General features: G+C 36.4%; 1 protein-coding gene across 2 annotated transcripts; it reads right to left on the bottom strand.

The window, feature by feature from the left end:
- Window positions 1-18,636: 18,636 nt before the first annotated feature.
- On the bottom strand, window positions 18,637-58,822 carry LOC149541293 (Ribosomal protein L12/ ATP-dependent Clp protease adaptor protein ClpS family protein). 2 transcript variants are annotated; one of them, XM_089796588.1, is made up of 5 exons: window positions 58,608-58,822; window positions 58,378-58,446; window positions 21,228-21,378; window positions 20,729-20,992; window positions 18,637-18,971 (listed from the first exon to the last, which is right to left on the bottom strand). In XM_089796588.1, exons 1-4 carry the CDS (start codon window positions 58,654-58,656, stop codon window positions 20,731-20,733), a joined length of 531 nt encoding a protein of 176 aa, XP_089652714.1. In that variant the 5' UTR covers window positions 58,657-58,822; the 3' UTR covers window positions 18,637-18,971; window positions 20,729-20,730. The 2 variants fall into 2 exon arrangements, with proteins under 2 accessions (XP_089652714.1, XP_089652713.1); XM_089796587.1 differs by lacking the exon at window positions 18,637-18,971 and adding an exon at window positions 20,165-20,567 and having other exon boundaries at window positions 58,608-58,787.
- Between the last annotated feature and the right edge of the window lie 13,267 nt (window positions 58,823-72,089).

The following is a 72,089-nucleotide window of genomic DNA, read 5'->3' as shown; positions in this document are numbered from 1 at the left end:
ATAGTGATCAATACAAATTTGAAACAATTCGGGACTCAGAAGAGCTAGGGGAAAAGATATGGCTTCAACTAGACCACTAGTCAGAATTTCCATACACCCATTTGATTCATCAGCATGTTCAAGAAAATTTGTTTGCAATTTCTCCAACTTAACACCCTCTATGTTGGTATCACCTATGACATGCCTTTTACATTCTAAGCTTGAAGTATCACCAAAGAAATGTAACACAAATTTCATCTTTAAATCAAATACAACAAGGCTTCAAACTGATTATCTTGGAAAACACAGAGATTGCAAAACAAAAACAAGAATGTCTATGTTCCTCACCTATGATCTACCGAAAAACAACGATTTTCCCTTTCTTTCCTCCTTAACAACTTCCTCAAATTCTTAATTCTTCACACGACAAACAAAAAGGGAAAGCCGAGCTCATTTTAAGAAGGAAAGAGTACTTACGTGTAGAAGTATAGCCTCATTATGAGGCATTCATGACAAATCACTTACATTAAGGTTCACATGTTCAAAGGCCTTCTGACATAGCCATCTTATTTAATGACTCCCTCTGCGGCTATATCAATAATGATTAGCCTCATCATAATATCCAATCCCCTTTTCAGCGAAAGATTTTCCACTTTTAATCATAATGATGATTCTTCACATTGGGAAATAAAACACCTTTTTAATTATTATTCCCTGACACTGCAATCAATTCCTTGTGAGATGACAACTCATTTGTACAACATGATCCACTTTCACCAAGAAGCTTTTATCGTTGAACGACTTTGAACTACTTTGAACCAAGGTTCAAAGTGATTCAAAAGATAACCCATTGTTTTAATGCGTGTTTCCTGTAAGAAAATTGTTAGAGCAAAAATCCTTTGATTGAACTACATTGAACTGCTTTGAATCGAAGTTGAAAGTGGTTCAAAGTGGTTCAAATGAAAAGACAATGACGGGAAGTGTTCGAGAACTTTGTACAACACTTCAAATGATATCACATACATGGAGTGACAAAAGAAGGACTTCGGCAGCTGGATGGGAAAAAATTTAAGGAAAGATTTTTAAATATGACGACTCATTGGATAACTAATAGGACTTTAACAAACTCAAGAATGATTGTCTTCAAGAAGATTCAAGAAAACTAAAGAAAGTGGGAAAACCAAAAGTAGAAGATGAAGAACTTCACATTCTTAATGCAAACTCCTATAAAAGCAAGAAAAAGCACTTCAAGAAGAAAAGGGGAAATCAGAAGAATGGAAAGCCCAAGAAAGATCTATCCAAAATAAAATGTTAAAAATGTGAAAAATTTGGACACTATAAATCTAATAGTCTGGAAAATTCCAAACAACAGGCAAATTGTACAAATGTCATTAGAGAAGAAGAGACTTATGATCCAAAGAACTGTGTTTTGTATTCCTCTCTATCAAATGAAATCTCAAATAAGGCATGGGTAATTGATAGTGGATCTTCCAAACATATAACATGATACAAAGAAACTTTAGATTCCTTATTAGAGAAAGTTAATGGTGATGTTACTATTGGTGATAACTTTGCACACTCAGTTGAAGGAATTGGAAGCTGCAATTTGAAACTAAAAATAGGAAATAATCTTCATCTTAAGGTGTACTCTATGTACCAGGGATTAAAAGAAACCTAATCTCAATAACAACACTTGAAGATGATGGACACAATGTTGCATTCGTGGATGGAAAAGTATTAACTTGGGCTAAGAACTCTTCCATCGAGAAATCTAAATTAATTGGTCAAAGAAAGGGATATTTGTATGAATTGAATACATAATCCAGTCGATCCATTCAAGCCCTAGTTCACGAAGCTAAAGATTCAAACGAAATATGGCATAGAAGATTAGGGCATCTAAACTTTAAAACCTTATCAACTATGGAAAAGATGGTTACTGGATTACCAAAATTAAATAAAGATCATCCTAGTATTTGCAAAGGGTGTGCTCTGGGTAAAAGTACTATAAGTCTTTTTCATTATAGTGCTAGAAAAACAAATAATGTACTAGAATTAATTCATTCATATTTATGTGGACCTATGTCTATTCCCTCTCTTAGAAGATTCTGGTATTATATCTTGTTCATAGATGACTTCTCTAAGAAAACATGGATTTATTTTTTTAAATGCAAGGAATCAAAAGAAATCCTACAAAGATTTAAAGAATTCAAAGCATTAACTGAAAAAAATTTAGGACATAAAATTAAAACCCTTAGAATAGATAACGGAGGAGAATATACCTTAGACTTGTTTAAAAGGTTTTGTAAAGAATCAGGGATCAAGAGAGAGTACAATGTTCCTTATAACCCAGAACAAAATGGGGTAGCTAAAAGAAAGAATAGGACAATTATAGAAGCTGCTAGGGCTATGATTTTTGACCAAAATCTAGAATACTATCTTTGGGCAGAATCCTCTTGTACTGATGTATATATTCAAAAGACAAGCCCTCACTCCTATCTTAAAGATAAGACCCCTGAAGAAGTATTTACTAAAGTAAAACCCAATATAAGTCATCTCAGAATTTTTGGATGTCCTATATACATTCATGTTCCAAAAGAAAAGAGAACCAAATTAGAACCATCTGGGAGGAAAGGGATCTTTGTAGGGTATAGTGAAACTTCTAAAGCATATAGAATTTTCATACCTGGATAGAAAACTATTGAACTTAGCAAAGATGTAGTCTTTGAGGAAGATCTTGCATTCAAAAGAGCCATAAGTTCTAATGAACCTTCTCTTTTATCAAGTTCTGAAAGAATTAGTGAATCTAAATTCCAGAGGGAGAACCTAGTGTATATGAGCAATGTTAGTATGCTAATAGAAACCAAATTTAAATAAAGCTTCTACAAACTAAACAAAATTCATAAACTTCAAGATAGACTAAGATGAGCTCTCAATTGAGAATATGAGCCATTAATGGGCTCTCTCAATAAGAAGCTCTCTTCTTGAGTGGCTTTGTCTAAATAGATAGGATGTATGCTCAAGCTTATGCTTCAAAAAGGGCTTCAAATGGAGTTGGAATTTGGGTGTGAGTGTATGGTTTTGATGTAAAATGGCTTCTCAAAATGGCATTATGACTTTATTTCATGGATTGTGTTATTTTGCAAAGGGGAAGGATCCAATTTATAGGCAAGTGGCTTGAGGGATTAAGGGCTAAGATGCAAAGATGGGAAAAAGCTCATGGAGGGCTCAGATTGCATGAGAGGAGAGCACATGGATTGTGCTTCCTTACAGCCAATCAGGGAGTGACACATGTCACATGGTGAGAGGATGGAGGAAAGGGGAAGGATGAGTCAACAAAGGAGGCTCAAGGGATAAAATCTTCATAAAGACCCTCATAATGGCTTGTAAGAGCAATAAAAGGGCTTGGAAGAGTCATTTATGGCCTAGTGGACTTCATAAAGTTTTATGGTTGAGATATTTTGAGGGAGATGAGAGAAATTTCGACTTGGGCTTGATTAGGAGGGTTTTAAGCTTGCTTAGGCTTGTGCAAATGATTAGAGGATGGATTAGGATGGTTTAGGATTAGCTTAGGGATAGGCAAGTGGATGGCATTTAATGAGGGTGGGTGAAGGAGGAGATATTTGTTAACTTTGGCTTGGGTTAGTAAGTCTTAACCCATTTTTAAGGAATGTGACAAGGTTAGGAGGGGATTAGGATTAGGTTTAAAGACATCTTCTAGAAGAGTCTAGACTTTGGATGAGGATAAAGACTTTCTAGAATAGTCTAGAATTTCCTAGGATGAGGACGAAGACTTTCTAGAAGAGTCTAGAACTTCTTAGGATGAGGATAAATTAGATTTTTAGGAAATAAATAAAGTTTTATTTATTTCAAGGGTTTGGGTTGAGGAGATATTTATTAAAACTTTTTTAATAAACATGAGGATTAATATTTAATCTTAATTAAATATTTTGAGTTGGGATTAGGGGTAGGAAATGATGGGATTAGCCTTTAATCAAAATTAAAGAAGGATTAGAAGATTTTGGAAATTGGCCAAGTTTTGGGCAAAAAATAATTTTTTTATTTATTTTGGATTTTTTGTTCAATTTATTAATTAAATAATTAATAAATAAGGAAATAATGTTTAAATAAGATTTAAACATTTTTGGGAGGGATTCCTTAATTAAATATTTTTAATTAAGATAAAAGGATTTAATGGCATAAAAATAAATAAATTAATTAAATAAATAATTAATTAATAAATGATGATGTCATCAGAAATTTTTCAGAAAATAAAAATACTTTATTTTCTAAAGGTTTTTAGGTGTCTACACCTAGAAGAGGTCGAAAATGAAAATATGAATCTTGAGGAAAATTCAAAGAAAATACCACTTTGGGCCATAAAAATAGTTGAAGTAGCTCAAGACTTTGCTGCACCTTTAGGATCAGTTAGAGAAAGTAAAAGACATAAAAGATTCTTTGATTATACAACAAATATGATTGATTTATCCAAAACAGAGCCAACCAATCCTTTTGATGCTATTAAACATCCAGCCTGGAAAGAAGCTATGACAGAAGAATATCAATCAATTATGAAAATTGATGTTTGGGAAATAGTTCCAAGACCAAAAGGAAAATCTGTTGTTTCTTCCAAATGGATATTCAAAATAAAGCATGTTGCTCATGGGAGTATTGAGAAATATAAAGCCATATTTGTAGCCAAAGGTTTTCCTCAGAAAGAAGGGATTGATTATGAAGAAACCTTTGCTCCTGTTGCCAAATATACTTTCATACGAGCTGTCTTAGCAATTGTCACATCTAAGGGATGGACGGTAAATCAAATGGATGTAAAGACAACATTTCTAAATGGAAAGATTTCAAAAGAAGTCTATCTAGAGAAACTAGAAGGATTTGAAACCCATGATCCTAGCGCCTTTGTTTGTAGGCTCAAGAAAGCTCTTTATGGGCTTAAACAGGCTCCCAGAGCCTGGTATGAAAGGATTGATAAATATCTCACCGGCTTAGGATTCTCTAAGAATGAAGCCAATCCAAACTTATATTATAAAAGAGATAAAGATGGTATGGTAATATTGATATTGTATGTTGATGATTTATTAATCACAAGTGATGATCATCTTATAGATCAGTGCAAGAAAGATCTAACTGGAGAATTCAAGATGAAAGACTTGGGGCTTCTCCATTACTTCCTAGGATTGGAAGTACAATAGAATTCTGATAGTATCATACTGAATCAAGGAAAGTATACTTCAGATATCTTGAAGAAATTTGGAATGTGGAATTGCAAGACTATGTCTTCTCCAATGGAGACCAATTTGCATAAACTTAAAAAACAGCAGCAAAATCACCTCCAATAGATTCTACTCTCTATAGATAGATGATTGGGTCCCTGATGTAACTAGTAAATACAAGACCTGATATTTGCTATGTTGTTCATGCCTTAAGTAAGTTTATGTGTGAACCTAAGGATATTCACCTAGTTGTTGTTAAACACATTATGAGATACTTACAAGGCACTCTTAATTATGGACTCAAATATGAGAATTTGCTTTAAATTTGCATGGATTCACCGATTCAGATTGGGGTGGAAGTGTTAAAGACAAGAAAAACACTTCGGGATGTTGTTTCAATTTAGGATCAGCTATGATTTCATGGATATGGAGAAAGCAATCTTCAATAGCTCAGAGCTTCATAGAAGCCGAATACATTGCAGCAGCGATGGCCTCTCGAGAAGCAGTATGGCTGAAGAAGTTACTTGTGGGATTATTTGGGCAAGCCATGAATTCTACGATTATTCATTGTGATAATCAGAGTTCATCAAGCTCTCAGTGAATCCAGTTTTCCATGACAGATCCAAGCATATTGAAATTCCTTATCATTATATAAGAGATATGGTAGATAGGAATTCTATAATATTGGAATACATTTGTACTACAGATTAGACAACAGACATACTCACCAAACTTCTATCTGGAGTAAAGATAGAACATTTTAGAAAGAGACTTGGTATGGTTGAGTTGTAATTCATTTGTACTCTTTTGATCATTAATAAAATAATAATTTTATTTTTTGTCAAGCTATTGACTGTTATGAGCTCCACCATGTGTAATCATTATTTAAAGAGGTGATGATCTCTGAAATAATGAATACTTGTGTAAAAGGCATTATGAGAGATGATGATCTCTTGGATAATGTACTAAATAGTAGATTTTACTGTAAGATACAGATGAGTTTTAGATCATCTTGTGACATTGACATTGCTATGTTCATGGGTCACAAATTGGATAAAGGAAGAATCTTAGAATTCTTTAGGCTTATCCTGTATTCTGGTAGATCTCAAACTCAGGATCTTGTTGTGATATAGAAATACCAATTTCTACGAGTCACAACTTGGATAAATGAAGAAATTAAATTACTCTTTAGATTTATCTATAACTTATCACTATTAGCAGTAATTTGTCATATCACAGATTGAGTAATATGACATTGTGTTATGTGTTCTATGATATCACATACTAAGAAGATTCAGACAGATATTGAGTATTAATTCTTGCTTATTCATCAGTATTTGATGTTGCTAGATATAATATCTCTCTATGAGATTATCAAGTTAAGAGGGAGTGTTAAGAATGTAACATGATAATCTCTAGGTCTATAATTACAGGTCGCACTTATTCTTCTGAGTCTAGATGTCTTCAAATGGCTATAAATGCTCTTAGTATTTCCTTTCTAAGGTGGTGATTTTTCAAACTTGCTTGTATTAATGCTAAACTAATAGTATATGTTAGTTAGTGTTTAATCTTAAATTAGGTCTTATAAAGTCACCAATTTTGAGAAGGTTATGATAGATGACCAAGTATAGGGACATGTCCTTTGAGGATTAAGTCTCTTGGTTTGGGTATTTAGATGGGTGCTGATGTAGTTTGAAGGACACACAAAAAACTTAAGTCTGCTTCTTCAAGTATACTCATCCAACAAATTATAATTCAGTATTACTCCTCTTTAATCAAGATTGATTTTAGAAGTACTGGATCTGCATTAAACAAGGTGTTTACTTTCTCAAACAATTCATAATATTCAGAATATTAAGATATCATTCTCAGCAATCAAAGTTTGATTCAAAGTCTAATCCAAGGTATGATTCAAAGTCTGATCCAAAGTCTGGTCCAAATTTAAAGAATCTGCAGAAACTTCACAAAAACCCAAGTAACATTCAGCAAGCCACAAACCTTTTTCCCTTAATCTTCTAGTATAAGAACAATGAATAGTCAAATGATTAATTGATTCATCAGCATTCTTATAGAGATAACATCTATTAACGATGTTGAACCCTCTCTTCAATAAGTTATCCATTGCCAAAATTTTATCCTGCAGAAGAATCCAAAAAAATATGTTAACTTTGAGAATCATACCTTTAAACCAAGCTTTAGCCCAGCAAGGCTCATGATGCTCTTCAAAAGCATTAGCAGACACTGAGGACACAAAAAATAATCCATTAGGATTACATTTCCATATCAAAGCATCCTCCTCATGGCTTAAAAAGATAGCATTTAAAATCTTGTTGAGATCATTAAGGTTTTTATCCACTCTATTGAGGTCCAACCAATTATTCTCCTCCAAATAGTCTTCTACAAAAATCCCGAAGAGATTCTTACACTGCTCCATAAGACCATTCCAACTTTGGTCAACACTAAGGGGGTGATCAAGAATCCAAACATCATCCTAAAAAAGAATAGTTCTCCCATTTCCTAGCTTCCATCTGACCCCTTTCTTAATAATTTGTTTATTTTTATGTGCATGTTTCCAAATCATTGAACCCCCTTGAAAAGTCTCATTGTTAAGAAAGTGTTTAAGCTATTGATTCTCTCTATTGTACTTATCATTCCTAATATCTCACCATTCTCCTTCCTCTTGGTGCCATCTCCACAACAACTTGGCAAGCAAAAAATCATTCATAGTGACAACTCTTCTAAGGCCAAGGCCACCTTTATTGCAAGGCATGCAAACTTTCTCCCATGTAATCAATGCCAATTTTTTCTTTTTTTCCATACCTGTCCATAAGAAAAGCTTCTGAATTTTTTCAAATACCAAGGCAAACTTTCTAGGGATCTTAAAAACACTCAAGGCATATAGCGCAACATTCTATAATATGGATTTCAGAACAATAACCTTACCGACCTTGCTAAGGAGAGATCCTTTCCACCCTACTAACTTCAAATGAATTTTATCAATTAGCAAACTCCAAAAAATCTCCAGTGGGTCCATACAAAGGGGTAATCCCAGATAAGAACCCGATAAGGTGCCAATCTCACAACTAGTAATTCTTTTCATTTTATTCCGCCTATTATCATTAATATTGATGAAATATATCACACTTTTGTTCCAATTAATAATTTCACCAAAACCTTGCCCATAATCCTCCAAAGCATTCCTTATATTTCTAGCATTTCTAACTAAAGCTTCTCCCATCGCTATAGAATCATCCACAAATTGTTGATGAGAACAAATCAACTCTTTAGAGGAGGGTTTGAGTCCAACAAAATCCCCAATGGACACCATTATTTCCACAAATCTTCCCAAGCATTCAACCATTAAAATGAAGAGGATAGGTGAAAGTGAATCCCCTTGCTTCAAACCATGAGAAGGCCAGAAAAAAGGAGTTGGAGATCCATTCACCAGCATCGAGAAAGTGGCAGAAGTAACTAGCATAAGGACCAACTCTCTAAATCTCTTATTAAAACCAAAAGCTTCCAACCCTCTTTGTTAAAAAGCCCAATCCAACCTGTCATAAGCTTTAGATAGATCGAGTTTAAGGAGGAACCTCTCTTTCTTGGATAAGGTAAGGGAGTGAATTTTCTCATGCATTGAGATGATAGATTCCAATATCTGCCTACTAGGAACAAAACCATTTTGTTGCCTGGAAATCAAATTAGGGAGAAAAGACAAAATTCTGAGAGTTAGCACTTTAGATATAACTTTGTAAAAAGAATTACAAAGACTGATTGGTTGAACTAGTCCATGCTATTAGCATCTTGCTTTTTTGGAATCAAAGCAAGGAAGGTACCATTCAACTCTTTGAGCATTGTTCTAGATCCAAAGAACTCATTAACCCCCTTACAAACATCTTTATGGATGATATACCAATACTTATGAAAGAATAGGAAAGGAAACCGATTTGGCTTTGGTGCCTTGTCTCCATCAAAAGAGAATACAGCCTTTGTAATTTCTTCATTAGATGGAATAGCAGTGAAGAATTTATTCTAATCCTTTGATATACAGTTTGGGATACAGTCCAGAAACTTATTCTGCTTCTCCTTGGCTAGATTGGGATCACCTTGCAATAAATTACTGAAAAATCCATGGCTTCCCTTTTTATAATCTCCTCATCCTCTGTAGGACCCCTTTAGCATTGAGTCTGGATATTCTATTAGCCATTCTATGCTTCAAAGTAGTCATGTGGAAGTACTTAGTTTTCTGATCCCCTTCCTTCAAAAAAACTTTTCTAGGTCGTTGCCTCTAGAACATCTCCTCCTTAGTTATAATACCATGCACCTCAGTCAATTTCACACTCTCCTCTTCCCTGGAGACAGTCCCATATCCATCAACCTGAATAATGTCTTGAATCTCTTTAAGCTCCTCAAAAACCTTCTTTTTATTGTCAAAAATGTTCCCAAAAGTATCCTTATTCCATCTTTTAATATTCTTTTAAACATTTTTCAACTTACTTGCAACTTTGAACATGGCAGTACCCTCCACTTGAATGCTCCACCAGTCTTTAACAAGGTTTTCTAGTCCCGGATGGAAAGTTCACATTTTTTCAAACCTAAAGGGATAATTCTTTTTTAAAGGTTAACACATCAACCACAAAAAAAATGGGGTAGTCATCTAAGCCAACATGAACCTAAGCAGAAAGAGAGCATTTATATTTTAAAAACCAATCACTACTAATAAGAACTCTATCCACCCTGACTTGAATGAAGTCCTTCCCAGCTCTTTTATTGGTCCAAGTATAATCAATCCCATGCAAATCCATATCATGCAAGAGATGATTGTCAATAAAATCCATTAAATTCAATCTATTATCCAAATTAGTCTAACTTCCTCCAATCTTATCATTTTCTTCCAATGGAGTATTAAAATAACTTTTTTTGGTTGACTACTCATTCTGAGGCCAAAATAGTTGTTTTGAAATGTTTTCCATGTAACCATCAAGATGAAAATTAATTGTGTTAGTGGAGTTTCTAATGAGAGTCATGTTAATCAAAGTGAACTAATTAATTTTTAATTGTTTGTCTTACTGATATTTTTGTTTGTTTGTAGGAAATAAGACATAAAAAATCGTGTTGGAGATTAACTTTTTAATCTACATCTATATTGATTAAAATTTGTATAGAGGAACAAAGTATTTCTTCGCAATTGCTAAACAAGTTAGATGTAAAATGATTATATCAACTTGAATAATTGGAGAAAGATTAGGCATGTGCCTTATTTCACAAAGTAGGGATCAATTCTTGTTAATTATTCAAAATATTATGATAGAATATAGTAATTAAATTATGGTTATGAATTTCTAGTAGTATCAAGTATTTATTTTGAATTAAGTTGCATTACATTATTTAATTCTAGATAAAGTTTTTTAATACAAGATTTCAATTTAGATAGTGTGGCATGGCTCACCAATATCACAATCTTAAAAAATATTTTCACCTTTGTTCAAATATATGTTTTACAAAGTTCAATCATGCTTAGAAGCATGGGATTCACTTTGAGATAATTTAGAAAGATAATTAACCTGATTTAATAAGCCAAATTTTTGTTAAAGAAATAAAATATCACATACTTTCTAAGCACAATATGTGCATCTTAATACCTCTTCACAAATCAATTAGAATCTCTTAAAAACAAAGACATCTCCCTATTAGCATTCGAGTACAACAAAAGAGTAAACAGTTCTTTTAGAAATACATTCAATCATAAATAGAAAAAAACTGGTAAATAATGATGAATTTTGAAACTCTTGATTCTACAAATTTTTCTAAACCAAATCTCCTCCTCTTTCTCTTTCCAAATCCACTATCTTTGTACATTTTTCTCCTTTTCTTCCATTCCAATTTATTTCTTTATAATCAATTTTCCAACTCCTTGTGGCAGGTTTCCATGCTCCTATATTAGCCTATAAGCGGAAGTTCATTTATAGTTTAACTTATTGTCTTAAACTCCCAATCTCATATACATAAATATCTATTTTGTATTTATATTTGATGAAGGGTGCTCCCCTTAATACCATAAACACATAACAAAAACAAAGAAACAACACCAATTGTGAGAACAAAATATGGGCTTCTTATTATCACCACAAATGCGGAATTATAGAATTCAAAAGTACAATATGCTAACTCACATGGGCGCCTTCATTACAGTAATCTGCAAAACAAAGTTGCAAACTATCACCCAGAGTTCTCCTAGACAATTTTTGGGCCTTTGTTAGGCAATTTTATGCCACCCGGGAAGGTTCTAAACACTCAAACTTGATACCTAGGGCCGACAAATCATAACAATACATATGGAGTCAGCGAAATACACTTTTCACATTTATTTTAGAAGTTTCAAGTAGCCCAACTTTGGAAGACCATAACTCTCGAACCGTTACTTTGATTGGCTATTATAACCACTTTTTGAAAACCTCAATTGCTGATCTACAAACTCATATCGACGCAAATGCCCATCCATCGAATTTTCAAGCCTCATCTGGTGCCTCTAAGACCTTCAATGCTGAGTCTAAAGTTTTTATTCCAAAATTACACACTAAAAATCTGTAATAACTTTACAAATACATATAATTAGGCTATGAAACTCCACTGGCAAATTGATATAACTAAAATAAGCCTTCACCACTGAAATTAGAACATTCTAAGCTCATATGATTGACTTACTAAGTAGCAAGCCTCCATAGACAACAACTTTGCATTAATACCACCCTTATTGAAACAACTAAAATGAAATATTTTTGGGTGATGCAAGGTTATTCTTACACCTCGAATGCTCCTGCATCAATATTTCTCTATTTGTTATCTTAGTGCTCTTTAATTTAAGTCATGAAACAATTTTACATTAAGCACAAGATTATAGTATCATTTAATTTCAAAATCTTATAAATAGTTAAAATGATTTCACACATACCTTTTACTTAAAATAAAACAAGGACACTATATAGATAACTTCTTACTTATACTAGAGGAATAAATTAAATTTTAAATTAACAATCTCATATTATAAATGCAATTCTCAATTTGCACATTGTTTAGAAAAAAACATCTAAGTTATGAACAAAATAATTTGAACTACATAGTGTGTGCTTGCAACCAAACTATTCCAAACTACCCTTACTAAGGACCTCAACCACTCTCCCACTTTCTCCCACTTTCAATTTGCAAGCCACTTTAAATATCATCAAACTTAATTTACATCAAATTCTTGCATAAGGTTTTTAAAGCTTTGGTTACAAATAGGATGGAGAAGTAACATTTTTTATGCCCAATTTTGTGAATTGATTGTTCATCATAACCCATTGCTAGTGTTAATGGCTAGAGTGAATCTTAGCAATCATCTAGAGTGTTGATATTGTGAAGGCCAACAGTCAAGTCCTTTTTCCCTCTGATAATCGAGGCTCTTGGTTTCCAAAGACTCTTCATTTGTAATATTATTGGAGCCCTTTTATATGCTGCTCCTGCTCATTTGTAATCAACTTTTACACATTAATCTAATACTCTGCAGTCTAGACGTAGCCACTATTGTGGTGAACCAGGATAAATTCAGTGTTGTGTATTTCTTCTTATTGCGACATTTTCATTCTCTGTTTAATCCTTTCAATTGGTATCAGAGCACGAGGTGTGCAGATTGGGAAATCGGTGTTGAATTTTCCGAAAAGATGGAGGATTTGAAAATAGAGAAATTTACAGGCAAGAATTACAGCCTGTGGAAAGTGCAGATGCGCTCCTTGTTGGTTAAGCAAGACTTGGCTCTCGCAATTGAAGGAAAGTCTAAAAAACCGTCTACAACCACTGATGAAGATTGGCAAAAGATGGATGAGAAGGCGATGGCATCCATTTTTCTCTCACTAGCGAAAAACGTCTTGTTCAATGTCTCAAATGAGACGTCCACGAAAGATGTTTGGGACAAACTTCAGAATATGTATCAAACGGCGTCGGCTGCAAACAAAATCTTCATTATGAAGAAACTCTACAAACTAAAAATGAAGGAAGGGACTGCAATGTCAAATCATATAAATGATTTGAATACCCTACTATGCCAAGCAAGCTTGGTTGGTATGACTCAAGATGACGAATCCAAAGCCATCATCTTGTTATGTTCTTTACCTGACAGTTGGGATCCCATAGTTACAGCTGTAAGTACTTCAAACTCTACGAAATCAAAGCTGGCCTACGATGAAGTTGTTGCCACTTTATTAAGTGAAGACATGAGGAGTAACAAAGACTCCTCATCTGGTGATGCTCTCACTATGGTTAGCATTGAGAGAAGAGGAAGAAGCCATCATAGAGGAAATAATAATTACTATCAGCGAAGATCAAAGTCACCCAATCGTTCAAGGTCAAGAGGTAGGAATGGAGAATGTTGGTTTTGTGGTAAGCTTGGCCACACAAAGAGAAATTGTTGGGCTTACAAGAAAGCACAAGAAAATGTGAGAAACATGGAAGCAAATACAACCTATGAGAAAGAAGAAAGTGCTTTAATTCTTTCTACAAGTGACACAAAATCCGATTCTTGGGTGATAGATTCCGGAGCTTCTTTCCATGCTACTTCATGTACGGATTGTTTCACAAACTACCATGGTGGTCAATTTGGAGAGGTATTTCTTGGAGACAACAAATCCTACGAAATAGTTGGCAAAGGTAACATTTTGTTACCGCTGGAAGATGGAGGTAAATGGTTGTTAAAAGATGTTTGCCATGTTCCCAAATTAAAGCGAAATCTGATTTCTGTCAGTCAGCTCTTTGCACAAGGATATTATCCATTCTTATATCTGAATACTTGGAAAGTTACCAAGGGTTCGAGAATAATTGCCAAGGGAAACAAAGTTGGTAATCTTTATCTTCTTGAGAAGCCTACTGAAATAGGGGCTGCTATGACAGTCATGGGCAGCGATGCAACACTTTGGCATCAAAGATTAGGCCAAATGAGCAAAAAAGGCCTTGAGATAATGCTCAAAAGGGATCAACTACCGGGTCTCCAATCAACAAATTTAGAATTTTGTGAACATTGCCTTTACGGGAAACAAAAGTGGGTCAGCTTCTTGAAAGATGGACATGATCTCAAGGAGAAACCATTGGAACTTGTACACTCGGATGTCTTCGGTCCGGTTGAGGTAAGCTCTTTAGAAGGTTCAAAAAATTTTGTTACTTTCCTTGATGACTGTACTAGGAAAGTATGGATATATATGATGGCAAATAAATCTAAAGTCTTTTCTAAGTTTAAAGTTTTCAAAGCTCTTGTTGAAAACCAAAGGGGCCATAAGATCAAATGTTTAAAAACGAATAATGGAGGTGAGTTTTATTCGCTGGAGTTCGACAATTATTGTGCAGATAATGGTATTCATAGGGTGAAAGTTGTACCCTACACCCCTCAAGAAAATGGGGCAGCGGAAAGACTCAACAGGACAATAATGGAGAAAGCTCGGTGTATGCTTTCAAATGGAGGATTGGGCAAAGAATTCTGGGCTGAGGCATGTAATACAACCATATATCTCATTAATCAAAGTCCTTCTTCAAGGTTGAACTTCGGAATTCCGGAAGAGGAATGGCAAGGTAGAAGAATTTCTTACTCTCATCTTAAAGTTTTTGGTTGTCAGGGTTTTGCACATGTGCCCAAAGAAAAGAGAAGCAAGCTGGATCCTAAATCCGAGCCTTGCATATTTGTTGGATACGAAGAAGATCAGTTTGGCTTCAGGCTTTGGAGTTTAACTGATAAGAAAATTATTAGAAGCAAAGACGTTGTCTTCAATGAGAAAACATTTCCAGCATTACATTCTCAGGAAATGTTTGAAAAATAATTTGTGCCAATCGCTACACAAAGGAATGTTGGATTGAATCCACAAACAGTTCCTAACACTATCTCACATAGTCCCACCTCTGTACTATTTCCAAATTTATCATCTTCTTCCACTCCTGGGAACACAGGACATGATGATAGTTCTACACAAGAGTTTTATGATATCTCGTCTCAAAACAGGAATTTGTCTCTGCATTATGACCAAGTCTGTAACCAAAGATCTCATAATACAGAACACAGTCCACTTGATATAGAGCACGAGCAACAAGAATGTGATGCGTGTGCAGTAACAACCATTGGTAATAACAAAACTTTGCATCATCGTGGTGTTAGCAACCAAGACTGTTCATATCTATCGTCCTCTGTTACTCCCAAAGAAACGCACCCAAACAATGAATGGGATGCACACCATAGTGCAGACAATGAAGACTACATTTTTGGGAGAAGACAACTTAACAACCCGCAGTGTAGTGTTGGCAAGGAATACATTTCCAAATTTAATACAAATCCACAGATGCAGGGTGTAGAAGTCAATTCGCAGGGTGTGCAAATTGATTTGCAGGACATTAATGTGTAGAGTAATCACAGTGAACATGTGTCACGCTTTCCCTTTGAGTACGGTGGGAGCACAGACCAGCTTCTTGGTAATTCACGGGAGCAGTTTCATGCAGAGGAGACAGTTTCACAGCAATTTCATGGCAATCAAAGTCCCTCTCACCGTGTAGGTAATATGGCAGGTAGAGGTATGTCTCCAAACCAACATAGTTTACATACCGGTTTTGAGGCACTCAACACAAATATATTACAGGGACATTTAGCATCGCAGGGAGAAGGCACACTTCAAAATAATCATCAAGTGTTTGATCACACATACCCTCATGATATTGGAAACAAATCTCACAGTTCCAATACACAACAAAGACAATACGTTGTCTCAAAAGGAAGCCCTCATGAGTTATGTGATATGACCATTTCAGGATCTAATAAAAATCAAAGTGGTGTCTATCCTAAAAGGACTGCTATTCAAAATAGAGAAGAACAAGAAAATACTCAAGGCTTGAGAAAGACCACTAGAGAACAGAGAATGCCGGCTAAATTCTCTGATTATGAATTATTGTACGCTGAAGAAGCAGAGCCTTCAATTCTAGTTTCAAAATTTTCAGAACCGTCTACATTCAAAGCAGCTCTCAAAGATGTCAATAGTGATAAATGGCAAATAGCGATGCATGAAGAAATGGATTCTTTACTCAAGAATCGAACCTGGGATTTAGTATCTCTTCCGCTAATCGAAGACCACTTAAGAACAAGTGGATATATCGTGTGAAAGATGAAGCGGAAGGCAATAAACGCTTCAAAGCCAGATTGGTGGTAAAGGGATTTGATCAAGAAAAAGGGATAGATTTCAATGAAATCTTCTCACCGATTGTCAAGATGACAACTATCTGAACTGTTTTGAGATTAGTAGCAATGTGGGATCTTGAGTTAGAACAACTTGATGTGAAAACCGCATTCCTACATGGTGATGTAGACGAGGAACTTTACATGGAGCAGCCTCAAGGGTTCGTAAAGAAGGGACATGAACATCTCTATTGCAAATTGAATCGAAGCTTGTATGGCCTTAAACAAGCACCAAGACAGTGGTATGTAAAATTTGATCGCTTCATGGCTGAGCATAATTTCACAAGATGTGAATCAAACCCATGTGTCTACTTCAAGAAACTTCCGAGTGGTGAGTTTGTCATCCTTCTTCTTTATGTTGATGATATGTTAGTAGCTGGCACAAACAAAAGAATCGTTAATGAGTTGAAGAAAAAATTGGCAAACAAATTTGCAATGAAAGACTTAGGGGCGGCTAAAAAGATTCTTGGCATGACAATCACAAGGGATAGGAAAAAGAGGGAAATCACTTTGTCTCAAAAACAATACATTGACAAAGTTGTTGAAAGATTTGGCATGGTTGATGCAAAAGTAACTCCTATTCCTCTTGCTGGTCACTTTCGATTAAGTTCCGAATTATGTCCTAAAACACAAGAAAAAAAATTTATGGAGAAAATTCCCTATAAATCAGCCATTGGTAGCATTATGTATGCTATGGTTTCTACTCGCCCCGACATTGCTCATGCGGTGGGAGTTGTGAGCAGATTCATGAGCAATCCCGGAAAAGCTCATTGGGAAGCCGTCAAATGGATACTAAGGTATCTAAAAGGTACTTCAGATTATGTTTTATGTTTTGGCGGAAACAAAGTTCAGCTACAAGGTTACACTGATTCTGATCTTGCTGGAGACTTGGACAAACGAAAGTCTACCACTGGTTACACCTTCACATTTGTTGGAGCTGCGATCAGCTGGGCTTCACGGTTGCAACATTGCATTGCTCTTTCTTCAGCTGAAGCTGAATACTTAGCTCTTTCTGAAGGTGCAAGGGAAATGATTTGGCTTCAGCGGTTACTTGGTGACTTGAAAGTTCATCAAAATGAATATAATCTATTTTGTGACAGCCGTAGTGCGATCTTCTGGCACATAATCAGTCATCACAACGTCGCTCCAAGCATGTTGATGCACATGCTCACTTTGTTCGTCATGCAGTTGAAGAGGGCAAGCTGAATGTTGTCAAGATTGACACCAAGATCAATCCGGCTGATATATTCACGAAGGTTGTTGCCAAAGAGAAGTTCGAATGTGCTAGAACTTCTCTTGGGCTTGTGAAGAAAAGATAGATCATTCTTTGAGCAGGGTATTGGGTGATCAATTGCAGCATTGGTTGTCCTTCAGGTGGGAGTTTGTTGATATTGTGAAGGCCAACAGTCAAGTCCTTTTTCCCTCCGATAATCGAGTCTCTTGATTTCCAAAGACTCTTCATTTGTAATATTATTGGAGCCTTTTTATATGCTGCTCCTGCTCATTTGTAATCAACTTTTACACATTAATCTAATACTCTGCAGTCTGGACGTAGCCACTGTTGTGGTGAACCAGGATAAATTCGGTGTTGTGTATTTCTTCTTATTGCGATATTTTCATTCTCTGTTTAATCCTTTCATAAGGAGCTAAGCACGTGTCCTACTAAAGTGAAAACAAAGTGTATGATTGAATGGTAAAAGAGCGGCTCGTATAGGAGATAAGTTGTTCCTAAGAGTGACAGCAAAACAGTTCTTAGGAATAGCTAGATTCCTACAAGGGGGATTTATTATACTATTCCCTACAAGTATTTGACTAACTACTAGTCGCATGAGGTTGGTTGAGTATCAATTTTATGTTGACCCTTAAAATATATAAAGTATGAACATGCTTCCCCTGTTTCTTTCTTCCTCCTTTCTTCTAACATTCGAACGTTAGCAATGTGTAGATTTGAACTACTAATCAGTTGTTCATTTGACCCGCTATGGTTTTACTTCACATTTGCAACATACCGTTTAAATTATAACATAGATTGTGTGCTAATTCAAGAAATATTGTGTGTACACATCAAAAAGTAATGGAGACTTTTGTAGACACGTTATGCTTGTGTTCACAAAGGGAAAGCTTTCGGACAAAAAATGTCTCCGTATGCCGCAATTGTTTCTTTTTTGTCTATCAAATTTCTTGATCATACCAAATTGATACCTATAAGGTTCACCACTTCAACATGTCATAATTATTTTTTTTTAAAGATTTGAACACTTCTGTCCATGGCGAAGAGGGAAGATGTCCATTGCTTTAAATAAAGAAAGATAACCCAAATGCTAAGTTGTTGCACATATAATACATGACAATAAGTATTCTTCTTCTTTAAATGAAGAACGTTAATGTAATATATAAATTGAGGGACAAGAAATTTTATAGGCTTTGATTTCAATTATTCTGAAACAGTTGCTCCTCAATCATTAAATTTGAGAATTTTCCTTTCATCAGATGCTATGCCCAAAGCTTTGTTTCATGGGTGTATGCTCCTTTAACTGTATTAAATAGAGAACGGCTAATAAGATTTCTCAATATTAAAGGACACTTTTAATCTCGATTTGCAATGCTGCAAAGCATTGTATATCTATTTCAACACAAAGCATATTGTGACAATTCAAAATTTTCACCATAGACAGAGAGCACACTAATCAATCATGAGAGACTAACAAATATTTACTAAAACAATTCTCCGAGAAGTGACATTAATGGACAAGAAAAGCATGTCTACCAAACAGAATGTCTTAAATACCAAATTACAACCAATAACTATGTTACCAGAAAAGAGAAACACAACTGCAACGGCAACATAACGAGAAACAAGATATTAAAAGGTTGCATATAAGAAATTCATATACATATATATTTATTTAATTTATTAAAAGAATACATATTTATATTGACTAAATTACAAAACTATTTCAAGGGAATAATATATGTCCAAAAATAATTTAACAGTCTGAAACCTTAAAATTCTTAAATTAATAAAATAAAGTAAAATTATAAAACAAATAAAAAAGGAAATAAGATGAACGAACAGTTGGCTGTTTGTAGCGATTGAGAAATCCCTTTATCTACAACATATTATTAGCAGATTTATTAATGAACAAATTTGACAACTAGAAAACTCAAGTTGTCTATTTTTTATTTGCAAGAAATCCGTTTTTTATCTCAAAATTAGATTTGCCATAAAATCAGCAACCAATATGCTTGGCGATATGAAAATATATATGCTGAAAGTTCTGCGTGGCCTTGGAAAGAATCAAATCGTTGAGAAACGGTTATTGGCAACAGAGAAATACATTTCAGGGGTTGAAAGTTGAAACATGAAACGCCTTTCTCCCATCACGTTTGTGATAACAGAGAGCAATAAAGAGAATTCTCAATTAGAACTTATAGATTGACCTCTTCAATTGATTGAAACAATGGTTTGCATTAATTTTATGAAGCAATGTCAGTATGGGGAGTGTTTATTATCATTTCATATGGTGCGCATGCTTATGCTTACAGACAGTAAATTAGTTGAAATGAGAGAATTTTCATTGAGCCTGGGGGATTAGTCCCAACATCGTATCGTCTGACTTCAGAATTTTATGTGAAGTATTTTGTGAAATTTTGTAAAATTGCAAAGAAACTCTCAAGACATCAGCTATATTAGTTCAGCAAATGCAGCATGTATAATCAAACCAAGTTATCACAACTAGAAAAGTTCTCCCACATGCATTATAATGTGATATGCCTCCCTCACCTACAAATCCTTTCAGTTTTAGTTCACACTTCAACCTTGTTGCAGGTGCAGGCCAAGAAAGAAACAACAGTATTGCTTGGATACAAAGGTGGCTTCTTTCACAGGCATTTCGTCAAAATAAAATACAGGAGAGAGAATGGTATTGCAGCAAGTGACAAGCAGAGAAATTGCATTTTCCATGGACGGGATAGAACGAGTAAATAATAGTACAAAATATATTGACTACAGAAAGTATCTTGAAAGCAGCATAATAGCTAGCCATTATTTGGAATTATTCTCATGTATTCATACACTATTGCCAAGTACCGGATGCTTTTTCTTCAGTTCTCTCCATGGACATATAGAACTACAGAAGTATATTCACAGTTAGCTCTCGCAAGTGCATATCAGATGACTCCACTCTAAGATTCATCAAGTCCATCCTGCAGAGTTTACTGAAATTGACATGTACACCTGCTACTGCTAAACCAAAATACAGAGCCCTTACGAAATCAATATTAATTATACCTTTAACAACCACCACTAGCAGGCTCTATGGAACTAAGCAACCCATTTCCTCTGAGCTTCATACAGTGTTCTTCTGCATCAACTTGAGCACAAATAATCACAACTGCAATGTCATTTGTGTGGGCTTCTTGCATGATATTAACTGCTATATCAAGTGTCATTCCAGGGATAACCTTCATCAAAACTTGCACAACATATTCCCGTTTGTTATAATTGTCATTGTGCAATAATACACGATATGGTGGAGACATCTTCCTTGATTTCCTTTTGTAGCAGCCACAACAAAAATGAAATTAGAAAACAATAGCAAAATGTTTGACAATGAAACATATGTTTTAATGGCAGAAAAGCCAAAGGTCAAGACAATCCAAACTCGTGAATTCTGATATCGATGTCCAAAACTATTTTCAAGGAAATATATATCTTAGAGCATAAAACAATACGAACAAACACACAAACCATTAATTATGTGTAGTTCCATCAGCTAGTGGTTAGTTACCGTAAGTCGAACTCAGAATCACGGCCTGGTGTAGTTTTTTCTATTGTTGGTCTATCGAGCACTCCGCCACCTTTTCCCCCTGCTGAAGCTACACCTGTAGCAGACAACACTCGGTTCACATGTGTTCCTTTTTGCTGCAATATTTTATCACCTGCCAGTCATTATCAGTGAGTGAAAGCAATATAATTATATAAGAATTCTTAAACAGTACAGATTTACAGGTAAAAAATCTACCGCAAGCTTCCTTAATTTTTTTTATTAAACCAACCCATTTTTCTGAGCTCAACTTCGGTAAAGTTTACAAATTCCTGCCAAATCATGAATCTTAACAAGATGCATCATAATCAAGCAACGGGAAATTTCAACTTCGATAAAATAAGACAATGATATTCCACACTTTAACTTTGATGACGTCACTAATGACACTCTACCAAAGATATAAAACATGGTGGTGGTGGAATAATTACTTAACCTTGGATATATTACTCTCCTAATTATCACATTGCACCTATTTAATAACTTAGGATATTATGAACAAATACTCTTACACAAGTAGCTAACAATGACACGTGTACACCTCAAACCGAGTTACAAAAGTGCACTGCTACCTCCTCTACCTTAGTTAACTCATACCTCTTGGACTTGTCATAACCTTGATTCATGCAGCCAAGAGAACTCTCTCTCTCTCTCTCTCTCTCTATATATATATATATATATATCATAGTTCCAAAAATCGCCATTAATCGCGTGAATCACGATAAGATTCAGCCAAAACGAATTTTTTTGCATCGTGAATCGCAGTTGGCGATTTTTTGGCATAAATCGCCCAGTTGAATCGCCTGCAGCAACTAGAAAGTTGCATTGAAAAGTTAAAAAAACGCTTGTTTTATTTCATTTATTTTTTGTCTTTCCTCTTTCTTATAACCCTAAAGGGCCTTTTAATTGTTTAGCATGAGTAGAAGAGAGGAAGAGTGAGAGAGAAGAAGAGAAAAAAAAACCATAGGTTTCCAACCGGCAAAAAGGAAGAGCACCAAAGATATCAGAAGTCCATCTAGGGAGCTCATAAATTGCATTAGGAACATTAATGAGTCAATATCAACACTCCTCAACTCATTTGCAAGAGGTAAGTGCTGGTTTTTTTTTTTGTATGTTAGTGTATTATGCATTTTTTGTTAAATTTTTATAGTTTTCATTTGCAAATCTTGAATATTTTTTATTTTTACTAAATTGCAAACTAGGGTTTGTTGTTTTGTAACTTTTGTTTATTAGTTTCAAGCTTTGATATTTTACATGAATTTTTTTATTGCAGCAGCCCTTTGCTTTCATTTTCTACAATAGGTAAAAAAGATGAATGTTGAAAATATAACAAAGAGTTTCCTAGAAGAACCAAATTTCAAACAAAATGTATATTTTGTAACGAAAAAATAAATTCTAGAGGTATTTATAGATTGAAATACCACATTGCTGCTATACCAGGACATGATGTCACAATTTGCACTCAACAAATTGCTGAGGCAAAATGCACTTGTTTAGTGGCATTAGAAAAATTAAACAAGAGAAATTGAATAAGAAAATGCAACTTGAAGGGTTATGAGGTATTGGCTCCCATGCTCCCGCATCCGCAGCCGCATCTATATCTGCATCTGTATCAGCTTCCGCATCCGTAGGTTGTGTTGAAGAGGGTTCTTCCAGGCCTCCTTTTCGTCCTAGTTCTAGTGCTCATGTGAGTGCTAGTAGCAGTTAGTCTTATACTGAGACAGAGTCCAACACCAACCTATTGTGGCTTAGAGTGCGGAAAAACAAAATGGATAGTTACTTTGTGCCTCGCATTACTCCTGGCTCCCAACCCACGCTTGAGGGCATGGGTTTGAACAAGGACATTCATGATGCTGCTAGAAAAGAGATTTGCAAATTTTGGTACTTTTGCAACATTCCATTTATTGCAGCCAGGTAATTGATTTTTTTTCTTTGTTTTCTTTAAAGTAAAATTTAAAAGTAAAAGTAAAACTTTAATTATATCCACTTGTTTTATGTTTTGAGTTTTTGACATCTAAATTTCTAATCAATATCATTATATATTTGTGACAGGGCTCCTTATTGGTAGAACATGATAGATGCAGTTGTTATTTGTGGTCCGGGGTTTAAAGCCCCAACTGAGGCTGAGTTGAGTGGATACCTCTTGGATGAAATGGTAGAGGATATGAGGGTTGAGCTTGAGGAGAACCAAAAGGAGTGGATCGAAAAGGGTTGCACTATGATGACTGATGGTTGGATAGATAGGAGTGGAAAAACACTCCTCAATTTTTTCGTATCCTGTGGAGGTGATTGATCATTCTACTTTCCTACATACATAATTTTGAATCGTGATCGACTATTTCAAATTTTGATTTGTTGATTGCTAATTTGTTGATGATCCATTTAACATTATAATTCGTTGTTTTGTTACTTGTAGGATATACCATGTTCCTCAAATCCATTGATGCTTCTGCACATGTAAAAAACATCACATACTTATGTGAGGTTATTGAGGAAGTCATAGCAGAGGTGAGGAAACAACATGTGGTGCAAGTGGTGACGAATAATGCAGCAAGTTATGTTGCTATAGGTAAACTTTTAACTTTTCTAGTTTTGAAGATACATTTATTTGAATTTTGAACTTTTTCTAATTCTAACTTAGAATTTCTAAGTTTCCTAAGTTCTAACATGTTTGAAATTTGAATTTCTAAATTCTAATTAACTTAAATTGTTGTTGGTAAACTTTTGATGGAGAGGCACCCCACCATATTTTGGTCCCTTTGTGCGGCACACTACATTGACCTCATGTTGGAGGAAATTGGCAAACTTGAGTGGGTCAAGTCATGTGTGGAAAGGGCAAAAAACATATGCAAGTTTATTTATAATTATTCATTTGTCCTTAGCGCAATGAGAAAGTACACAGGAGGCAAGGAGTTAGCTCGTCCAGGGATCACGAGGTTTGCCTCAAATTTCATCACCTTGCAGTCCTTCTTGACATCAAGGGATGATTTGAGAAGCATGTTTGTTGGGCGGGAGTGGATTTCATCTTCCTATGTTACGACCACTGCAAGGATAGATGTGGTGGATTGCATATTTGATGATGATGGTTTTTGGAAACCTGCTAGAGAAATCCTTAAGGTAAATTTATTGCAATTTAACATTTAGTATTTTATAGTTTACTATGCTAATTGTTTAATGATTTAGTTTTACCTTAAGTTATATTATTCTATATTTAAGTTTTGACTCAAATTTTTGTTTTACTTTATATGTAGGCCACTGAGCCCCTTGTATCTCTCCTACGAACTACTGATGGGGAGAAGCCCTCTATGGGCTACATATATGAGGGCATGGATAGGGCCAGGGAGGCCATTAGAGCACAGTATGTAGGAGTGTAGGAGAAGTATGCCCCTATTTGGGATATCATTGATAGGAGATGGCAATATCAGCTCCACAGACCCATCCATGCAGCAGCTTACTTTTTGAATCCGGCATTTCGTTTCCATCTTGACTTCAAGGTGGATGAGGAGGTTCTCACCGGATTATATACATTGATCCAAAGGTTGAGTAGTGATGAGGATAGCACTGCTGCAATTATTGAGCTTGATAAGTTCAATAATAAAAAAGGGCCACTTTTCTCTAGTAGGATGGCCATAGATGCTCGGGCAACAATACAACCAAGTAAAAATTAAATAATATATTCAATGTTCATGAATTTAGATTCTAAACTTAAAGTTGATTATGTAATTTTAGAGTTGTAATTTGTAAATGAGACTAATTGTTTTTATTTTCCCTTATTTGAGATAGATGGTGGCAAATGTTTGGGGCCACAATCCCCAAACTTCAAAAAATTGCCATCTGTATTCTGAGTCAGCCAAGCAGCACTTCTGGATGTGCGCGCAATTGGTCCATGTTCGAGCACATCCACTCGAAGAGGAGAAATACGTTGACAGTGCAGAGGTTGAATGATCTTGTCTTTGTTCATTACAACCTCCGTCTTAGGATCAAACAGATTTTGGGCATTGACTCCTCTCCGATCATTCTGGAGGAGATTGATTCAGAATCAGAGTGGCTCACAGAGGTTGTGGATCTAGTCTTCACTGAAGAAAACCATGCGTGGGTTGACCAGGTGGATATAGAGGCTGAGGCAGCTAGAACACATTCTTCAGGCATTGGTAGATGCACACGTGCACGCATAGACACAGGCCCAAACGACATTGTTCGTGAGCCCATCTTACATGCGGGGGATATGGCTCGACGGTCCTCTAGGACCTACATTAGACGCCTTTCTAGTAGGCAGACTGGATCCTCAGAGGCTGAGGCTGAGGCTGCAGCCGAGCTTGAGGGTGATGTTGAGGATGATGATGACTATGAGCTCGAGGCTTGAGCTAGAGCCTTGTTTTTATATTTTGTTTACAGATATTGATACTAAATCATTAATAAACATACATTTCAAACTTTCATGGATCTTCATCTTAGATTCTTACATACATTTATGATTTGATGTCTTATGGATCTTCATCTTACATACATTCTATGATTTGAATCATTATGATCATTTGATTTCTATTTCCTTCAGCTAGCCTACATATTTACATTTTAGATAACATAGTTACGTATGTGATGGATTTTATGTTCCAAACTTCCATGTTTATGTATGTTAAGTTTTAACTTCTATTTGATGATGTTATAGTGTGTTCAAGTTATATTCAATAAAGGGTGCATGAAATAAGTTTTAAATTGTTAAAATCTCTAAATTTAAAGGGTTTTTTCAAATTTGCCGATTCATGGGTGATTCATTGCCGATTCCAATTCTCGTTACTTTGATATATATATATATATATATATATATACCTACTAACTCTTGTGATAAGTTTCCATATTATTGAATATAGAAATTATTTGTTCATTTTCCCAGTTTTGTGATTAGCTTATAGGCATTTAAAGTCTTTGGTAGATATGTTGTTCATATCAACTATAACAACACAAAACCCTAAGAAATGGAATTGAATCCAGTCAAAAGGTTTCTTTTGGACTAGGATAATTTGGTGGTTCTCCTTGGGGACTCACATTCTTTTTAGCAGCTATCCTCTTTCTGATTGGTCTGCAAGAATTGCAACCAACAGAGGAAGCATTGCAAAGTGCAAACATATTGCTTTACTAGATAGTTTTATTTAAAACATGGCTTTACTTGATTATTTATTACTTGATACAATTCTTTCGATAATTTTGTTTTTTAAAATTTAGACTAAATTTATGTTATTTTATTTAAAGTAATTTAGGTTGAATTTAAGCTACTTGTTTAAAAATTAACATTTTGTGTACTTAATTTCACTTTGTACTTATAGGATACTTGTAAATGCAATTGATATGGATAGAGAAGTGTATAAATTTGCCTCAGGCTCTAATAACATGTAAGAATTTTCCTAAGGCAAGAATGAAAATACCAAGATCTAGAAGCTCAAGATATAGCACAAGAGAGATAGGCAAAATAATGATCAATTGATTAAGTCAATAATGATCAAGAGTACAATAATCATGCCTTGATTTACAATGTAGATGTGCCTGAATATGCAGGGCAATGCCGATAACTACGAGTCATGCAAGTGATAAGCATAACAACTAAGCACATGTCCACCAAAAGTAGATTATCCTTCATTGTGCATTAAAGTATGTGCAACAATGAGAGGATAAGAACACAAAGGTGTATCACACAAAGAGGTGTGAGACATGTGCTCAAATAAAGTAAAAACTCATATATGTCTTCATAACAACTAATATGAATAAAGTGTAATTAGTAATATTTAATTACACCAACACCCCCCTGTATGTGCAACTTAGGGGAATACGCTTAAGCTCACAAAAGCTACATAACAAGGCGTGATGGGTCCCGGCTACTAGGTCATGTTAGGTGCCCATGTACAAAATGCAAGAGTAAAAGATATGCAATACAATCTCCCATAAAGTGGAGGAGGGTAAATCTCATGAGAAAAACCCTTTGAGCCCAAAAAGAGAGGTGAAAATGAAAAGCAAGATGCATGCATGGATGGAGTAATCAAGACCCCCCTATCCATATAAATCATGCATATACAATAAAGTGTTAATAATTGGTAGCTTTAGTTAGGATAAACTATAGTGCAAATATATTATATTTATATATATAAATATATATATATTATATATATTATATATAAGTGTGAGATATAATATATATATTTAATATATTAAATATATTAGATATTTATTTGCCATTAGAGTAATTACATTCTAATGAATAGACATGTCCCGTAAAGAGACATGTCTATCCATACTTCATCCTATATTAAAGAGATGGCTGCCATTTGGAAAGTATTTACCAAATACAATGGCAATGCTATTACATTTGTAGCAGATCCAGAAAACTCAACTATTACATTTGCAGCAGATCCAAAAAACTCAACATGGTATCAAAGCCTAGTTGTAAATGTAAAATGAAATAAAAAATCTGTATCTTCATTAATGAAATACATGGATGTTCTAATATTGAAATTAAAAAAAAAATTAGAAACATAAAGACAATGAGTGGGTAAAACTTGCTGCAGACATTGCCACAGAAATGAAGGTCAACAATCTCTACACTATTCATTTCTTCTGTCAGAATCTGCAGACAATATTTCATTTATTGACCATGGAAAGTGTGTTGTTTTCTACTAGCATTTGGAAACACGTAGTGTTTTTTAAAGAAAATATGAATTTCAAACAACAAAGTGATTTTTGCCAAACAAATACAGATAAAGGACTCAATAAAATTTAGAGAGGATGTAGATGGATTCTCAATTTCTCCCACTAATGAGGCTTCAAGCGTAATCTCTATAGTAATGGACACAAATTATTTTGCAGCTCAAGAAGTGTGATTTCATTAGGACTGTGGTAGTCGGGTAGGCATATAATAAAGTTGTTGACAAGTTTATAAATCTTCATCGAGTTCAACTTAAAGTCAAGGCATATAACACTGGTTGAGACATTAACCCCTGGAGTACAAAGAAACGTGTTTTTTTCATGGAATGAGATGCTTATGCGGCTATGCATAAAATATGGTTGATCAAATTCCTCGAGAGACATTGAAGAAAATATGGGGATTACTTAGACGTAATAAATGAATAATAGTAGGCCGAAATTTATCTTCTCATTATCGCTGATGTTTTCAACCGCTTGAATTGGTGATTTAAAAGTGACTATACAAACTATTTATGTCGTGTCCTTGATTGCGGAATGGACCAATTATTATATTCACCTGGATTTGAGTGGGTTTGATGAGCTTGGAAATTCTCTAATTTACAGCTAATTAAGGACATAGCTCTCACAAATGGACCTGACTTATTAATGCTTGACGAGAATATAGGATCAAGCAAGCAAAGCAAATTGAAATAATATCAGTTTGCAGGAAAATGAGGACAAATTTGAATTACCCTGTGAAAAAGAGTATCACTGATAGAAGGAATACATCAAAAGGAGAGGCTGACCAAGCATTATTTGCATAAAGCATGAGCAAAAGAAAGATAGCATTGGAATGAAACAAACATCAGGGAGGAGACAAGACATTAATAGACCCACTGAGCAAATTGTGGGGATATCAATTGCTGACAAGGTAATTGGGATAATCAGACCTGATGTCGATAAAAGAATATTATTAGAGGTTAAGTGAAGTGGTCAACACATAAGCAAATTCTAGAGGGCACATGGTCAGCAATGTGGCCCAAGGCTAACACAAGAGTGCTCTTCCTTTATTGTGGCATAAGAACCCTTGACTTCTATCAGGTAAAGGATTAAGTCTTGTGAATCTCCAAATTCGTTGCTGCATAGATAGTCTGGATATCAAGAGAGATGTGTTACAGAGCATCAACCTTGTCAGTAATCTTGATGGCTTGCAAGAAAGATGTGTTCGTGGTCTGATTGAATTGTGTAACTACTTGGTGTCTCACCAATGTGGGTTGAAGTTGGATTCACTGTTGCGATGGCCAATTGGGAAAAGACATCCGAGGATGTTGGAAGTGATGAACAAAAGTAACATGGCAAGTTGAGACTCATGACGCTATTTCATTTATGATACTATGAAGTTGTGGCTGCCGCTATACAAAGTCACCTTTCAATATTTTTCTCTTTCGTATCTGGTCAGGGTACAAAGAGGGGTGATTAAATATTTATTGAAGGATGAAAATTGATTCATGCGTTATATTTCCTATATGGGCTCACCTTATGAAAGGATATATTTGAAACACAAGGACGCAAGCATATGGAATTCAGATTTAGAGGGAGATTCAAAGAGAGTTTGACATCTTCAAAGAGGTCTAAATGTTGATGAACTCGAGCTTCAGAGGGAGCGGTTGGGTTCAATCAACTTGTGACGATCCTGATCATAGTGATTAAGAGGGAGTTTCAATGTTGAAAGTGAAACACTTATGAGGTAAACTTGATTTAATTGATTATTATACTAATGAGATAATTTAATGCCTTGTGGGCCCTATGTAAATCATGAGAAAGTGACAACTTCCAAATGTTTATTACTTGTATTTGTTGATATTATTAGAAGATGAAAATCTTACAATAACTTAGTCTTCTATCATGATAAGACATCATGTGATGACGGAAACAAATCATGATAGATGATTTCTAGCGTGATGGATTCAGTTCCTTAAACAGATCATGACCTTCTAGATTGTGATAGACATCGTGTGATGGCTGAAACAATCACAATGGATTATGAATGTTCCTATGATAAGTTCACATTACCTTTGAACAATTGTAAGTTATGGTGAATATCATGTGACTTGATATTCTTGGTCAGACCATATCTCTAATATCATATTGAGATGATATGTAAAACTAGGTATTACAGGTTAGGTGATTCCTCGTATCACGTGTTAGATGATATGTAAAACTAGGTATTACATGTTGGGTGATTCCTTCATATCACGAGTTAGGTGATATGTAAAACTAGGTATCACGTGTTAGGTGATTCCTCATGTCACGTGTTAGGTGATATGTAAAACTAGGTATCACATGTTAGGTGATTCCTCATATCACGTGTTAGATGTTATGTAAAACAAGGTATCACATGTTGGGTGATTCCTCATATCACATGTTAGATGATATGTAAAACAAGGTATCACATGTTGAGTGATTCCTCATATCATGAGTTAAGTGACATGTAAAACTATGTATTATATGTTATATGATACTTTATATCATGCGTTATGTGATCACAAGATATGTAATATAAGGGGGAGTGTTGATGTTTATAGCATCGATTTGATGTCATATGAGTTGACATTCTAGAAACCATTATTTGTGTTGAGGTAATATGTTATTCAGAGTGTATGAATCTTTTTTATCCTCTCTAAGCTAAGAGGGAGTGTTAATAATTAGTAGCTCTAGTTAGGATAAACTATAGTGCAAATATATTATATTTATATATATAAGTGTGATATAATATATATTTGATATATTAAATATATTAGATATTTATTTTCCATTATAGTAATTACATTCTAACGAATAGACATGTCCCATGAAGAGACATGTCTATCCATACTTCATCCTGTATTAGAGAGATGGCTGCCATTTGGAAAGTACATATCAAATACAATGGCAGTGCTATTACATTTGTAGCAGATCCAGAAAACTCAACTATTACATTTGCAGCAGATCCATAAAACTCAACATAAAAAATCCCTCCATAGGAAGGAAAAAAGGAGAAATAGTATCCCCCCATAGTGAATAATCTCTTGCAGTTATGGTGAGTACTTGAAGACAAAAGATAATCCAATGTCTACAAATGACATTTCTTCCCTTAGGAAGAAGATACAACAAGTACAAGTGCAAGAATGCTTCCCATTGTGGATAGGAAGAAGGAAGGGGAATCCATATGAAGTATGAAGTCTCTAAAGTCTAATGATGTGTTGCCATGTCCTTAAATGATGAAGATGTCATAAACCAATCAGGATCAAGCCCAATAGAAAAAGGTGAGAAACAAAGAAAAAATGGTAACTGATCCATGTAAGAATATGGTGCAAACTCCAAAAAAAAAAGATGTCTCCTCAAAAGATGAAGTAGGAAGAGAAGCCAAAAAGCACCCCCTCAGTGTAAAATCTACACCCATGATAGATGCTCCTGAACCAAAGTAGAAGTTGCACCAAGAATACTGAATAATGTTCCTCCCTTTAAGAAGGAATGGTGTCATAGGTGTATCAAAGAATCCTCCCCATTCAATAGGTAGAACCCTCAGAATGTATGATGTCTCAAGAAACTGAATACGAATCTCCAACACGAGTATGATCATCCATGCAATGTGACATCTCAAGTGAAGTTTGAGACTCATGAAAAGCAATCTCAAAAGACTCATTTGACTTCTCTAAAGTGAAAAAGACCTCCAACTGTTGAATCAAAGGATCCACAATCATGTCAAACCCAAAAGAATGATCAAGTGGAGAATGAAGATGAGGGTCAAAGTGTTCCTCGCAACAATTGAAGAAGGATCATCCTCAAGAAAGAGAAGATGAATATCATCAATGATGTCTCTCGAATCCTTAATATAGGACTCCATAAACAAACCTACAATATTTGTCAAGAAATCATCCAAAGGAGCTATAACTGGAAGACAAGGTATGTCCTGCTGCACTGAAACACCTAAATCCATGGTTGTGTAAAAGCAAGCATCTTCAAGAACAAAAATAGATGTGATCTCAACTGGAGAAGTAAGAGTTGTAACTAGAGGCTTTAAATCATCAAGACTCTCTTCACATGCAATCTGCAATAGGATCGACTGGTACTAGAGGAATATCTAGATCTCCAAAATGTTTACACATATGATTCCAAACTAGGAGGGGTATCAATATCCATGGTAGTACGATAGACTATATGATATCTAAAGGAATGGAGACTTCTACAAATTATAACACAAATATGTTCATTTTTACTCCACCAAGCTGATTGCTTACAATATGTCTTGGCTTAGGTGTGAGTCCATAAAGATTGGGCAAGATATTAAGCCATCTACAACGTGCGATGATTCCTTTTTCCCATAATGCGTAATTATCCCTAGTCAACTATGTGACGGAAAGATGAAGTTCCATGGTTACATCAATAGTGTGCCCCCAACAATGCAATGAATGAAAGAGACGCCCCCTAAATATATGACCTTGGCACTTTATATGTCGTGCGAGTATAGTTGCCATTTGCTCAATTGCCCATAGTGGACTTTTGATTTTGATTATTACAACAAAGAATATGAAGCAACAACAAACTCAATACAATTACGACACAAGACCTCTAAGGATCCACAAAGTACAAGTACCCAAAGGCCAAAATAGACCAAATGTTGAAAGTGAAATTTATCCAAAGAAGACTATCCTATGATAGGAAATCTAGATTGCTCTCTAAAAAATATGCACTTAAAAAAAAATGACACCTGAAAAATGTGTTCATATGACCTTAAACGAACCTCTGAAGTTGCAAAATCAAGGATTGGACAAGTACAATTGCCAAAATCTGCAAACTCTAGAAAATCTATCCACCAAAATTACAAACTAGATATACCATTGAAAAGTTAAGGAAATTTAGGCCAAAATAATAACATTGTATCTAATTTGGAGTCCGTATGACCAAATTATGGTCCTCCAAAGTTAGACTACCAAATCGAAAGTGCAAATGGTGAGGGCTGGAAAAGTCAAACTAGTGATAACGTTAGCAATCTGTGAAATCAAATTTGACTGTTGTATGGCTGTCACAGGAAAAAGAGCCTCCTACCCTAGTTTGATGTCTTGATGGGCATCAATTTTCGGATAGGTTGGAACTCATAGCAAAAAAGTTCTAGTTGACTGGATTGCAAACTGGGTGCAAAGCTGATTGGACAGAGATAATGTCACTGGGGATATAGTAGGAACTTGGTCAGTCCCCGTTTTGCCAAGAAAAGGTCGAGTGACTTAATGAAAAAACTCCAAATCCACTTGGAATGTCAATGTTTGATGTATGCAACTCCGCACAATGTCGTGTTTGATCTCTGCAAAGTGCAAGTCACTCGAGAATGCATGCAGACTCAAATTTGATCAATGTTGTGAATGTACGATTCATTCAATCTTCATTGCATGTTGGGTGCCAGCCAATACAATAATAGTGTTGAAATTGCAAACACCACGCATGCTAGGATCTCAAAATGTTGATAAACAGATGTAAAATGTGATGATGACTACAGAGTTGGATTGTTGCAGATGGTGTGCAAGATATCAAAATGCTCAGATTGTCAATTCTCTAAATGGGGCCAATGTCAATGAGGAGTTTTAGTTAGTGTCATGTCATGGACCAAATCTCTATGCCTATAGAATCAAATAGAGTATCGAGTAGGAGTGGGGGCTCAAGCATGGTTCTCATTTAAGTTGGCAAGATGTGAGGTTCAACCCACCCAAATCAGATCGATCAATCGGGTTGTGAACAATGCGAGCTCGGAAATAATCGGTTGTGGGATGTGGGCTAATGTTGGAGTAGTTCCTATTAGATGTTGTAGTCAATACGGACAATGTTCTCTGTACGAGATGACACAAGGAGGAGGCCGATTTGGCTCAATACAATTTTTCCAAGGAATAAAATGATGGAAAAAAGTCATCCAAATAAAAAAATTGATAGATATTTTTTTGAATAAAAAACTTCGGATTTCATACCATCAATTTGTGGATCAGATTGCCCAAGCTCCATTTGCAAAAAAAAAAAAAAAAAAGTTGCCTCAAATTTGACTTTTCGCCTAATATAGCAAATTTATAGTGAAAATTCACCAAAATGACCACCCGAATGCAATGGTGAGGTCCAATCTTGCTCTAGTCTCTCAAACAAAAACGCTAATTCCGGATCTGAATCGTGGCCCTCCAAAATATGAAGAGAAATGCTCTCCAATGGCTATGCAACGAGATGCTCCTTTGGCTCTAACACCATGTAAGAATTTGCCTAAGGCAAGAATGAAAATGCCAAGCTCTAGAAGCTCAAAAAATAGCACAAGAGAGATGGGCAAAATAATGATCAACTGAAAAAGTAAATAATGATCAAGAGTACATTGCTCATACCTTGATTTACAATGTAGATGTGCCTAAATATATAGGCAATGCAAATAACTAGGAGTCATGCAAGTGATAAGCATAACAACTAAGCACATGTACACCAAAGGTGGATTATCCTCCATTGTGCATTAAAGTATGTGCAACAATGAGAGGATAAAAACACAAAGGTGTATCACATAAAGAGAGGTGTGAGACAACATGTGCTCAAACAAAGTGCAAACTCCTACATGTCTACATGACAACTAGTATACAAATGTATTATCCTAAGTAATTAGGTAAAGTGTAATTAGTAATATTTAATTACACCAACAAGTAGTGTTAGAGCAAAAAAAGGGGAATAGACAAAATATGGTTGCAGTATTCTTGTTGATAGGTGGGCAGATGGGGAAAACTGCTCGATCATTAATTTTTTGGTTGCTTGCAAAAATAATGTGGTTTTAATTAATTTGGTTGCAACACAATGAAAAATGCAGAAAAATTGGCTTTAATTTTGGAGCAAGTTGTCATGGAGGTGAGAATTGAAAATGTGGTGCAAGAATAATTGATAAACCAACAGCATGTGGCAGCTGGTAGAATCCTACAACAACTTTTTTGGGCACCTTGTGCAGCGCATGTCCTTAACCTTCTTTAGGAAGGCCTAGGCAAACTAGATTCAGTGACACCAATTATAGAAGATGCAAGGAGGGTCACAAAATATGTCCGCAATCACCCTAGGCTTCTTCACTTTACGATGGAACACACCAAACAGAAAGAGTTGGTAACATCAAGTGTCCCAAGGTTTTAACAATTTCCTTAACATTACAAAGCATTCTTGGTTCATTGATAGCAATGAATTTTTATGAGTTAAGCATGTCTAAACTCACATTATTGGAAAAAGCACATAGGAGACGATATTGCATGCAATCTTTGACAACCTATATGCACCAAGGTTTGTGAAGATTACAAAAATAATTTTTGAATTTTGAATTTAAATTCAAATTGAAAAAAATGTTATTTTCAAGTCTTCCATTACAATTTATATCTTTAATGATTGACCTTTTTGTATTTTTGAAAATTAGGTGTTAATTGTTAATGTTTTGCATAAAAAAATAAAGATAAACAACAATAAAAGGTAGAAAAAAATGCACAAAAGGCACGAGATTATGTTGGGAAAACCCTTCCACTTGAAGGGAAAAACCATGCCACACCAGAAAATCTTTCTTTTATTGATAATAAAGTCTTGGAATACAATGCTTTCATTTGATACCAAAATTGTTGTATCTACACACAAAGTAATCACATATATATGTAGAATTGAGACACTCTTCACAGCACAACCAAAGGTCTCTTCAATTTCCAAGCGCATGCGTCTTCTTATGACACATCTGTACATATAATATTGTCTCAAATATTATCATAAATATCTTCTAGAGCTGAAGATGACGATAACAGTCATATTCCAATTTCATAAAATCAGAAATAAAGATCTCTATCATAGCTACAATCTTGAATACTTCCTCTTAGCAAGAGAGATCTTCAGTATGGCAAACACACATAGCTACAACCAAAGGTGTCAACCACATAAAACATGTTATCTCAGCATAACATAATTTACCATAGTTATTTCATAAGCACATAAAATTGAAGTCATGTAGTCAAACACACGACTTCCACCATGCCTACTCGTAGAGGGTGGTCCACCATACCTACTTATAGAGGGTGGAGCGAAGGCTTTCACCTCAAACTTCTCTAAGAGAAGAATACATTTCCACCATGCATACTCGCAGAGGATGATCCACCATACCTACTCACAGAGCATGGAATGAGAGCTTTCACCTCAGATTTACCCCAGAGAAGAATACAAGAACGATTGAGATTTTTTCTCTACAAAGACTCCCACTCAATAGGCATAGCTTTGATCACCATAATAAGATAGTTGATGGAACCTCCCTCTAAAATTAAAACATCTCCCTATGAATATGCATCATCAAAGCAACATCCTCATCTTATTGCTTGTTGCAATCTGCAACAATAGAGATAAAATAAACATATGACGAGATATATAGTGATTAATGCTCAAAGTAAATACTACCCCCAGTGTTGTAACAGAAATTCAAAAAACTGAAAAATTCAATCACAGGATACTTATCTCTTTGAATTCTCTTCATTGTTGTCAGCAACCTCCTTTAGTTACTTTTCCTAATCTGAATCTTCTTGTCCATGTTAGCATTATGGACCAAAAACTTGCAAAGCATACAAACCTTCTTGCCAAAACAATAGAAAATGATATTGAAGATATATGACTAATACAAACTTCTTACACAGCCCTGCACACCTTCAATAACAATAATATTAATAAAAATTAACAACAATTTATTCGAAGAGACATGAGCATACCACCCTTGTTGGTTAAAATAGTCTCAATGAAATCTGAAGCGGCTTCCTTTCCTTCAAAACAAAATCAAATTTTGTGCACTCTCTTGAACATTGAATTCCCTTTCTCTATTGGTTTAACCTCCTCCCTCTCGCCTAAAATCAAAGCCATCCCTCATGACCTACACCAGACCCGTACACTTTCTTGTAGATGACTTCCAAACGGATTGGCCTCTCCATCAGGCGTTAATTACATTTTCCATCTACAAATCCGACCAGTGCCCAAATCAATTGTAGAAAGGGAGGAAGCGTTGAATGTATAAAGCCATGTGATGAAGAAAGATACCCTGTACATCAACACATGCGAAATGAATTTCAATCAATTGCTCGACCCACTAGAGTTAGAGAAGCTCCAATACAAACCGTATAAACTATAATCTGGGTTAAATGTAATCCATGTGTCTTCCTCTCGAGACAACACCTCCATAGACCACATGTAGTTTTTGGTTGCGACATTTGCCATCACCTTTGCGCAAGTTCACCACTTCACACGACATGATTCATGGTAAAAATTTAAAAACAAACTCCTTCAACTCCAATCGCTTTGAAAAATAGGGAACTCATCCATTAATGAACCAAGAAGCTTGCAAACACCAAAGTTAGTTGAACCACTTGAATATTTGGTTCTTTCGACAAAACAACAACTCAGGAAGTGATAAAAACTACAAAAAAAAGTCTTTGAAGGCTTCATCCTCTACTAAAAAGAATTTTGTTGAACCAAGAGGTTTTCAAACTGTCCAATTTGCCAATGAAACCTTTTTCATTTTCTCTTGTCACTAAAACATCCTTTTGGCCAACTAAATTCACAAATTTGATATGTCACAAAGAAATCATTAAAGTTGCCTTCAACAAGATTATATTCAAAAACGATCTTCGGTTGCAATGCCTTCTCAATACCCCCAAACTCGTGTTGAAGTTGCATGGTGCATTATCAAAGAGGTGCTGGCAGGTGGCGACAATGAAATGATACTCAACAGACAAAAAAAACTTGATGGTATCGAATAATAATCACACCAGGAGAAGAAAAAACATGTCACAGTGAATTCATTAGGTGCATAATTAACAAATAGGAGTGTAGCCAATGACAGTAAGAAACACATAACTAATAACATAAGCACAACTCATGTTTTAAAAGAGAAAGAGTGTTACTCACTTGTCCCAGTGCATGACCATAACCATCATCCAAATATTTGTGGGCATGAGAATAATGGTAGACAACAAGCAATAAGTGACAGTCTCTAAACCCACGAGCACACATATTGTTTTTGGAGTCGCAAGATTTCAATGAACCAGAATCATAGAAGTCTGAAACTTGTAGAGCTTTGCAATTTCAGCCTTGTTGCAATCCATATTAGTGAGAGCCACCATGGTTCGATGCAAGTGGAATTTCTCATCCTTGAGACTACTCTTTATATGAGAATTCCTTCTCAAGAAAGCGTTCAAACATGTTTGCAATGCTCCCTTCTTTGTTGTCAAGGGGAATTGTCAATGCATTGATCCCCTTTGCAAGCTACTCCCTGATTTCCTTGCCAAAATTCTCCAACACAATTCTCCCTTCACAATATGTTGGACATTGCCACCAAAGCCAACCATAAGATCATTCTCATCTTCATTTTCTACAATCATGTCAAAAGGAGATTGGGCTTTAGCTTTGAAACCATGCCCACGTGTCTTTGGTTAACAATCAATAACTGTGTCTGCAAACCTGCATGCTCTACTTGGTGCAGAAACCAAATATACAAGGCTCGATGTATTTGTGTTGTCACAACACTATATCTACCAGCCTCGCTTATTAAATCACTCCAAATCATGAGCCCCTCGAGGCAATTTCACCATCCTATGCATTCTCACCAAAACAAAACTTCAATTCATATCCAGTCTTTCAGTACTGTATTAAGCATATCCCTAGAAAGTTGTTATCTAGCTTGGCTTTGATACCATGTTAAAGTTTTGCCCAGAAAAATAAAGATAAACAACAATAAAGGGTACAATAAAAATGCACAAAAGACACAAGAGATTATCCTAGGAATATTTCTTATATTGATAATTGTTGGCTTTAATAGGATCGCTGTAGATGTAACTGAATTGCCTTCTTGGTATGTTCTTTCCAAAGACAATGATGTTATATTTATAATAGAGAAAGGATCAATAGTAGACATGTTCCATAAAGGGACATGTCCATTCATTAACATAATGATAATTATATATGTCATTGTGTATTAAATTCTCTAACAATATATAATTTCTCACATAATAATATATATAGATATATCTCACATAAACTTGTATCTCAAATATAAAAATATATATAAAAATTATATCTCATATATAATTATATATATATTCATAGGCTTGTTCAACTGGAGTTGCCAAACATCAACACTCCCTCTTAGCTAGGAAGGATAAACACAAGACGTTACACCATCAATAAAATTAGGCATGAAATATTTTAAGGATATCTTTAATCAGAAGATATCCACCATTTTGATATCACATTTGATATCACAAGTATTGGCCTTCAGAATATATGATATTCATCGAATACTCTGAGTAATGATCTTCAGAATATCAACACTTGATACTCACCATGTACTCAATAAGGTAATGGTCTACAAAATATCAACATATGATTTTCACCATTTTGATATCACATTTCAGTATTGGTCTACAAATATCAACATATGTTATTCACCAAATACTATTTGAGTAATGGTCACCAAATGAGATGCAAGATGTTCACCAAATACTGTGAGTAATGGCCTCTAGAACATCAAGTTGTATGATATTCGCCACGTACTTTGTGGAATGGCCTCTAGAACATTAATTTGCATAACATTCATTGTGTATTCAAAAAATGTTTATAAGGTATGTGTACACGCATTCTCATAATGCTTACCATATAAACATCTACCATGCAAAGTACAATCTATTATGATCTACATAGACATCATAAGATATCCATCATAATAGAAAATTAAGTTATTGAAAGATCGTCATCTTTCAATAACTTTTGCAAATACAAGTGACATCATTTACACAGAGGGTAGGCCCATTAAAATCTCATAGTCACGAGGTATATTCATGAAGCACAGTCCTCTTGACTGCTACAATTAATCACTGGAGAATCCATCTCGACATGATTTACTCCCTCTGAATCAATATGACCGAGATCATCGAAGGTTGACTGAATCATATCCTCCATGTGCTCCCTCTCTTTCAAGGTTGCCTCTAATGAAATGTCAAGACTCCTTATTAATATCAATCTCCTTCCTCCTACAAGAACATCCTCAAAGAGAAAAGATCAATGCACATAGCTCTCTTAATATAAATAAGAATATTATTTTGATCGCATAAAATATCAATCATATTTTGAATAAAAAATTGTTTCTATATAACTTATCTAATCTTACGAAATTCACAATCTTCTACATATGTGCATTCATATATTATTGAATATATATGATTTGTTATTATTATTTCTAATGTTATCTATATCTCATAATAACATTAGAATTTGTAACTCAATATAAAATATTTTATCAATATTCAAATCATTTTTCTAACTATATAATAAATTTCATATATACCTTCATACTTTTCCGATATAGTGACATACGTTACTATACATATTGGTGAGCTTGGTCGATGAAATACGATGCCCATATCAATTATATTTAATATGCCAAGGTGGTCCAATCATGAAGTGGGCAAGGCACTCTTCCTATTATGTTATGTCGTGTCATACTCCACGTAGAATGACAACTTTGGCTTTATTGCCACCTTTGCAGTTCGAGCCCGATTGGTATGGCATACGTGGATGCATAAATGTCTAGTCACCTTTTCCATATATGTGTGTGTGATTGTAAATCTGCTCACCACCTTTTGGTCAATGTGTAATGTGAAAGGCGTTGATGGCTTCCAGATAACTACCCCTATGCATGATAGGAATAAGAGAATGACAAAGCTAATATTTGAATATAGAGTCACACCCAATGAAAGTTGTAGATTGGAAGTCTCGTGCCACCGTATTCTTTCACCTCCAGAAAATATAAATTGCAGTCTTTGATTGGTTTCCAATTACTTTCCCACAAGAATGTTACAACACTCTCTCTCTCTCTCTCTCTCTCTCTCTCTCTCTCTCTCTCTCTCTCTCGCTCTATTCAAAGACATTTACGGTGATGCCTCGACCCTCCTTATTGAAACAACATATGATATGAATACGATTGTTATAAGTCTAACTCAAGCTGGCTGCAATTCTTCCCAGGTCATTGGTGTTTTCTATTCTGCTTTGTTTGGAAGTAGAGTGCTAGGTGTTTTTGACTAGATTGCACCCACAATACCTGGTTCGAATGTTGCACTGCAAAAGCTTAGTGATCGTCGATCTTAGAGTGGGCGGTAAGATCCACACAATATCCACTTTGAACAATTGATTGTTGGCTTTAAGGAGATCCAAGTCTTTGTGCAGGTGTCATCATGCACAAGGCAAATTTTACAAGTTAGTCTAAACTATGCTCTGAGATGATGTTTTTTTCTATGATCGATGCTTGGTTTCAAAATAAAGACTTTGTTGAGAGACTTGCAAACTATATTTTTATCATATTTGATGAGACATCTTTTGATTGTGTGTCATGAGGGGTTGTTCAAAAATGTCGTTGTTTGTTCCTCTACAAGCAAGGAATACTTGTGCAACCATATCTCGAGACCAACAAGCTTAAGTCGATGACAACTCATAGCATGCATGAAATGTCGTTTTCCATCTAAAAGCCGAGCACCTTTTCTCAGTTAATACTAATGGATTCTGCCCTAAGTATGAATGCACCATTGATAGAGACACAAGCAATCAAATTGATTCCTTTAGCATGCAGTTCATATGCCTTCTTGACGAACCCAAGAAGATGTTCTTGCGAGTAGGTAGGCAAGGAATTTTCCCACACTAAAAATAACACTTTAATTACAAAATAGTTGCATCTAGGACTTTGACACCGAATTGATTAGATTCTGTGTTGCCTGTAATCACAAATATTTGTTTTCTTCCAATATGAAAACGACTGCTAATTCATACTTGCGGTCTTACAAAAATTGCCAATTCCTTCATCATTGGTGTCGTTTGAGATTCTTTAATCTGAATAGTATTTCTGTGATATATCCTTTTCCCCACAATTGTCCAACAATTACTATCAATTGCCAGTGATTCCATTAATCAATATTTCATCACATACGTAGTCTAGCTCTGATACCATTTTGGCTTTAACAAGATCGCTGCAAATGTAATTGAATTGCCTTTTTGGTATGTTCTTTCCAAAGACAACGATCTTATATTTATAATAGAGAAAGGATCAAGAGTAGACATGTCCCATGAAGGGACATGTCCATTCATTAACATAATGATAATTATACATATATATATATATATACACACACACACACACACAATTGTATATTAAATTCTCTAACAATATATAATTTCTCACATTATATATATGTCTCACATAAACTCATATCTCAAATATAAAAAAGAATATACAAAAATTATATCTCATATATAATTATACAAATATTCATTATCCGGCTAAAGCTACCAAACATCAACAATAATAATAACTTTGAAAACAATGCTTTCACTTAATACAAAAATTGTTGTATCTACGCACAAAGTAACCACACATATATAAAGAATTGAGACTCTTCACATCACAATCGAAGGTCTCTTCAATTTCCAAAAACAAGTTTTTTCATATTTCTAAATGCACGCGTCTTTGCATGACACATCTCTAGATATAATATTGTCTTGAATGTTATCATAAATATTTTCTTCAGCTGAAGATGACCATAATGATCATATTTCAATTTCATAATCAGAGATAAAGATCTCTATTGCACTACAATCTTCAACATTAGAGCCCTCGGTTCAAGTTCTCCCCTTTGTAGATTGAGAACAAACACCAATAGTTTAATTTTTTGAGTCCATGGATAGGGCCAATGAGTCTATCAAAAATTACTGCAAGGAAGACTGCCTCAAATTTATCCCATATGAAAGATTATTGATCGGGGGTGGAACAATCAGCTACACCAACCCATTCAAGTAGTAAGATTCTTCCTCAACCCTTTTTTTCTTCTCGAATTCCTGCTTAGATCCCAATGGATAGTTTATAAAGAACTTAACTACATGAATCCAAAGGATGACACCAAGGTTGAGGTGAGAGACCTCAATGTGACTGAATTGAAAAATTACAGAGAATTGAATAGTAAGCTATTCTCTTCAGGGTTCTGATAATTTAATAACATATGTTTTCACTTTGCTTTCAAACTCTTCAATATTTTATTTTTGTCGAGCCCTGATGGAGAAATTGAGGTGAAAATAGTAAATACTCCAAATCTCTGAAGAATTGTCCTTCACATCTTATGCTAACCTTGTAGTTCATCTAGCTTTGAGCACAATTGGAGCTTGTTCGAGGCTATTCATTTGAAGAAGAAGAATAAGCTAGCTCAAAAATATCCCACTGACCCTATATTTGTGCAATATAATCTTCAACTATGCACAAGGAAGGCACCAGAAATTATGCATCAAATAGAGTGCAATAGCAGCTTTATTACAGTTTTAGGATCCTTGTTTTGCGAGTTGAACCTGAGTTGAGGGCACCAAGTTGCATCAACGATTGGTTGCAATTGGGCACTGAAATTTAGACAAGAATTTGAAATTGTAAAATAAAAGAATTGGAAAGCACTTGAAAGGAATTAATAGAATAAGGGGGTAAAGATTAATACCATTGCAAAGACTTAACCCTAAGACTACGCATGAAAAATATAGCCATGAGCCTATAGTCATGTGAAAAATCACTACATATAGTTTGAAAAGTCCAAACATTAATCATAGGATCACCCTTACCATTATAAGTCTCAAGCTGATGTATCTCAACATGTTGCAGAATAAAAAAACAAAGGATGTTCAAGGAAAAGGGATTAAAAGATTCAAAGAGTGGCAATGACGGTGAATGTTCTATCACATAGAAAGCAAATGGAGTAAATATATCCTTTTTGAGCTCTATCACTTGCTTCCTATATGTTACTTCATTGTGTATAACATTGCCATTGTGGGAAATCGAATATATGTCATACTGTCTTGCCTTGAAACTCAGACATTCAGGTTTTTTAAAACTACAGAGGATCTTGGATGTTTCATTGTTATTTTGTTTATTTGTACTAAAGAATATGTCAAACATGACATAATATTTTGTAAATAATCGTAATCATCAATTTATGTATAGTTACTTAGTGTCCATATTGTTTTGCAATTTTTTTGAGAGGATACAGTACATTACAACCCCTGCTATCCCTATGCCATTCTTTGAAATTCATCAGGTATCTCTAGCACTGTCCCCAGCCTTCCCCCTTCCCCCCCTTCTTTGAAATTCATCAGGTATCTCTAGCACTGTCCCCAGCCTTCCCCCTTCCCCCCCTTCCAAATCCCTGTTTATCCCTGTTTGAAAAGAAATGCTAGAACCCAGATTTTATAATTTATTTTAAAGGACATCTTACCCATTAGAAGAATTTATGACTAGTAAAAATAGTAATGCATAATGAGATTTTCTTGACTTCAGCCAAGGTGTCCTACAGCACGCTATAAATAGAGGTTATTGTAATCTTTGCTTATCCTTGACATTTCTTGGAAAAGAACAAAGTCAGTTAATAAAGAATTGGAACAATTTGATCAGTGGCAGATGAATAAAATTTAGAAGCAGCTCCATATTCTGCAAAAGAATACAAAACATCCTATTATATAATCTGGTTGCATTTCCACAATTGAGTTATTCAAATTTGTTCAAATCTAAGCATTGATTATTTATTTGACAAACGTATGGATAAGAGCCCACTTTTCCCTCTCTCATGACATACAGAGAGTTGACTACTAATTGTTTGAAGAATTTTATCAAGGTGTGTTTACCGAGAATGAGTGATTGGTTGCAGTCAATTCAGGTGAATGTAGAAGCCTTCAAAAATATCAGGCTCTGGGCCACCATCATGTGGTATAAACTGTTGAATATTTTATCATTGATGTCAAAGGGTGATGATCACAATTGTATAAATTTCAGAAGATTACTCTAAGTAACAGGGAATTGGATTGAGCTTCCTGCTTGAGCTACATGATTTATTAGTTGAGCTACTTTGTTGCCGGTTCAGCTACTTGGTTGTGTGCTTGAGCTGCTTGGTTGCCTGGTTAAGCTGGTTGGTTGTCTGGTTGAGCTACCTGACTGTCTACTTGAGCTGCCTGCTTGTCTTCTTCAGCAACTTAGTCAGGTCATATGACATGTGAGCATTTAAATATTCCAAGGATCAATCTCTTTGATTCTGTTTATGGCTAAGTCAAATATGCTAGGTGTGAAAAAGGCCATGCATGTTTTTTAGTGTTGTGAATATATAGAGTGTTGAAGATTTCTTTTGGCAGTGTCGTGAAATTCCTTGCTAGAATTTACTGATAAAGCTCTTTTCATGCAACCATGGGGCAATAAATGTTCCTCGAATTATTGGGTGGAACTTCATCAGTAGAAAGTGTTTTTAATGCTAAAGGGATGAAAACATTAAAGAAATGGGTTGGCTCTTTTTATGTGTTTTACAGTCTCAATTTATCTCAGGATGTCATCATTCAAGTCATTGGCAATCTTTGCAAAGATTTATTATTGCATAAAAACAGAGATTGCTAAGCTACAGATTTAAATAGAATTTTGCACACTATCAAAAGGACTCGGGATAGCATAGAGATGTTTTATTTAACAGAATCATGCAATGACTATTATTATTGACTGGGCTGAGAAATGTTGAAAATAAAAAAGGTTTGATGTGTATGAAGGGAGCTGAGCAAGAAAGAAGGGCAATTTTGTGACAAAGTATAAGGTTTATTAAGGAGTGAGGATGTGTCAATCTGCTTGCATCATTCTTGTATTCCAAAGTAAACATTTACAGCTACAATCTCGTGTTTGTTTGGTTTTGAAAATGGAGAGTCAGCGTTGACTTCATGATTCATTGAATCATTACTATTGCCATTCTGGGCAGTGTGTTTTCTGTTCAGATTAGCAGTATTCTGAGAAAATGATAAAACAGAGACATTGTGATAAGAGCATGTTTTATTGAGTCAAACATATTACTGTAGTTAAACATGTCATTGAAGGCTACCATATTATTTGGGTATGGAATGTTATTGATGTTGTCGGCAAAATTCTAAACACAGCTGACGGGATTAGTTAGTGTCCGAAAGGTTGCATGACAGTTGTGTCATCCCTTAGGGATATATATGTACATCGTCCGAATTGAAATATGAATCATCACTGTACTCGTGATTGTATACTCTGCTTATATGAATAAAATACTATCTTGTTTTGTGTCATACTCTAGTATCTGAATGAAATAACTATCTGTTTACCCTGTACCTTAAACATTTGGTGTCATTGCCTATCGAACCTAGTACCAAAGATGTGTTATGAAGATTAATGCCGAACTTGCTCAATAAAGATCAAAATAAAATAAAATAAAAGGATGATGTGCGCATAGCACGGGAAGCATTAATCCTCACGCAACAAGCAGAACGAAGGTAGAAATTTCAACAACTCACCAACAGGCACCGAGGTGGCATCAATGAAGGAGCACTGACCGACGGAGTGCATTCGCCTAACCGATCGAGAAGTACCAAGGACTTGCTCGAGGAGACGCAGTAAAGATTGAATTTGGTTGAAGAAACGAGGGAGGAGTTGTTAAATTTGTATACACCAAGGGTAGAGGATCCGGACAGAAGAAAAGGAACCAGCACGGCTCGAGGTGCTGAAGGAGCACAAGCATGGGGTGAACTCTTCGTCCCCGATACACCAAACGAACGAATACAACTTGATAATCAAACAACCTTGCTTCTAGAAGAACTCTTCACACCATAGAGTAATGCGGTTGTCCGGAGTAGCGCGGTTGTGCAAAACAACGCAAGCGCACAACAAGCACAAACGCACCAAACAAGACAAAAGTTAACAATGGCAAGGCCAAAGGAAAAACTACCTAAATTTAATGGCGACGGGGCAGTTGATCTAGTTTGACACTATAAAATGTGTGAAACAATATGTATTGTGAATGGCGTAACAAACATAGATGAGTGAATTCGACAATTTCCAGCTACCCTACAAGGTGTAGCAATTGATTGGTTTTCAAACATCGACCAGAAGAAGCTAGTCACATAGGCGGATATCAACAAAGAATTTACAGCAGAATTCTGACTACTCAAGGATGACAACGAGATCGTAGCGAAAATTTACAGTACAAAGCAAGGGAAGAATAAAACAGCCCGTGTATACACGAGGAGACTAAAGGAGCTGGTAGGCAAGATGGAAAGCCCACCAATGGATGGGTCGAAGAAAAGATGGTTTTTCGAAGGGCTACGAGTAACATTGCGGAAAAAGATGAAAATAGTATAACCGTGCAATGGACTTAGAGAGCGAACATAAAACCGGGAAAAAGAAGAAAGACAGAGCTTTGGATTCGGAAGACTCATCCTCTGAAAGCAACGATGAGGAATCAAATAAAAAGGTCCAAGCATTACAGAAAGATATGCTACGTATGATGAAAGAATTTAAAAACATGAAATAGAACCCTAGCCAAAATAGAGAAGGGGAACTATGGTGTACAGACAACAAGGAGGAGAGCCACACAAAGGGCTCTTGCCCTAAGAACCAATTTTGCGATATCTGACAAATTGCGGGACATTCCACTAAAGAATGTTTGTTCAATATGAAAACAATTGGACACCAACAAGTCCTATTGACGCAAGAAGTGTCCACCTCGGGAGCCACGAGAACAAATAATGACGCGGCAACTTCAGAAGGGTATCGAAACAACAACTGATGCAAAAGAGGAGGTAACAACAATAACGGAGGTCGTAGCTGGATACAATATGATCCAATCGGACGGCTAATGATACAATGTCGTGCGTTTACCCTCTGGGGCCACTTCACCAAAGATTGTACTACGAAGGGAACACCACAACTATTGTGTAGATGGTGTGATCTTGGAGACCACAATTACTCAAAATACCCTAAGCCCGGGGTGACCCTGTTGACTATAGAAAGATGTGAGGAATAAACATTAGCAATTACTTGTGCACAAGTGCAAAAGGCAACATACCCAGATGTGGAAGAGGAAAAGAAAAGGATGCAACAAGCAAAAATAGAAATAAAAAAAAGAGATGGAGGCCAAAAGAACGCAAATGCGAATACCTCAAGGAGGAACTAGGCAGAAAAAATAAATTATACAGTAGGTAATGCAAGCTAAGGTTCCTATGAAATTAAACGACCTTCTCCTTGCAATGCCTCAGTTACAGACAACAATCTTAAACATGACACCACCTACAAAGGCCAAAAACGAGCTAGGGAAGAATACCCATGGTGGAAGCGAGGCTGCACGGTGGAAGTGAGGACCCAATGCTACTCATGTTGAACACAGGAAGGCACCCTGCAATAGTTGAGATGGGTATTCTCAAAACCATCCTAACGAATACCATCATAGACGAAGGATCGGGCGTAAATGTATTACATTAGGAAACGTGGAAGAATTTGGGACAACCGACTCTATGGCAGCCTACATTCCAGCTGCTTAGCACCGACCAACACGAAATCAAACCCCTTGGGACTTTAATGGCGCAGACTGTAACGATCGAGACACAACCCTTCCTACTCGACTTTATGGTCATTCCGCTGAAAAGGAAACGTTACGATGCCATCCTAGGAAGGGGCTAGCTGGTACAGGCAAAGGTAAAACATGACTGGTAAAGGAACACTCTTTTCATGGAAAGAGGAGGTCGCAGGTTCAAATTGACCTACACACCCAAATGGTGGGAGATGATGTAGCATCATCAGACTCTAAAGGCGAAGGAGATGACAAAGGGAAGAAAATGATGGAACCCAACGAAGAAGGGATCTTGAAACTAGGAGGATCTGACGATGACAACTTGGACTCGATGAATGGCCTACTCCATTGGCAAATGGAGTACTATGAACTCTTTCTGAGTTGTCACATGTTAGGGGTAGAAAAAGGAAGTTGGGGAGATGAAAAGAACGAATTTCCGACAAAATACAGAGAAGTCAAGGAAGGGGAAGCACTAATAGATGAAACGCCTACGCACATTCAATGAAGACAAACCTAATAAATATAAAGAACCCACAGTGAAGACTATGAACTTAGGAGATGAGGCCAACCCTGAAAACATTTTTGTGAGAGATGACTAGAATGCAGTACTAAAGGCAGCAACATTTAAGATATTCATGGAGTACAAGGATGTTTTCGCGTAGACATACAAAGACCTGAAAGGGGTGCCGCCAAAATTGTGTGTCCATCGCATCCCACTAATACAAGGAGCAGTACCCGTATGGAACCAACCATACCGCATGAATAAAAACTACACCACATGGGTCACAGACGAGATTAACCAAATGCTTGATGCAAGCATTATTTTTAAGTACAGACAAGTGAGTGGGTGTCTCCAATTGTGATATCAATGAAAAAGGATATCACTCAAATAAGAATATGCATGGATTTTCGCTATTTGAACGCAATAACAATTAAGGATCCATTCCCAATACCATTTACTGATAGCATTTTGAAGGAAGTTGTCGGGCATGAAATATATTCATTCATGGATGGATTTTCTGGCTACAATCAGATATCTATTGCTAAGGAAGATAAGTTGAAAACAACCTTTGTGGTGGAAGATGGAGTCTACGCCTACAACCAAAAGCCATTCGGTCTATGCAACGCCCCAGTAATGTTTCAAAGAATCATCCTGCACATCTTCCACAAGATGTCAGTAGGAAACTTCAAAGCTTTCTTGGATGATCGATCCATTTTCAGCGTGGAGGACAGGCACTTGACCGCACTCAAGGAGAGTATGGAAAGATGCAGACGAGCACGACTAGCACTAAACCCTTAGTGCAGATTTATGGTGCCTCAGGGAAAACTGTTGGGACACATCATGTGCAAGGTAGGCTTGAAGACAGACCCAGATAAGGTCTAGGTGATTCTGGAAATGCCACCATCAACAAATGTGACCAAAGTAAAATCATTCCAAGGACACACAAGGTACTACCGAAGGTTTATTAAAAACTTCGCCAAAATATGTTACCCTCTCGACAAACTAACTTGCAAAGGAGAACCCTACAAATGGGAAACAGAATAGGATGAAGCATTTTAGGGGTTAAAAACATGACTATAGCCACAACACCTATTTTGGCTTACCCCAACTGGGACAAGGAGTTCCACGTACATGGTGATGCATCAAATTTCGCAATCAGAGCAACACTAGCATAGAAAGGTAATCATGGATTAGACCACCCGATGTACTTTGCAAGTAGACTCTTGTCGAAAGCATAAAAGAACTACAACACAACTGAGAGGGAAGCTCTAGGAATGGTATATGTTGTGCAGAAATTTAGGCACTACCTACTAGCAACCTCATTCGTGTTTTATGTAAACCTTTGCTATATTTGGTGAATAAACGAATCATTCAGGGATGGATAAGTAGATGGTTACTTCTTCTGCAGGAATTCACATTTAAGATTGTAGTATGGCCCAAGAAAAGCCATGTGAGCGCATACCACCTCTCTAGAATCAAGTCAGGGGACCACCTGAGGGAGTCAATGATGACTTTCCGAACGCACAGTCAAATCACCATACTACCATCATGGTACGCAAGTATTGGATAGTATCTTTCAATGGGTCAATTCCCAAGCGAAATGCAACCAAACAAAAGACGGAAACTCATACTAAGAAGTCAAACATTCCAATTGATCAACAGGTTACTATACAAGATGGGACCTGACCAAATCCTTCAGCAATGTGTTCTCGAGGAGGAAATACTGAGAGTATTGAAGGAAGCACATGAAGGGCATGCAGGCGAACATATGGGGTCTGACACAATTGCGTGCAAGATACTTCTCGCAGGATGGTGGTGGCCTATCGTGCACAACAATCCCAGGGAGTGGGTCATTGGATGTGACACATGCCAAAGAGCCAAGAAACCACTGAAAAGGGATTTCATGCCCCTAAACCCCTCATATGCGTAGGAACTGTTCGAACGGTGGGGACTGGTCTTTGCTAGACGCTTGAAGGAAAGCAAAGCCCACAGATGTCAATACATCGTTGTAGCAACAGAGTACAAAATGGATAGAGGCACAAGCCCTACCATACAACTCTACACTCAATACGGCAAGATTTATCTACGAACAAATTATAACAAGGTACGACATACCAATTCAATTGGCAAGTGACCCCAGAGGGCACTTTGTCAACCATGTCATCAAACTACTTACGACATAATTTAAAATCTACCATTCACTTTCAAGCCCGTACCACCTGAGAGCAAATGGACGAACATAATCAACAAACAAAATCTTGGTTTCAGTGATCTATAAATCATGTGGCATTAAAGGTGAGGATTGGGAAGAGAAGTTGCCATCAGCATTATGGGCTTACCGTACCTCCTACAAGGTCATCACGAGACACATCCCATTTCAGTTAACGTATGGTCAAGAGGTCGTAGTACCAACATAGTTTATGGTACCAAGCTTACGTATAGCGATTGGAAACAAGTTGGGAGATATGAAGTCTTAGAGAGAGGATATATAACCTGAATAAACTTGACAAAAGGAGACTACAAGCACAATGGGCCACCAAGGTTTCACAGTTTAGGCACAAGTTTTCGCACGACAAGCACTTGAAGCTAAACAAATTCCAACCAGGTCAATTAGTATTGAAATATAACAGGTGTAATAAGATCAAATCGGGTAAATTCAAAGTGAAGTGGGTTAGACTATACAAGATCTGCGAAGTTGGCGATAATGGCGCAATCAAACTATGGACACTCGATGGGAAGGAAGTGAGCGACCCAATAGATGGTTTGAAGTTAAAAATTGACCATGAGAGGAATGAAGGCTGGGGAGATAATGAGACCCGGACAAATGATTCAGATAGAATATGAATATTTATTAATAAAAGTAATAAAATACTAATAGTAGTAAAATATATATATATATATATATATATATATATATATATATATATATATATATATATATATTACTTGGGTCATAAATTTGATATTGTGACAAGCAAGAGAATTATGATTTAAAGGCAAAAATATTAACGCCGTGCATACAAGAGACACCAAAAGCAGACAGTATGACACCAAGGAACATTAGAATCCACCATACATAGCACGTCCGTGGAGGTAAATGCATTGTACAGTATTAGGAAAGCAATCCAAAAGAGAAGCACATCATCGTACAGACACATAAGAAGGGGGAAGAGAGTTGTACGGTTAATAACATATGTCGTACAACTACCTAAAAAGCAAAAGTTGGTAAGTAAAAAAAGAAAAGCCAGAGGTCATACGGCCACAAAACAAACACTCCAGGAGGTTTGTACGGCACAACACAACATAAAGGCATAACCCACACTTCGTACAACCAAAGATATGGATAGAGAGCACCATACGATAGTCTGAAGAAAAAGAGACTGGGCGCATGCTTGAAGAAATGCACCATACAGTATCACGAAAAGCAATTGAGAAATTAGACACCGTATGGCCTCGGTGAGCACTATAAGAAAAAGCATTTGTACGGTCACAAGTGAAGGCACATCGTTAAGGGATTGGGAAGCAAAAAGAGAAGCGCTCAAAGCAATTTACAAGTACAAGGAGAACACCGTACGGGGTCAAGGAAAACAATATGGGCCATAGAAAGAGCTTTTATAAGGGACCGTACGGCATTGCTAGCATACTAGAGATCGCAAAAGCAAACGAAGGAAGGGCATGCAAGGAGAACACATCAACCCTAGATCACTGTTCTACTGTTGATGAGCATTGTGATGTGTCTCTGCCAAGAGCCATATGGACTGTGTGAAAGAATATAAGCTAACACCATACACAAGAAATTACACTGAAGACCATATCATACGGACACATCATGCTTTGGAGACTGCACGACAACTACTTGTAATGGACGGGAAGCATTTATAATTTGGAGCCATATAGCGTTATAGCCAGAATTCCAAATCATTATAGGCAACCAAATTGCCAAGAGAAAATATCGTATAGATTGGCAGGAGCAAAGAAGGCAATGCATTTGTTAAACACTCAATTTTTTGTAGTCGTACAAACGATATAGCCATACCATTCAGCCATAAGGAGTTGTACAAAGTCGGGAGGTACAAAAAACCTAATTGTTTTTCGACAAACAAAAAGACGAGAGAAGACAGTTATGGAGTTGGCTCGTAAGAAAGCCTCGAAGAAAAAGTTGGAAGAAGATTCGGCTACCAATAACAAGATGAATCGAAATGTGAAGACATTCCCTTCAAGCGTATGAGTTGCAAGAGGCATAACCACGAGCAAAAAGAAGGGCAAACAGCCAACATAGGCAGTGACTGCAACTGTGTAGCTCACACCTCAAAATATACCTTTTGAAGGCCTGAATGGGTTAGAGTGCAGGAAATAGTGGCAGGATACACCTAATAATCACCCAGTAAAGAATAGCATAAGAAAGGCACAGGTAGAATGGGCAATCTAAATGCCAATTTTTTGCATTCGTGAGTATAAGCGCTTTCTACGCACCATGATCAACACTTATGACAGGCTTTCCCAAACCAATTCGTTTTCCTATCTAGGGCGAGACTTGGTAATTTCCTTCGAGCAACAAACTTCACTAGGTTATTTGGCATACCCAGCCATGCGCGGGAAGGTAGGAAGATTGATGGCAAATTGAAAAAATTGAGACGAGCGGTGAAGGCGTGCTTGATAGAGCTTGTGCGTGGTGAACTGTCTCAAGCAAAAAAAGAAGCAGTGATGGACACTTCTAAAGGTAGAGGACTGAAAAAGTCTAATATTCAAGAAGCACAATGGCGTTGCCTCATGGACCTGGTTAAGAGTGGGCTCATGAGATCGAGCCACATGTTTGATATCTCCTTCCCACAGGTAGCAATGATGAATGGGATCATAAACAGGAGTGTATATGACTAGGACACATTGAACACATGTACAAGTTCATAATGCTACAGCACAGGACATTTTACATGCCCCATTACGCTGTTGGATTATTCCTTGATGCGACAACACAGATGATTCCCCTTGAGATGTTGGAGGTCAAGCTTGGCCCACTCGCTCCAGGTGAGCCACCCATTATGTAGTGAAAACATTTAGACAAACCAAGTGGGCAAAGACGAAGGTCAAGTCTGGCCCACTCACTCTAGGCGAGCCACCCATTATGCAGTGGAAACATTTACACACACCAAGTGGGCAAAAGGCCATGGTTGGGAAGAAGTGACCCAGGCATGAGTTGGACGTAGGCTTGGAACATGGGAATACAGATAGCGGCTGACAAGAGACATCATCTAACAATAGTGAGATGGATGAAGAGGAAGAGGTTATGGAGGATGACGAAGAGGTTGAAGTCATAACCGAAACACCACTACTATTCCCACGGCTTGCCCTCTCACCTACATCTCATTTGGCCCCTGTAGGTACACATATTCCGAGTCTTGGATAGTTCAGACAGCCCATATTGATGACTTTTGTCACAGTAGCAACAGCTCCGCCACTACCCGCAGGGATCCTAGCCATTCCACAAGCAGTGGCTACATTACAAACAGTCTCCCCATCACCACTTATAGCCATACCGGACAAGGTTATGGAGATACTAGAGAGTTTGAGGGCACCTTAGGTTAAACTAGAGGTAGTTGGTTCAAATGCGATGGTCACTATAGATATTGCATTATTGGCTAGCAGTGAAGGTACTAATAGGGCAAGTGCAGTGCCAGACTTGAGTGCACAGGATTTAAGCATGTATCTAAGTCAGAGGTTTAGCATAAGACCAGTAGCGTCGACATGTAATATTCTCTCACCTATGAGAGAAGTATCCCAAGAGATGGATCCTATAGCTCCACAGGAGGAGAGTCATCTCGCTAGTATAGTTGAACTACAACCTCCACACAGCACTGCTCAAAGGATGTTAGAGGCAGTGGAGATAGCTATGGGCACACAAGAGTAGCCCACATCAGTTCCCTCGACAGCCATGGGGGAGGATGTAGAGGCGTACCTAGATGACATGGTGACTCGAGGTTGGTAGGTAGTGATTTATGTGCAAACACACACACTGGAGACAGTGGTGCAAGAGTTGAAGCAAGTTCTATCTTTCATGCAAGCCGATTTCCCAACTGCCTTTAAAGTATGCTTCAAGGCACAACGAAGGCCGAGCACAAAGACTTCGGAGATTAGGCAGGAGTGGATTGCTAGGGAGCCCATCATAGAGAGCCAAGTGGAGAACCTGACGCGAGAGATAGTAAATGTGTATCGGGATGCGTACTATGCTCTACAAAAGAGTCAAGCGGATCAGGTAGCCGCCAAGAGGGCTCAGGAGGAGATAGCTACCAGATTAGTGGCAGTAGAAGCCAGTTTGGCCACACAGGAGTCAGCTTGGGAGACAGAACGGGCAGCACTCATTGCCAAGAGGGAATTAGGGAAGGCAACATTTGTATCTCAGTTGGAGGAAACAAAGCAAGCCAACAGTCAGCTATAGATGAAGTCAGATGCAAAAGAGGTGGAGCTCTGAAACATAGTTGAGATGATGAAGAGAGCCTTAGAGATTTAGATGCAGGCTAAGGCAGATTTGAACACCCGGACCCAGTAGGTGCACAAGTTACGGGCATAGTTGAATGAGTTACGGCACAGTTGAAGGCTACTACACCTACACCACCAGGGACACACCTTTCTTCTTAGTCTTGTTTTGATGAACTTAATTGTCTCTATTTTGTCGTCCGAAGACAACTTTTCTTTGGGGGGTATGATGTTGTCGGAAAAAGTCTAAACACAGCCAATAGGATTAGTTAGTGTCTGAAAGGTTGCGTGAAGGTTGAGTCACCCCTTCAGGATATATATGTACATCGTTCGAATTGAAATATGAATCATCATTGTACTCGTGATTGTATACTCTGCTTATATGAATAAAGTACTATCTTGTTCTATGTCATACTCTAGTCTCTGAATGCAATAACTATCCGTTTACCTTGTACGGTAAACAATTGAGAGAGTGTGATGCAGAGTGTATGGTGAAATGAGTTGTTTTAAATACAATGATTTTCAGTTGGTGCTCATTTGAAGTTGGTGCCTCAGCAGACTAGAGTTGGTGCTTCAGCTATTTGAAATTAGTGCTTCGAGGAGAGTTGGTGTTCACTTACGTAATCTGGGTTGGTATCCATTTTGTTAATGAAAGCTATTGGATGCCATCGTTTTTTACCGAAAGGGTTTTCCATGAGAAATTTGGTGTTTGCATTTCTTGATAGTGCTCTCTTCAAGTTTATGTGGTTCCATGCATTTAAAAGATCTGAAATACTAATCCAGTCCCCCACCTCCCCTCCCACCCTCTCCTGCTCTTAGTATCTCCTGTGTGCTCTTAACAAACCTCCAAAGCAAGGCTCAATTACAGGCAACAAAAGACATTGACATATCCCTGATTCATACATCTGACCAACTCAAAATTGAATATTTATGCAATCATAATACTATCTTGCATAACCATATCAATTTCCTCGAGGTTCTGGTGATTTTATTGATTTCAAATAACCATGAAGACAGTCTAAAAAACTGAGTTTCTAGGATCCCGAAGACTAAAGATAGGCTTTAAGGAAATCAATTCTTCCTAAGAGTCATCCATGTGAAATGTTTGCTAAGGAGCTCCACAAAAATCAAACTTTATCCAAAGAATAGCTAGCTCAAACGAGAAGATCATAGCAATAATCAGAAGCAAAGGTGATAGAATATTCGATATCTAGCAATATTCACCCATGGTTGCTGAAGTGCTCCTTAGGAATCTAACTTGGCCTCAAAAATTGTTAGCTCAAATGAGAAGACTGCAACAGCAAGAATGCAGATGCCAAAACAATCTACCGATGTTATTTTTGTATAACCCTGTGGCAATCTTGTAGTTTGTTATTGTTCTTGAAGTTGGATAGAAGGTGTAGTTGCAAGTTTTCTTCATCGGAGATGAGTGGAGAATTGGATAGTGATAGTCTAGTACTTTCCTATTGGCAAACAGATGGCAGATATACTAACAATGCTTCGGTGAAGAATAAGTTGGTATTCTTCATGGATAAGTTGGGTGTTGTGCAAAACACCTTCCTCACTAAGAGGGAGTGTTATTTTTTGTTGTTTAGCTCGAAGGTGGAGTGGAGTTGCTTTAAAGCAATTTGAGTTGGATATTTAGCAACAACTTTGTTTTATTCTTTAAAAGAATATTTCTAAGTTTGTGAGTTTGAGGGAAAAAAAAGTGATTTTATATATGATTTAAAGTGTAAGAAAGCAAGAAAACATTCTTTTCTTGCAAGCTAAGTAAGTAAAACAGATGGGCTTTATATATGTAAGATTGCAGTAGCAAACTTGTATTGGATTCTATTGTATTCAAGAAAAATAAGTTAGCTGTTAGGCTGAATAGAAGGTCCAACAGTTGCAGGTTTGCCCAAACTGGGGTTTCCTAAGTGTATTTGTGTTATTGTTTATGTTTGTTTGGCTTTTGTTGTTTTGCTTCCACTATTTAGTTTCAGTTAATTAACCCAGAGTATTTATTGTTATAAATCAAATAAGAGTTTCTTTCTGTGAATCTATTGAGCAATTAATCTGTAGCTAGGTTATCAACATTTAACACTTAAAATACTAATTCCTGAAACAAATGACTTATGCGGTCTGGCCCTTATTTTATTTCCATGCTCATTTTTCAGCTGCTGCTTTTTCAAAGATCAATCCAGACTGTTTCTTTTCAATATTTGCAGTTATTAATTTGCCAGATTATGCAATACCCAGAAAATCGGAGCCAATTTGGAGTCACACTACTATGATATGACTCCACTATACAGCACCCTGGTGCTTATTCTATCAGAGTAAGCATCCAGAGGCAGTTAGTGATCAACTGAAAAATAGAGTGAGCATTCTACACGCAACAATGGGATAACTGGCCTCTCCAGATGGTAGATTTTTATACACGATTCAAAAAAGAAATTAAAGCATGTCCGAAAAAACAGTCAATGGGAAAACAGTAGAAGCCACTAGCAGTGAATCCCTACTTACTACTAGACAACTAATTGGACTAGCTCACAACGACAAGCTACAACCTATCATCCCAGATAAACATGACCAATTGCAATTGTGCCTTGATTAATATCCGAATTCGGTCAAATTTCATCCTACTTATTATTATTCTATATTGAGTTACGTAATTTCTTTCAATATTTCAAATGTTAGATATACAGGAGGTAGCACTTAACAGAAACACTTCCTGATCAGGCATTCGAAAAAGAACGGAAAGTTTTTCCCTATTACGAACAAATTTTCTGATATTCTAGAAAACACAAAATTGTGATAGTTAAAACAAAAGAAAAACTATGACGCCATGTCACAAAATTGCCATATATGGACCTTGATATCAATTATAAGGAAAACGTTTAAAAATCAGATGAACCCATGTCACATAATTGCTATTACATGCTAATTGTTATCAATCTCCGCCCTCGATATCTGTTTTGGGTTAGATTTTAAAAACACTCTTGTATATATTTAGCTTCAGCATTGGAGAAAAGGCTACCTGATTTGGTTTGAAATGTTTGAGCTCGAAGAAGCAATAATTTTGAACAGACGGTACTGGCCATTACTTCTGAAATGGAAAAACAAGAAGTCATTAGAAAATCATTAGCTTCAGATGATAATTCATCTAAATATTTTCCCACAAATATTGTAATTGTTTTTTGGTTTGAAGAAACAACACAATTTGATAATTAATTTGACAAAGCTGCAAAACAGCAAAACATGGATGACCTTTTACTAATGCGGGTGATACCGTCAAACCCTGACAGGAAGGGTTCATCTGCGTTGGCCTTATGGCCTTACAAAAAAAGTATCGTGGGCTTTTTTCCAATTTGTGAAGGAAAAGAGAGTTATCGTCATAATTTCTTTTATTTTGCGGTGAAAGATTGATATTTTGCTAAAGAATCCATGATATCTGGAGGGGACGATTTAAATCTTTTCTCGGGGCTTTTATATGAAAAGTGACTTCAGACTCATACGAGAGAACACAATTAATTAATAATTAATGATTTTAAAATATTTTTATAAAATAGTTGGCAAAATAATAATAATTATTAGTTCTTTTTATATTTGGAAAACTCTCTTCTATGTTGTGTGAAATATGCATTCTCCTTTGTATATTATTTTTGAGAGGTAGGGTTTCTCCTCCCCCTAGTCTGTAATGAAAATAACTCGCAAATTGTAAGGAGTAGATAGGCAAAAAGGATCATGAATATTTTGGCTAGGGAAAGCATGATTAGCATCAAGAATGGAAATAGCAGGGTCTCAACCAACAAATTTGGGCGGTTCCTATTACTTCCTAAATTGCAGAATTTGTAATTGGTGCAAATCATATTGCAACATGAAGGAAGAAATGTCCATCTTCACATTCTCAAAAGAGCTATCCACAGTCTGGCTTGTCAATCCCTTCAAGAATCTATGCCTTCAATAGGTCCCAAGCACTTGAAGATAATACTTATGGTTATTGGAAAAGGGATATCTCATCCCTTGCAAATAAAACACATGGGTATATTTATTTTGAGCATAACAATAATAATTCTAGCAATTATGGCATTAGCAAGTAAGGTAAATCCCAATATGCTCATAAACACCATGTAAAGCAAAATAATAGGAATGTTAAGCCCCCACCATGATTTTTGCAAAATAGGTCATGGAATAAGAACCCTTAATTTGCATATCATAATGGGGACTTCATTGTGGTTGTTATTAAAAGCATGTATACAAAGAGCATGAGCAATCATTGTAAAATAATGGTTCATTTGCAAAATGGTGTGGAAATGGATGATTGATAGAAAGGATTGTGAAATGGTGGAAGTGGTCATATGTGAGTCAGGTAAGTATCTACGTTCTTCTAGAAAAAATCTTGTTTATTGATTATAAAAATGAAACCATAAATATAATTATTATATGGTAATATTTTTTTTTTTAATAATCGATATGATTTAAAATGTATTGACTAGCAGCCTAAATTTGATCCAAGCTAATATAAACCAAATAAAATCTTGAAATGGGGTAGATTACCTAATCTAGCAGTAGAACTAATCCATAGCATGATAGTAGAGAGAGTAGGCAATCAATTGGGAGGGTTTGTTGGGTTGGAGGAAAATTTTATGTTTTTCTCTAACATCAAAATTTAATAGGCATATATATTAATGCAAAACATTCAAAGCAATTGGAATTAATAGTGAAAAGTGAACATATTTCATTAGACTTGTATTTTATCTAGGCCCCATTTGTGGTAATAAGTTTGTCCCATCACGAGGATAAGGCTAGCATTGCAAAAAATCTTAAACAGGTTGTTAGCCCTAATTTTCACCAAGTCTTTTGTCTAAATTGTGTTGTTTAAATTGTTCTAAATCAGTGAGCAGTTTGGATTAATTGCAGTATGTTTTCATCCTCTGTTGAAAACCTCATTTTGACAAATGTTATTTATACCAAGCACCTAGGGTTTCTCTGAGATTTTCATCAAAATGCTTTACCCTAAGCAAACCCTTATTTTTTAGGCCTGCGCTCTTCAAGTTTTAAATTTTCAAATACCTCTATAACTTGGCACTTTTAAAGTTAAATCTTGTGTTTCTGATGAGGGCTCATGTGTTTTAAGTATGCGACCAAGCGACTATGGTTAGTCGCAAGGTCAAGGTTCTCTATCAAACCATAGCCACAAATGGCACGACTTAGCGAAGCAAGTTTTTTCCCTTTGATTGTTGAGTCATGGTGAATTGGCGGTTAAGTTTTTCCCTGACTGTGATAGAGCAAAGAAATTGAGATGGCTTTGATCTCACGGTCGCTTTAGTAAGATATTATGTCAAATTTTGGTAGCGACCAAGCAATTTCTTTGATTGCATGGTCAGACACTTGGATAATAAAGGTATATGGTTGACTACAATTGTGCAAGGATGCTTAAGAGCTTATGAATAGTTTTTGACCACAGGTTCACATGAGGTTTAGTCTAACCTTGGTTTTGAATCATGAAATGGCAAAATATTATGGATCATAGGATCATTGGAGTTAAATGGAAACCATGGGTTAATGTTACGGAGGTGCGACATGTCGCCATGTGGATTGAACTTGGTGATATGGCAACTTAGTGTCAAAGTGATGTGGCATAAAGGTAGTTTTTGATTAGTCAAGGGTATTAGCATGGATAACAAGCTAAAAAAATTTAGGACCATTAAATTGAAGAAAATCAAGGGTTGTCGCTTTGTCATTATAAGAATTTGGAGATGTTTTAATCTTAGTGAGATAACAATGAGGTGACACCTATCACGTGGACCCAGCTGAGGTAAAGTTTCAAAGAAAAAGTCTCCACCATAGATCAAGATTGAAATAAACAGATGTCTTTATGTCGTTATCCATAGTTGTAAGGTTTTTACTCATAGCGATATAATGACAATATGACACATGGTGATGGCCCACTTTCAAAAGGATTATTTTTGTTCACACAGTCACATAATATGGTTAAGAATTTGGTCCTTTAACCGCAACTAGGTGAAAGGGTTAAAGAGATGCTAAATCGCACAATCGCAATTCTAGCCAAGCAATAAGAAAAGTAAGTTGCGACTAGGCGATCATTGTTATGAAAATACATAAGATGCTCATTCGACTAGTTGCACCATTAGAAAGGATATGAGCTATTAAGTCAGTGACCTAGTGAGGACAGTTAGAAAGGCTTGTTCACTTGGTTGCACATTTAGTGAATATAAAAGGAAATTTTAATGCAACCATGCGATGTAGTTAAACTCAAAGCTAAAAGTGATAATCGCTTAGTCGCAAGAACAATGACTTAAAATGCATAACCATGTGTGAGGTCGTGACTTCATGAAGTAAAGGTAATCATGGGGTTGCTAATGGTAAGTGTAAATGTTAACATGAGGCGACAACCGCGCGACCTGTGATCCCTGGGTCACACAGTTCGTCGCCAACAACAAAGGATAGATCGTGAAGCGACAAAAAGAAGTAAAATGTTGCAGTTGTCAGGTCACGAAGATAAAATGTTAAGAAAGAAATGACTGTTGGAGGCCTCGTTATGACTTAAAAGTTATATCCTGTCAGAAGTGCACGAATAGATTGAAAAGTTGGTTGTACATGTTGTTGCTCTACACATTGCAAATTTTGAGATTTCTTACACACGTTCACATCAAGAGACATAAATGCCCCTCTGTTGTTTTTCTCTCCATTAATAGGTTGATGTAACGAATTCCAAAGTTACAATATTTTGCATAAGTTTAGAGATAATAGTTTGAGCACCATGAATTTGGAGGAATTTTCAGTATCCTCGAAGCTAGTATTAACAGATATTATTCAAAAAGCTTTAGTTGCAGAAATCATGGCATAGGAAGAGGGAAAGATGATAGTGTAGGTTGATGTGGAAGAATCCTCACAAACCATAAAACAAGCAAATCCAAAATTGACAACTTTGTATGTAGGAGAGTTGGTGTATTTTCTCCCAGGGTCTTCTCATGCTCAAACTTTGAATGCCCATGTTTTCAAAGATGTATACTCCTTCTGCAGGGATGCCATTATACTTGAAACCAATGAGAATCAATTATTCTGGTATTTTTGTCAGAATAGGTATGCTAAATCACCAATTTGCAACTCGTGGATTAGGAACATGGCAAAGTTGATAGTGCTAGAAGTGATAGTTGATGTTGATCTGGTGAAGGCACTAATCAAGTCTTACAATTTGACAACCAAGGCCTTCCATAGAAAGGATATGAGTGTCCTATGCATATTTGATAAAGAAACCTTTATTGAAATTTTTAACCTAGGTGGACCTCTCACAAAGAAAATTGAGAAAGAAAAAATGAATGAGACCTTCAAGAATTCCAAGAGTTTCTTCACTGGAATTGTCATGAGGAGGCACATTCCCAAATCAAAGAAGGAAAAGGGAGAATTGCCTAAGAAGGTAGGGGAACTAATGCCTTTGGAGTTCTTCTACAAATATTTTAGATATACCATCCACGGGGTTGAAAAGGTGGTAGGAATTGATGGCACCAAGAATGCCCTAGGATGTGTGTGTGTGTGTGTGTGTGTGTGTGTGTGTGTGTGTGTGTGTGTGTATAAATACATATCTAGGATCCAAATCATAATGTTTGTATACACACACACACACACACACATATATACACACACGCGCACACACGCACACGCACACGTGTGTGTGTGTGTGTGTGTGTGTGTGTATGGCATTGGATATCCAAGATCCAAATCATAATGTCTGTTATGACTTTGTGGAACACATATCATTGATAGGATGCATAAATTGAGGTGACTTAGAAGGGGAAAATGGGAAACTTTAGATTTTTCCATTATTCATTGTTAATGGACATTATCCTTTTCAAGAATATAGGGCATATTGAGGCTATTGAGGAGAATGGAGAAAACCTACATGTGCAATTGTGGACTTGGTTATGGCAAAGGTTTTATCCCTATGCTAGTATTATTCCTTTCTATAATGATTTTGTCTTTCCAATCATGAATATGTTAATGGATATAAATGAGAGAATACCTTGGGGAGTAAGAATGTTAATTAGACCATTTGCTTGCCCAAATGAGGATAAGGTACTTAGCCATGATTGGGCTAGTTTGTTTTTATTTGAAAAAAAAATCAATTATAAGAGTATTTGGATGTCCTCAACCTCCCTATGTATTACCTAGACATGTCTCTAAGAGATTAGGCTAGTTTGAATTTTTCTGGCAATTACTAATGATGAATAGAGAGTACTTAGGCCTTACTGTCATGAAAGGCTCTTTTGCAGCTAGAAATACAAAGATGGGTGATTTTTTGATAGGGGAGGATGCAATAGAAGAGATAGATCAATGTTTAGCTGAATTTGAACTTCCCTCTGCCCCAGCTTTTCCTTTGACCCAAAAGATCTGGTGAGGAATGCTCTTAAAAAAATGAGGGAGTATTCTCTTCCTAGTAGCAAGCCAATTTGGGAGGAAGATTGCATCATGAACTATTTGCAAAAAGAGGTGTGTAGAGACAGGACTTAAAAATGGTGAAAGATAATGAAGATAAAAGAAGCCATGAGGGTAGCAAACCCATCAATCAAGGGTTTTCACCATGATGCACCATATCTTGATAGGTACAATAGGTATTTGGACAATTTTGATGAATTGATGACACAAGTGCTTGCAGAGTTTAGAGACAGAGCAGAACCCTAATCTCCTCAGTAAGAGGATGTTATAATTGTAGAAGTTGAGCAACCAAAGAGTTCTTCATGGGCTAAAGGAAAGAAGAAGCAAAAGATGATTCAAATCCCTGACAAGGTTAGAGGAAAGGCCTTACAAATCATGCCTTAGGGATCAAAGTTCTTTGATACCATCAGACACAATTTTTTAATCAAACAAGTAGGTGAGCATGAAAAGATCCCCAACAGGACTAAATTGTAGATTTAGATGTTGGATGAAAGAATAATTCAAGTAGAAAAAATCATAAAGGATGACCAGTTTGTAAATTCTAATGAATTTAAGTCATTTCTTTATAAGGTAAAACAAAATGAACTCACCTTACAATTGCAACCTGGGGATTCACTTGAGAGAATTGCAGAATTAGTTCAAAGGTTGTAGGATTATGATCCAAATAGTGAGAATCTCATAGTTGAGGAAGAAAAAGCATTAGTAATGAAAAATTGGAATTCTGCTTTTTCCTGGTTGGGAACTTAGTTCCTCTTTTATGTTAGACCAAATTAGGAAACAAGAAAAATTAGTCTCTTTTGAAGAGACTAACACCTCTAGTGAGCTACAGGGGTCTGGGGTTAACATTGATAGTAAGATAATGGCAATATGGAGCATGACTTTAGATGATAATAAGCCAACTCTCATGGAGATAAAGGAGTCCCCCTAGGGGAAATGTAATTTTTGGAATGTCTCCACTGTATCCAGTGACCAAATCCACAATCTAATGAATACAACATCATTAATGGGGAAGAGCAAGATGGATACATTGCAATAACAATTGTACACAACTTATAGAATATCCATTGATGCTAGACAAAAATATGAAGAGGATTTGAAGAGGACTTATGTCTTGGAAAAGAAGATAGCTGACATGGAAGATGAAATAAGGAGCCTATGGGTCGTGGCTAGACCTGTCACTGAGGTGAAGGATCATGAAGCTCAGACTAAAGCTGACATAGCAGTTTTGGGAGATGCCCAACATATGGAAATTGATGAGTGGGATGGTGCTAAGGAAGTGGAAATTAAGACAATTCAAAATTTCCTTATGCACAAAATTGGTGCCTTACATGTTGTTTCATAGATTGTGCACATCAACTATATTAGCTTACAAGGAGTTGAATACAAATGCATAGAAGCATTAGACCTTCTATCTCCTCTATTCACAACTTGGGGACCTTATGCCCATTTTTTTGATAATCCAGTCCCTATGCTACCCTAGATAAAGGAATTACCCAAGGTGGTAATCATTAATACTAGAAAAATGGTAAATAAGGTAAAGGAGCTACATGGATTTTTCACAGGAAAATTGTAATTGCTCCAAGGGAAAATGAAAACTATTGTTGTGGGGATCCCAAATTTCATCCCTTGCATTTTAGATAGTAATGGAGCTTTCAAGGAACAACAGGAATGGTCTTCTTCTTTTGAAGATATTTTGAGACATCTAAGGTTTGTAGCCTACTGCAACAATGAGACACAGGTAAATGTTTTCTATGATTTAATTGATTTTCTTTTTAGAATAGACTCAAATATAAATGTATAGAAGAATTGAATGCAGTTAAGGATGTTGTTTGGCCCGAGATAGACACAGATGTGGCCATATGGGAAGTAATAGCAAACATTAAGGCTCTACCATCCCAAGAAGATGATTAGATAAAGAAAACAAAAGGGATACTACAAGAAGACATAAGGAGATGGAAGAGGACAAAAAAATTGAAGTAATGATTTCTGCCATAAATGTCATCTACTTTTTGCACCCACTTTCCTATCTACTTTCCAACTGCAAGAGAATGAATTAATGTAACCTTTCAGAGGTTTTTCCTCTTGTTTTTGACCAATTAGTTTTTGACACCTACCTTCTTATCTGAAGCTTGTTGCAATCCTCTATATGGGGATTCCCAAGATGTGGAGTAAGAGGTTAGTAGTCTATAGAATTTTCTTGTTTTATGTCTTTTTACAGTCTCTCCAAGTTTTTTGTAATTATATGAATGTAGTCAGTTTTGTATACTTGAGAATGCAATGAATACCAAGTATCAATTATCAAGTTATGAGTTGTATTTTGAGTTTTATCAGTATTGTATTTATTTTCAAAGGAAATTGTTGACACAAAAACTTGCACCCTAGCCCGAGGGAATACTTCTCAGGAAGCCTCGTGTAACATGGAAACAATCTCGAAATTGTGGGACTTTGCAACTTGTGATTGAGTCTTTGGAGAAGGCTGACTTCCTTTACTATCAAGATGCACCTAACTCATTCTTGAGAGGAAAAGGGAGAAGGAATGCATGTAAGCAAAACTATGTGGGTCTACTTTTTTTCTAATGAATGCACTAGAACTTAATAGATTTCTCAAAATATACCATTATCTACACCTTTTTAATCTCTATATCATAGATAAGCCAAAGATAACACAATCAGAGAAGGAATACAATGGATTCACTTGATCTAATCAATAACCAAGTATGAACATGATCATATGATATTGCAATTATCAAAATGCATTCAACAAGCGAAGCCATAGGAACGTGCACACACTTGGATGAAAAAGAATGGATATAGTAGAGAAGATCTCTATTGAGCATAGGCAAAATTATAGAAGAGTTTTGAAAATCAGAAAAGAAAGAACCCTTGAGGAAAAGTTCTGAAAATCAGAAAAGAAAAAACCCTTGAGGAAATAACAAAACTTGCTTTTATATTTCAAGTATAACTCCTGGTTTCTTTACAATTTCATTCATGCATTTAAGACAGTCAGAGGACAATTGGATGAAAATTGGGTGATAGATCGGATCTAGTGCACCTTCAAAGTCATGGAAATCATCAACCCTGACTGGAAGAACCCTGATCTTGACATAAAACAACGCAATTAATGCAAAACTTCCCTCAAATGGATAACCAAGTGGTAGGCAACATGTCTTTCACATCTTTCTAGCACGACCATAAATCAAGAGTGGTTGGGATAGATCAAGAAGATCAGATTTTTGTAGAGGAAACCCCTTTTCCTTGCTCTAGGTTCGAGAAATCATCAAAATCAGTAGGTCAATTGAGACAATCAACCAGGAAAGGACATGTGGACCAATAGCCTTTTATTCTTTTGCCACCACATGAAGTCTTTGAGTGTTGACCATTTTTTGTTTTCTTGACCTCATTACCTTCCAACGTAATTGTTTGAACCCTTACAATTCTATGATCGCCAATTATGTCATAGCATCACCAATTGGAATTCTAGCCCTTACAATTTCATGACACCTAGTTTATATTATGGTCATGATCACCCGTTGTAACCCCTACAATCTTATGATCACGGTTAATAGACCATCTTGTAACCTTGGCAATTACCCCAGCAACTGTCATTAATCTACGACCACTTGATGACAATTATCTTTCCTTCTCCTAGCCTCAAAAGCATCAAAATTTACCTTTACAATCTCTCAATGACCATCACTTTGTAACATCAGACAGGTATCCTTTTTGGTTCGCGATCTTATGATCCCCCTTGGTGCTATGACCTTATGATGTTACACTGAACTGTTGGTATCATGGTATTAGAACCTCCATTGCTTGCACTCGTGATCTTATGATCAATTACTATTGTAATATCAGGAGACCATTCGAGTCATGCAGAAACCCTTATGCTTTCCTCTGGCCCTACCATACCACATGTTGATATGTCGCTATCTTTCCACAGGTATATTTCATACAACTTTTTGTAGGGCCCATTTACCGTTGCACCAAAAGCCATGACTGTTAGTGAACATGGAACACCACATAATTAACCACTTGTGGGCAGGGGAGCGCATCGCATCACCCAACAATCTCCCCCTCGACGTGCATACCAGGTGCTTACGCGGGTCGGGAAGGCACCGGGGAGATTTGAACCCATGACCAGGCCAAAACCAGGCTCTGATACCACTTGTAAGGAAACTTGGCAATAAAGAATATAACCGTTTCCACATAACCCATAATAGATCTAAAATAAGCACGAAATTAAAATCCACATGCAAGAGAATAGACAACATACCCACAAAATGTGACACAAGATATACCCTGGGAAACCCTCATTTAGGGAAAAACCCAGCCTCCAAAAGCATCCATCATCATGTATTATTCAACAAAAATACCATTACCATACAACCATGGAAGCCTTCATGGCCATAGCCACAACCGAGCAAACTATGTGAACAAGCATGAATCCACACATCCCATGCCATGCTTTCAACCTTCACAAATGCTCCCTTGGTTAACCTGTCAAGCCTTGTCCCGCTCGACTCTTGCCTTTCGTCTTCTTTTTGTCACTCTCTCTCTCTATCCTTTACAACAACTACCCTTGTGGCTGCTTATATAGTAGCAAGTCCCACAAAACCACTAAGTGGTATTACATAAACCATGTGCTAAAACCATGTGCTACCTAACCCACTGACCCCACATTTAATATTGGGCATTTAATTCTTTTCCCCAATATTAAATAATTACATGAAATATTATCACAATGTTACAATACAACTCATCAAGAATATTCCATGGGAATCTTTACATGTTGCACGTCCATCTAGGAACAACATTACATAATAAAATAAAATAAAATATAACAATATTATGCAATGTGTGCAACACCCATTATTTCAACAATCTCCCACTTGTTGTATACATTGCATAGGGTCAATCCGTAGCCACATAAAATGAACAAGGGAACAATCCCTCCCAGCACATCCACCATCATGGATCAAAAAATACACCAAGTGCTCCATCCTGGTACCTGCAACAAAATCAAAGTATCCAGCATCTCAAACATGAATGATCTCACCTCCTATTATGCCACTACCACTGGACATACATAGAAGCCATCCAAAGAGAAAACCACCCAACCTGTCGCATTAGAAGATCATAAAATCCTGTACCAACTGAAATTCCAAGCACAAAAAACCTGATCCAAAGGTAATCACATGTATCCGTAATTGTCAAAATATCCATAGCTGAAATAGCACCCACAGGAAAGTGCCAGACCCATCCAACTATCCATACCTCAAAGGTATAACAAGTGAATCTCATATCACCGACATATCCAATCTATAACCTGCAATCACAAACCTCAAGAGCAATACCTGCCACATATATACCAAGAAGCTCCCACTGCAAAAGATAATGTCAAATCTATAACCAATCCACTCAACACATCTCAAAGAAGTGAGTCCATGTAGTATCAAGGACATCCACAATACATAATCCAATATCCTGCGAGAATAACTCTCATAACAAGTCTCCAATGCTCTCCCAAGTTCACCACAACCAACAGAGGAAAGAGATAAAGGAATAACCATGTCATCTCTCACATGACATACATGAACACAAACCAGTGATCATAATCTCTAACCAATCTCAAATCCAATGTAAGCAAAATTGAACATCCACGAAGATAACCAAGACCAGAGAAACCATGCAAATCATAACCTATATCATGTCCTTCTACACACACCTCTAGATGTAAACTGTGCAAGTATGATCTCCTCCATTAAAACCCCAACAAGAAGCCTCAACAACACCCAAACCATACCATATAACTAATCATGGATGTAAGCCTCTCACAAGAAGATCAAACTCAATAAAACCATTCCTAATCCAAGGAATAACCATTCCTAATCCAAGGAATATACCCAATATAAAACCATCTCCCAAATTCAACCAGCATAACAACATATGCACATGGAGATAACCAATGCTAAATCATCTCTCAAATGAACCCTCCAGAACTAACTCATGTTCCATAGTTCAAGATCCATATCCATGAAAGATAAGCATAAATATAATGCAATTGAGAGAAAATAATGGGCTATACCTCTCAAGTAGCAAACCGCCGAGTAGACCAAGAGTGGGGAATGAGAATGCTCATCAAGATACCCAAGTCTCCAACCAAGACTCATCTAAGAACAATCTCCTCTCAAGTCCATATCAAGTGACTGCCCCTCGGACTTCCTGCTGAAACCATCAACCGTCTCAACAAATACTTCTCTAATCCAAGAGAAATCAGCATCACCACCGTCTCTAAGTATCCATGAGCACCTGTAACCAATCAATCCATGCCAACTCCAAATGCAACATAGCAATATCATGAAGTATCTAGCTTATGATCAGTGTACTCAATACCAAGAAACTAAACCAAGATCAATATCAAAGTTCCAACCATGGCCTCAGGAACATAAACATGACAACATGATCTTACCATCTCAATTAAAGAGATAATATGCTCCACATGAACACACCATAACATGTCACAACTCTAAACGCGTATCAAGAGTTTACCATGACATAATAATGAAACTATCCTCACACCAAAGATAACATGTCAAATAAAAAACATAAACCACACCTTTGCCAAGAACCCTGTGAGTCCTCAAGATGCAACCATCTCCACACACCATGAAGAAAACCATCTCCACATATCATGAAGAACCATCTTCACATACCATGAAGATAACCAAGAACTCCATGAGTCCTCAAGATCTAACCATCTTCAAACACCATGAAGATAACAAGTGCACCATGCAAATGTCAAAGACGCTTCTGCAGCAACAGGATCTAAGACAAACTTCCAACATCTGCAAACACTCAATAAATATATCAATGCCAACAACTCCCACTCAACTGTGGTACCAAGTCACCTATGGCATCATAAAATCTATCCTTTCCAAACCAAGAAGATATAAACCAAACCAAGAACTAATCATGCACTGTCACCCCATCATTGTCACAAGCTCTCACTAAACCGTGTATCCAAGCTATCCATGACATAATGATGAAAAAACCATCCTCTAACCATAAGAATTAATCAAGGCATCAAACCATCAAAGAACTCAAAGTGCACATCATGAGCTCCTTAAAAGAAACCAAATAACCATGATCCTCAACCAAGAAGATATACCACCATAACTGAATCAGAAATCCAAGCTAATGAACATCAAGGATGTACTTGTATAACCAATCATGTCATGCCAAAATCCATGGCACCATGATCACATCCATGAACCGAGCATCTGGCTCTCAAAGTGTCCAACCTGTCAGCATAGTCAACCACAATCCTCCACCATGATTGTACCTGGTAACAACATCTCATCCCTTCTACATGAAGATAAAATCATGTGACTTAGGGCATAGACAACCCTAATCCAAGCCACCAATCTGAATATGCATCAATAATGAAAGATCAATGGGCAAAGACAACCCATAACCAAGCTATAAATGCAACCTGTAAGTATAAACAAATAAAATTGGTATAAACAAATACTTCTCTAATCTAAGAGAAATCAGTGTCACCACCGTCTCTAAGTATCCATGAGCACCTGTAACCAATCAATCCATGCCAACTCCAAATGCAACATAGCAATATCATGAAGTATCCAGCTTATGATCAGTGTACTCAATACCAAAAAACTAAACCAAGATCAATGTCAAAGTTCCAACCATGGCCTCAGGAACATAAACATGACAACATGATCTAATCCATCTCAACCAAAGAGATAACATGCTCCATATGAACATACTATAACATGTCACAACTCTAAACGCGTATCAAGAGTATACCATGACATAATAATGAAACCATCCTCATACCAAGGATAACATGCCAAATAAAAGCATAAACCACACCTTTGCCAAGAACTTTGTGAGTCCTCAAGATGCAGCCATCTCCACACACCATGAAGAAAACCATCTCCTCATACCATGAAGAACCATCTCCACATACCATGAAGATAACCAAGAACTCCATGAGTCTTCAAGATCTAACCATCTTCAAACACCATGAAGATAACAAGTGCACATCATGAGCTCCTCAAAAGAAACCAAATAACCATGATCCTCAACCAAGAAGATATACCACCATAACTAAATCAAAAATCCAAGCTAATGAACATCAAGGATGTACCTGTATATCCAATCATGTCATGCCAAAATCTATGACACCATGATCACATCCGTGAATCAAGCATCTGACTCTCAATATGTCTAACCTGTCAGCATAAAATAGTCAACCACAATCCTCTGCCA

This window comes from Cupressus sempervirens, chromosome 8, assembly GCF_028749045.1.
Source record: "Cupressus sempervirens isolate cs-2001-9-10 chromosome 8, ASM2874904v1, whole genome shotgun sequence".
Taxonomy (NCBI): Eukaryota; Viridiplantae; Streptophyta; class Pinopsida; order Cupressales; family Cupressaceae; genus Cupressus; species Cupressus sempervirens.
The sequence above is the reverse complement of the archived record's forward strand: the minus strand, read 5'-3'. Positions and strand labels throughout refer to the sequence as shown.

Bases quoted from the DNA above. Each gene is read 5' to 3' on its own strand.
- LOC149541293 (XM_089796588.1), bottom strand. From the start codon at position 58,656: ATGAACCCTTCCTGTCAGGGTTTGACGGTATCACCCGCATTAGTAAAA. The intron at 21,379-58,377 runs GTAGCCTTTTCT...AATGACTGGCAG, and splicing joins AACATTTCAAACCAAATCAG to GTGATAAAATATTGCAGCAA. The intron at 20,993-21,227 runs GTAACTAACCAC...CTGCTACAAAAG, and splicing joins GATTCTGAGTTCGACTTACG to GAAATCAAGGAAGATGTCTC.